Below are 53,502 nucleotides of genomic sequence, written 5' to 3' on the forward strand. Positions count from 1 at the left end.
CCCCCCCCCCCCCCCCCCCCCCTCTCTCACCCGCTTAGGTCTCGCCTGTTCCGTTCTACATGGAAGCCCTCGGCAGCACAAGGGCCAGAGTTGTCCGGGGCGCTGTACATACGCAGGCAGTCTTATCCCGCCAAATTTCTGGACACTTCTCAGCATAGTGAGCCGTGACAGTCCGTCCCATGAGAATCGCGCAGTGGTATTCACCGAGCAGGTGTTATGTAAATTAGCCGTGAGCAGATGGAAAGAGGGACAATGTAGGTCCCTCAGCCCGTGTTCTCATTTCATGTGGTGGTATGTACGCGATTCTCATGCAGTGGATGGATACCTAGTGATGGTGCATGGTGATGGCTTCGCAGGTTCTTCCATGGACCTCCATCATCGTGCATCGGAAAAGAATCGAGCGGAGGGGGAATCTAGGGACATGGCATGTTTTTCTGTTCTACTTCGACGCTTACTTCGCCAACACATTGTGTCCCACCAGCCATGCAGCGCGGCGGAATCTGATGTTGGTGATATTGTACACAGAGCGATCGGAGAGGCGAGTCTCTCCAAGTTACCAAAGTAGGGGGCACAGAAGACGGCCTCTCACCAACGAATAGGAAGGTCGGAAACACTGCTGATGTCAACAAAGCGTACCCTAGGCGGCATACACGGTTGGTGTACCATGGTATTGTATCTGTAGTGTATTGCTGCGGGGTGAGCTGGGTAGCTATCCATACCCATGCAGTGCGTCTGGGATGGATCATGACCAGGCAGCGCGTATCGCATGAATCTGAATCTGGATAGAGTGTCGACGGAACCACGCAGATGGGGACGGCTTGCACCCATCCACCCTTCCAATTCCATGTCCACGCTTGCCACGGGCAAGTCCGCACGCTGGCGATGGGCGGCAACCCAGGGGATTCCCTGGATGACGCTGGGCTCACTCCCGACTATATCTCCAAGGTACGCTATTGGTGCATGGCTCTGTTGGTCAATTGACCACTCTGCCGTTTCGCGACGCGTCGGACGGGCGTCTCCTCTGCTGCTTGAACATCCATCCCAGTAATCCCATTCGCCAGCGGGCGTCCTTGCACAACACACTCATACGCCCATGGACACCACTGGGTCGACCTGACTTGCCAAAACAAAGCGCCAAATGGTGCCCCGCCGCCTCAATCCCCCCAAGGCAAGCCAGGGGCAGTGGTTCTCTTATTGTTAGAGTTCGCCCGTCTTGAACGATGCAGTGGGTGCTCTGAGCTACCACGTAAGTTAGTCAAGTTAGCTGCTGAGCACGCGAGAAACCGTGATTCCTTTTTTTTCCCACCCCTTACGAACGGCGTCAATAAAGTACTTACGCCTCTGCTTTCTGTGGGACTTTGGTCGCCAGAGCCCTTCGACCTGGGCTGTCCTAGACCCCGGCAAGCTAATGAGGTAGGTACCTGGCCTTTGGCGACCTGATCCACGATTGGTGCCCATCCATTCACCTGGGCAGTCAGTCATTCATTGATTCATTCACAAGACCTCGCATCACAGCCTCCATCCCTGGCCCCAAGCCCCCTGTCCAAACGCGCAGCAATAGTCCTTGAGTTACCTATGCCTGTGGCCGTCGCGGAAACACGCTGCACCATTTTCCAGTTTGCAGCTCAAGGGGCCCCACGTCTAAGTCAAGCGGGTACATCGAGCCTCAGCCCTCGTTGGACACCCCCCTCCCTCTCTGCGCTGCCTATTCTCTATCCTTCTCGATACGCCAGTACACGAGAGCGGCGGATCGGCTTCCACCCCCAGATACTTGACACAACAGGCGGGGTTTTCGACCACGTACTTGAATACATACTGCAAATTGTCTCGGTGCTTGAGATTAGCTACTTTGGTGGTCAAGTCAGTTGTCATCTTGTCATCTCGTCGACTGACATCCCCAGCTGACTGCCAGCCAGCCACCTAAGGTAGCCTTGAGGAAAGCAGGGCAAGTTACGACTTAAGTTCCAGGTTACGGGTCCAGTCCGTGTCAGTCGACCTCATTCGCTAACTTCCCAAAGCGTACTACGACTACTACTGCTACTACCACTGCCACTACCACTTCTCCTGCCTGCCGTCGGGTACATTTGAATACTGTACTCAATCCCCAAGGACCACGACCGAGACCCGGACATTCCTCCATAGCACGCAGGACCCCCCATTCCACGCTGCAGCCGTGGCCTGGCCTGACTGAAACCTCCTCTCCTCGACACATCGTCACCTTTCGCCAGACCCTCCAGCAGCCTCGTTTTCCATCCCCCCAAGCCTCACCGCCCGGGATCAACCCCTCGCTACCTGTCCGTCGAAGTCGCTCGCCCCTCCCACGCAACTCCCCTCGGCGCACAACCGCCCTCATCCTGGACTCGTCTACACTGTCGGCGGGGTCTCCTGCCCAATTTCACGACGCCCTGGACACAATGGAGGTAGACCCTGCAGCGCCGCCGCCGCCGCCGCCGCCGTCAGCGCCTGCAGCAGAGCCCGAGCCCGAGCTCGCGCCCGCGACCGTGACCCACGACGTGCACGACGACACGCTGGGCGGCATTGAGGGCTCGCCCCAGGTCGCCCCCGACCAGAATGTCCACGATTACCTGCACCACCAGCAGACACAGTCCATCGACCCGGGGCTCACTCAGTCTCCGAGCCGCGACGTCGACATGGACCCCAATGCCCGCTACGACACCCCTCCGATGCCCATGCACCACCAGCCGCATCCCGTCTCGAGACCACCCTCCGGCCTGTCGGGCCACGGCGGCGACAGGCACTACAGCGATCACGCGTCCCGTGGCAGCAGCAGCGCCGAGCAGCAGAATGGCAGGAACCACGTCGTCATCAAGGTCGGCATGGTGGGCGATGCCCAGATAGGCAAGACCTCGCTGATGGTCAAGTATGTCGAGGGCAGCTGGGACGAGGACTACATCCAGACCCTGGGTGTCAACTTTATGGAGAAGACCATCAGCATTCGCAACACGGAGATCACCTTTAGCATCTGGGACCTGGGTGGCCAGAGGGAGTTTGTCAACATGCTTCCCCTGGTCTGCAACGACGCCGTGGCCATCCTGTTCATGTTTGACCTCACGCGGAAGAGCACACTCAACAGCATCAAGGAGTGGTATCGCCAAGGGCGGGGCTTCAACAAGACGGCCATCCCCATCCTTGTGGGGACCAAGTACGATCACTTTGTGAATTTCCCGCGGGAGGACCAGGAGGAAATATCTAATCAGGTTGGTCCACTCGTCTCATTCACCACTGCGCAGGAATTCGCGTGCTGACATCTGGTTTGCCAGGCACGCCGTTTTGCCAAGGCGATGCGCGCTGCCCTGATCTTCAGCAGCACCAGTCACAGCATTAACGTACAGAAGGTAAGGATTACCGTCTCCTGCGTGAGCGGGAGTCGACCGATTGCTAACTTGGCTGTGCCCTGCGCCAGATCTTCAAGATTGTCCTCTCCAAGGCATTCGATCTCAAGTGCACCATCCCTGAGATCGAAAACGTCGGCGAACCTCTACTGCTGTATCAGTCGTGTTGATAATAGCTCCGCATCAAGCCATCGTCCACTCCAAACCCCTAGCTCAACCGGTTTGTACCCGGCAAGGTGGGTTGAGTTGTTGGAACCTTAATCTTGAGTTGATATCTCTCACACCCTGGCATCCCGGCCCACGATGGCATCTGACGTATCTTACGAATTTGACGGCCGTTATGATGAACCATCTCCACACATTTCCAAGAGAAACCCGCTCTCTTGAGCAGCACCACTCTCCATGGCTGGGACCGTCAGCATCACTTCGTCGAACACCGGGCCCTCCCGCATCTTCAGAGAGCACCTGACCTCACACATGGCACATCAGCCTTACATTTCCTTTGTAGTCTAATCCATACACCGAGCACCCTCACATATTGTTTTGAATTTGGCATCAGCATTGGCGGGGCATCTCCAAGCCTCGGAGACTGTATTACAAGCAGCGGAACGCGTATCGCCGCAAGGATGGTTTTTTTGTTTTGGGAGAAAATCCGGTCGTTCAGGCGTAGTTGGGAGAAGTCCCCCGAGCCTGATTCATTTGGTTTGTGACTCGAGCTTCAAGCCTCGAGCTTCGCCGAGGTCTTTGTCAGAGTAGGGTTAAGTGGAACCTGTGTAATTGCTAAATAGAACTCACCGGCAAGCCGCGGTCTGCAACCTTTGCCGGCTTGAGCAGACTGAAGGAGAGGGCCGGCCTGCCCAAGAGGTGGCTGGCATGGTAAGCTGCCACCTGGAATCGTTTGTGAGGTAGACACGGAGAGGAGAGGAAGAGGAAACAAAAATACACAAATTGCCCAGGATTGATTCGTGCTTTGTCTACCCGTGTGAAGTAGGCAATCGCACCGTTTTCAATCTCAGTGCTCCCAGCACCCGACACAAACCTGTGTGTACACTAGTCCGTCAAGAGCCCGACGCCCAACACCGTCGCGTCGTGCAATCTGCATGGCGTGCGTCTCGGAAAGTCGTGCCTTGGTTCAGCTCTCCTACATTCGCCGTTCCAGATCAACGTAGTGACTGTTTCTGAAAATACACTTGCAGGAATGGTTTTGGGCCGGCGCCTGCCTGGCAGCCGCCGATGTGGATGGTGTAATTGTGACATGGCTAACATATGCCAGCGTTCTGCCTTCCCCCCCTTTTTTTTTTCAAACAGAAGGTCTCTGTTGTTGTGGCGCTCGCACTCTGCCATCGTCGTATTCCCACGGACTCTTGGCCTGTAGCACACAATGGGACAACTAGGCAGTCGAACGAGCATAGTTACCAGCCGTGCTTTCGAACCTCGAGGCCTAGCACAAGTACCGCATAGTTTGAGGAACGGGGAGCAGTTTGGTAAAGTAAAAGGCCTGCTTATCAATCTTGCTGGGTTATACCTATTATCGCCACCTAAACGGCCCAAGCCACGACGCTGGAGACCCTGGACCCGAGATTGCGGTTTTCATGGCAAAGGGAGGGACTCGGGCACATGGTTGACATGGTAATCCAAGTGCACGGGCTTAGGACTAGGTACGACCACCACACGAATACAGACTTTAGACCATACATACATATAGAGGTCCGTTGAGGAATTGCTATAGGGCACTCTGTTTTCATGGAATTCACCAGAGAGGCAGAAAACCCTAGGTTACGGTGAATCATGTTCAACCAACTCAGTCCTTGCCCGAGCCTTTCTTGGAATCGTCCTTCTTCTCGGAGTCCTTGCTGGAACTGTCCTTCTCGGAAGTATCCTCCGCGGAGCTTCCCTTTTGCTTGGCATCCCCCTTGCCCTTTTGGGGATCTTCTCTAGGATGTTCCCCGGCGATTTTCTTGCTGGGCATGTCTGACGAGCTGGTAGCCACCTTGGTATCTTTCTCCTCCATCTGTAGGGTGACGTTGGGTCAGTGTGTGGTAGCGACCATCGAAGTGCAACAGGCAACTGTACCGTCTGTTTGTCTTCGTCGTGCTTCTGCCTCTTCCCCTCGGCGTTCTCGGAGCCGGAGCTGCTATCAGCGGGTGGCGGCGGCACGTCCTGTCCGGTCTGTGATGACTTGGTGGCTGCCTTGGTATCGCCGCCCTCGGTCTCTTCCTTTGGGGGCGCGTCCTCGCCGTGGTGAGAAACTCCACCATGGGTGTCGGCCTTCTTGGGGCGGGAGGAGAGCAGGTAAGCCAGGCCGGGAACGGTGATACCAACAGAGCCCAGGAGCCTGGAACTAGTGGTCAGTGACGAGTTCCCAAACCACGTCGTGCTAGTCTCGAGGGCAAAGAGCCGAACCGGAGCAGTGGCGAACTAGAAGGCCGACGGCACGGAGACGAATTGGCTTACGCCGCAACTTGGGGAAGCCTACCAGGGCATGTCGCTCGACTTTGCGGGGCCATGTTGGCTGGCATAGCATCGCCTGCTCGCAAGTCTAGCCGACTGTCGTGGAGCGGCTCGGAAGACTGCGCGCATGGCGACGGCACGGGGCAGCATGGCGGACGTTGGGGAGTGAGGCTGAAAGATGGGCCTTGTGCGGTATCAGATCGCTGTATGCTCTTAAAAAGCCAACAAGATTGGCAATTGGGGTAATGCAGCTCTTGGACGAGTGAGATGACGAACACGCTGGTGCTGGGCTACAACTACTTGACGGACGACGAAAGGAGAAGACAGGCAGGCCGAAGACGATTGCGGATTCGAAGGGGGGGGGAAGAAGAAAGAAAAAGAGGACAGCGTCGGCAGGTCATGAGAGCGAGGTGGCTGGCCGCACATGCGGTATGGTACCGGTACATATGAGTAACGGTAGTCGTGCCCAGAAATGTGACGTTGGAGATTGTTGCCATGAGCTGATGTGGGGCGACCGACTTATACCAGCTACCTAACTGACATAGTATACCCTCAAGCACTGACGTACGCGTGCACCTCACTCGGATACCAGCAATCTCAATTACTACATTTAGCTACCTACTTAGCTACCTAGGTACCGACACGCAGGTGGGAGAGCTGTACCTCAACTGGCCCGGCTGAGAGCTCCCAGTTCAATTGGATCCGTGGCCAATAGTAGAGCCAGCTCCAACGTCACCAGCCATCAGATCTGGCGCCAGCATCCCTGCAACCCCAGCTTAGCGCTCAGGAACGCATACAGGGGGCACGGGTCTTTTTTTTCTTTTTTTTTTTCTCCTGGACTGAAGGCCATAGCTTCAGTCCTCGGAAACATCGAGCCCATCATTGTCGACCCGCGATGGTCCGAGTGACCAAGACTGGAATGGAACGGAATGGCCCGGAGCTCTAGATGTTTTAATCCAGTAGAACCATAAGACGGGAAATCCGGTCAGCCGTCATCGGCGATGGGCCTGTTGCTGATCCGCTAGGAGATGAACCCGAACATCTCCTATAATCTTTGGAAGTGAGGTACCACCAGGTCCCATATGTCGCCAGCATCAAAGATGGCGCAACCGACCAGGCAAGAAGTTCAAAAAGGCGGCAATACAAAAGACGACAGGTGGCATTGCAGCTTAACCTATCCGTTACCGCTACGTAGATAGCTACGAGTAGATATGAAGTTTGCGTACGGAGTACTTTGTACATCCACGGACTTTTGCCAAGTGCAGTCCATGCTCGTTCCTACGGGGCTGCATATCGGAGCCGTCGTCAGATGTCTTGTAGATACTGTAGATGCCTGGGTAGCTACAGCAATTGATGCCCAAGGGCTGAACCTTGTCAGGATTGTGCCAACTGCTTGCATCGGGGATTGGTACCTTGAGGTACTGTATCTTGGTAAGACGTAGCCCTGGAGCCGGTGGCCAACGGGGCCCGCCGACGGTCGAGGTCCTCCGGGCCTCAGGGCCCGCCTGAAGCTTCCTGGGCGACCCCGCCAGTCCCAGGCCTCGAGTTTCCTTCACCTTAAACTCCGACCCCCAGAACATCCCCGCCGCAGCTCACCTTGACATTGACCCCGCCAAACGTTTCACTCCGTCCCCGTCCAGAGTCCAGCGGAGGAACGGCCGCTCCAGACAGGACCTCGGGAAACGGACAGAAGGGCAGAGAGAGCGAGCTGCCCAGCCGGATGGCATCACACCACGAAACGCCCCGCGCCCCATCTAACCTGACATACTAGAACCCCGCCAAAGACCGTTGGCCGTGCTGTCTTGACAGGTGAGCCAGCCCGCCGTGTCCCCACTACCTGGAAGTGTGCCTGTCCGCTGCCTGCCCCGCCTGCCCGCCTGCCCGCCACGTTCCCACTTTGATGCCTGTGACGGATCTCGGCGACAGAGGCACGGACGGTGCGGGTGTGCTCTGAGGCAGCATACCAACGGCTTCATGTTCCCAGCCCTTCTTGCGCGCCTACCCAAGCTACGACGTTGTGCAGAGCCGGGTTTTGACCTGTCCCAGATCGCCAAAACATCCATATTCCTCCCTCCCTCCCTCCCTCCCTACCTACCTACCTACCTACCTACAGGTACCTAGACATCCCGGGCCGGCCCAACACCCCAATGCCCACATTCGTGCCGCCGTCCCAGTAACCGACGCCTTTCCACGACGACCCGAAACCGCCGCGTGGTGAACCCACCACACAGCTACTCACCATGGCGTCGTCGATCAACAATCCGACGGTCCAGACCATCAACCAGCTCCTGGGCAAGCTGAGTGACCCCGACCCGGACCACCGCTTCATGTCACTGGAGGACCTGAAGCAGATCCTGAGCAAGCACCGGGTCGACCTTCTACACAACGACTACAACACGGCCTCGCGCGTAGCCGATGCCGTCATCAAGTCGCTCGACGACCAGCACGGCGAGGTCCAGAATCTGGCACTGCGATGGTGAGCGCCTCCCCCCGCCGCGCCCGGCACTCCTCGACCTGTGACGCAACAAGCTGACCCTCCCATTTCCCGCCAGCATCGGACCTCTCGTCTCGCGCATCCCCACCTCGGTTGTGGCCCCGACCCTCGAGAAGCTCGGCATGCTCAAGATCAAGAACTCGGTCGACAACTCGCTGCCGTCCATTGCCCTCAGAAGCGCCATCGCTGCGCTGCCGAAGCCGGTGCGCGGCGTTGCCCCCGACAGAAATGTCATCGAGACGTACAACATCATCAGCCGGGTCCTGATCCCCAGGATCCTCGGCTACTCGCCTTCTGGCAGTGGCAAGGGCGCTATGCAGGTCGAGACCCAGGGCCTGCTGGACGAGACCGCCGAGCTCACGTCGGAAGCCGTCGACGTGCTCATCGAGGTCGTCCGCGACTTTGGTCCGCTCTTGCAGCCTCTGGAGATAGAGAAGCTGCAGGACGTGGTCGTCAAGGTCCTCGAGCGAAACACCGCTTCCGGCCCCGTCAAGAAGCGCGCTGTCGTGGCCCTGGCCATTCTGGGTCCCTACCTGTCGGATGATGTGCTTAACATCTTCATCATCAAGATCACCTCTGCCTTGAGCCAGAAGAACGTTACGCCTGTCATGAGGAAGCTCTACATCACCATCTTGGGCTCTCTGGCGCGTTCCATCCCATACCAGTTCGGTGAGCACCTCTCCACGCTCTTGCCCTTCATCCTGGCAGCACTCGGCCAGGCTGAGCTCCAGGCCCATATCGACGCTGCAGATGAGAGCGACGACCAGGCTTCCATCGAGTTCAACGAGGTGCGGGAGGCCGCCATGATCGCCCTCGAGGCGTTCCTGGCATCCTGCGGTACACAGATGCGCCCTTACACCGAGGAGGTCATCTCTTGCTGCCTGCGTTACCTGAAGTATGACCCGAACTACGCCGTCGATGACGACGAGGACATGGACGAGGACGAGGACGATGAGGACGAGGAAGATGAGGACGACGACTTTGGCGACGACGATGGTTTCGACGATGACGACGACGACGGAAGCTGGAAGGTCAGAAGATGTGCTACCAAGACCTTGTACACCCTGATCTCCACGCGCAGCAGCGATCTGCTGGACAAGGGCACACTCTACAGTGTCGTTGCTCCCCAGCTCATCAAGCGCTTTGATGAACGGGAAGAGAGTGTTCGTCTGGAAGTCATTGGCACTTTGGCCTTGCTGATCCGAAAGACTGGCGAGGGTGTACTGCGATGCGTCCCGTTGGATGAGGAGGCCGAGCTTCTCCAGTCCTTGCCCGAGTCGCGCAAGAGGAGACGTCAGGACAGTGGCGGTCTTGCCATCAGCAGCAAGGCCCCCTACCTCGGCGCTGGCCTTGCGTCGCCTACCCGAGAGGAGATACCGCCTACCGGACCCCGGGCTGATCTCTCGCAACAGACGCCGTCGATAGTGAAGGCGGCGACGAAGCAGCTCAAGGGCAAGCAGATCTCCACCAAGCAAGCTGTCATCAACCTGCTCGACGACTTGATCTCGCTGCAAAATGGCGGTCTCTCGGACTATTTCGATAAGGTGATGCCCCCCGTCATCGAGGTCACCAAGGGGTCAGCCTCCAGCATCGGCTCGACATCTACGACCTTGTCTGGAGGAGCGTCGTCCGCCACCCCCACTACTCTCCGCGTTGCTGTACTCAGATTCATCAGTGACATTGCCAGGACTCATTCGTCCAATCTTTTACAGCCCTATCTGTCCAAGGTCGCCGACGGTGTCGTCGCTGCTGTCAACGATCGCTTCTACAAGATCTCTAGTGAGGCACTCAGGACGGCCGAGGAACTCGTGAAGGCCATCACTCCGCCGCGGGCCCGGCTAACATCCCAAAAGTACAAGCCCGAGCTCTTCAAGCTTTATGATATCATCGTCGACAGAGCCGCTGCCAACGACGCCGATACCGAGGTCCGACAGAGAGCCATCCAGGCGCTCGGCACCCTTCTCTCCCGAACCTCGGTGCCGGAGGGTACGTCTTTGCTGCCCGTGGACAAGAGACAAGCAGGCCTTAAACTCCTGCTCGAGCGACTGCGCAACGAGACCACCCGTCTTCAAGCTGTGCGGGCCATTGACAATGTTGCCCTCCACACGGTCACTGCCGGTGGTCTCAATCCGGACTGGATCCAGCCTGTCGCGCTGGAGCTGTGCGCTCAACTCCGCAAGACCAACCGCGCACTGCGCGGTGCTAGCATTCAAGCACTGCAGCACCTGATCATGTCCCCCTCAGCCAAGGGAGCCCTCCAGGCCGACACCATCAAGGGCATCGTGGGTGCCATCCAGCCGGTCATTGAGGCGAATGACAGCCATCTGCTGAGTCCAGCCTTGCACGTTCTCGCTCACCTGGAACAAGGCAATCCGGCGCTTATTCTGAACCCCGGTCTCATTACAGCTGTCTGCGGCCTTCTCCGCAGCCTCATCACCGAATCGGCCCTCAATGCATTCCTGAGCCTAGCCACGAGCGTGGGCCAGACTGGTCAGGCGAAGCCTCTGATGCAAGGAGTTCTCCAGGTTGGCGTTGGAGGAGATGCTGCCGCCGTCGGTAAAGTCGCAGGCACACTATACGTTGCCAGCAATGGAAAGGCTGGTGTCTCGGTGGATGAGTTCATCACGGAGCTTGCTACTGCCAGCAAGATGAACCCACCTGACAACAACCGACAGAGCTTGGCGCTCGCCATCCTGGGCGAGATTGGTCTTCGGCTTGGAGCAGAATCCCCCATCAAGCCCGACCTATTCCTGCAACAGTTTCACGAAGAACCAGACAAGGTCTCCATGTCGGCTGCTGTGGCACTGGGTTGCGCAGGTGCTGGCAACCTTCCTGTATTCTTGCCCATCATTCTAGGATCCGTCAAAAAGGCAGGTAGCCAGCAATATCTTCTGCTCCAGTCTATTCGTGAGATTCTGAAGCAGGTGGTCAGGAACTCGACTGACATCAGCTCCTATGCTGGCAACATCTGGGACCTGCTATTTTCCGCCTCCCAGTATGAGGACAACAAGGCCATATGTGCAGAATGTATCGGAAGTATGGCTATCTTGTCGCCGAAGACATACATCCCCAAGCTCCAGGTTAGTCTTTACCCCTGGATGATACTATTTCCCCCGTATTGATGCAGAGCAGCAATTGTTCCAATCTCCGGACCCCAAGTTCCGGGCCGTAGCCGTTCAGGCCATCAGATACACCCTCCCCGATAGTGACGAAGCATTCGACAACATGCTGAAGACAGTCCTAGTAGAAATGCTGCTCACGGTTCTCCAAGATAGCGACATGGAAATCCGACGCCTGGCAATGACCACTCTCAATTCTGCAGCCCACAATAAGCCTGATCTGATACTGCCTCATCTGGGTGAATTGGTACCGTTCGTCATGGCCGAGTCCGTCATCAAACCTGAACTCATTCGTGAGGTTCAGATGGGTCCCTTCAAGCACCAAGTCGATGACGGCCTCGAAGTACGCAAGGTAAGCTATACTCCTTCGCCTTTAAATCCCACGCATCACTGACTCTTGCCATAGAGTGCCTATGAGACGTTGTATGCTCTTATGGAGACTGCCTTCTCACGCATCAGCTCATTAGAGTTTTATGATCGTGTCATCGCTGGGCTAAAAGACGAGAACGACATCCGCGCGCTCTGCAATCTGATGCTGAGCAAACTCATTGTCATTGACCCCGACGAGACTACGCGCCGACTGGACACTATAGCCGAATGCTACCGCAAGATTCTTAGCACAAAATTGAAGGAGGGTTCGGTCAAGCAGGAGGTTGAGAAGCAAGACGAGGCCAACAAGTCTGTTCTTCGCGTTACACTTCTTCTTGCGGACAAGACCAAGACCACACTACCCAGTGGCACAAATACTGGCCCGGGCGCTGCAAACCAACAGGCACAACAGCAGGTCTCGAACCCTGTTTGGCAACAGTACTGGGAATGGGTCAATAAGGACTTTGAGCGATCCATCAAACTTCTTCGAGAGGAGAGCAGAGAGGTCTAGAATACTGTCTTGTTCGCGCCGAGAGGAGTTGTCTAGGTAGGAAGTGGTGTCAGGGTTGGAAGTCAGCTCACAGACTATACGAAGGGCCCCCCTTCTGCACTGGCGTAGATGCCGGGGTTGGAATGACTGATCCAGAACACTTGAAAGGAGGTTTGACGAACATCACAACCCGGTGCTTTGCTCGATATGGCAGGAATGAGTGCGAACATCGCTTTTAGATACAGGAACAGGCTACAGAACTTCGCCTAGGTTATAAAACCCGATGACAACTTCAAATCTTTGTGTGGTCTGAACGAACGTATGTGCCGAAGTGGATAAATACCCCAGCCGCAAGTTTCCGTCCGCCGCTGTGATACGCGGGAGAGAGAACAACGAATATATGATTGTGAAGTCTAGAAACGTTTACTACGAAGGTGTATAAGATATAATGTAACTATTTTTTTTTTTTTAACGTAGCTGGGAATTAGCCCCGTGATTTTACCCCAAGCCGGTCCTCTGATGTCGCCTCGTCTTGCGCTTCGATAAATTTGCTTGAGTACCTTGCCTCACGGTTGACAGGAGTGGTAGGGGAGACTAAGGCCGATGATGCATTGCCTAACTCGTCCTGCCATCCCGCGGTTCCAAGTGTTGACACGAAGGGCGAGGGGGGCTCCTCTATGTCTCCTCTCTCGCCGTACGAAGACAAAGTCCCAGACATCGATACTCCGTCAGGTTCTCGTCTCCTGACTGAGCTACCAGCCAACTCATGGTACACTGCCCCATGGTGATCTGGTTGCCGTGAATCACCATGCAGTTCTGATATCCGCGGCCCATTATCATCAACTGCTGAGCCTGGTACCACTTCGGTGTTGTGGCCGTCCAGCTCATTGCCATGGCCTTCGCTAACACTCTCACTAGTACCTTCGGCATTACTGCCTCTGGCACTATCACCCACAGTCTCCGGCGAGTAATACTTTGCTGGCGGGGTCGGCTGGACGTTGTGTATTGGGCCATTGATGACTGTCATATCGGGCTCTGGCTCAGATGCAGCGTATGCAGCCTTTTTGCGCTGGCGGAGAATCATGAAGGCTATGAACCCTGCAAGGAGGACGGCGATAATGACTCCAACCACTATGCCAGCGATCACGCCATTGCTTAGCGTTGAGCCTTTTGAACCAGATGGACACCCGTTTCCCGTGGCGGAACAGTCGGAGTCATCGTCAGAGTCTTTCGCCTGGATAGTGACAATGTTTTCTTGGGCGCCCTGGTCCCATTTACAAGCGGATACATTGAAAACACCACGCTCATAGTCGGCGGAGAGGTACCTATCGAGGAGTCAGACCCGTCTTCTTCGGACTAATTCTCTTTGAATCGGGCTCTTACGCTTCTTGCAGAAATGTGCGGCCCAAGGTGTACTGCGATGCGTTGGCTGCGCGCTTGAGTGGGAAATAGTAGCTGCTGTTGTCAACCAAGGGATATTTGGCAGTAAGATCAAACGCATTGTAAGGTAATATGACCCTCACGGTATCACCGCCCAAGTTCACATCTGACAGCCTAAAGGACACCTCGGCGTTGGAGTCCAGTAATGTATTGTGGTGTGTTTCGTTGACCAGATACAGCCCAGATTCAGGGTCGAGAGTCAATCCGAAGGCTTCTTCGAACGCGTCACAGGTGCTCTCTGGAAGCCAGATGTTAGGTTCCGTAGAGTCAAGGAAAATCTGGATCGAGTCAGAAAGAAGACTCATCGAGCTCGACCCGCTGTAACTAATAGACTGGAGGGCAACCACCAAGTCGCGGGTGAGATCGTCTGCCATTGTAAAGGACACCGAGTTTTCGGTGAATCGCGAGGTGTCATAGCCAGAGAGGATCAGTTGCCCATATACTTGTTTAAGACCTGAATCCAAAGAGCTGAATCAGCGGTTGTCATCCCCGTAAGATTTGAGTCCTCACGTACGGTATTTAGCGCCGGCCGTATAACTCCAGCTTAGACTAGGGACAACACCTTTGTCTTTAAGTGTTGTGAGGAAGGAAGTAGAAGAGGTGTTTCCCAGAGTACTGAAGTTCACTGGCTGTGTATTGAGTCCAAAAACACCCCTACCGGCGATGCATTGTCAGTGGCAATTTCTACACAGCAGGTAATGGGCAAGGACATCCTACAAGTAGAAATAGTCAGCTGCTGCGAGACCGGCGACGGTCTGATTATCGAGCTTGGGTCCGATGAACCCTAGTCCAAGGGTTTCCAACGCAAACTCTACTCTTTGGGAGTATCCAAGATTTGCCTCGAGACCAACGCCGTCCTGGTTGATTCCGAAGAGCCCCAGGTCGTTCCAACTGGAAGACTCGTTGGGATTAAATAAGTTGCCCCTGGAGACTGCACAATCTGAAGGCACAGTGGCTAATGCAAGAGTCGAACAGCCATACTCCGAGAGTACGACCATTGACTCTGGGGAGGTCGTCGACACAAGTACTCTGACATCTTGTTCAGGCGTGCCGACGCGAATATTGAAGGTGCTCCACGGCCCGTCGTTCCCCTCGCTGAAAAATGTTTTAGCACAATGTTCGAGAACAGTTTAGACCCAAGTAGACTTACAAGTATTCGCTCGGGGGTATTGATATGGCCTTTGCATTACGGTCCTTGGACGAGGAACGCTCCAACGTGGTGGTAGAGCTGTCATTTGCTGCCCGACATCCGTACATCCAAGAGAGTGCCAACGCTAGCGCTACTATGATCAAATTCATCTTGACAATCCAAATTCATACAGAACGGTATTCGCAGTCGGGTGCGCACAGGAAGGATACGGCGCGTTCCCGCCAACATTTTGGCAAGCTCTATCATACTTGCGACCGACGTATCGACTACTAGGACTAGTCATATACATATGGCCGAAACCCACCCCATAACAGCAGTGGAGTAGCATCATTCTGCTGCACCCTGCCCGTGGATCTGACAGAATACGGGAGGGCCTGGCCAGCCTCCGTAGCGTAAGCTCCGAGTCACAGTAGCATCCATTGAAAGTCTGGGGCGATAGACGTCATCGCCAGCTTGACCCCTGATCGATATCCATCTAGTGGCCAATCAACAGTATGCACAACACATATATTTCCGCGTATCCTTGTACGTACAGCAAACAGGCTCAGATGTCCTATGGTTCCTAGTATCGCCCAGCCAATCGCACCTCCACAATCCGCAAGATGTTCCTGATCATACTGGTCGGCTGTCTGCCATTTCTCTTTCGGGCAGACGGCCTGCCGAAGCGCCATCAACATGACAGCATCAAGACGTATGTACAGTATCCAAGAATGGCCTTAGCCATCCGTGGCTACCGTGCCCTGCCACAGTAGTGGTGTCTCATAAGACTGCGGGCCGCATTGATTTCCAGCCGCATTTCTGTCTCAAGTTGCTTCACCCAGACTCTCGTTGCCCTACACTAGCCTTTTCACTCGCTTAAGCCCAAGTTGGTACTCTTGCAAGAGCCGCAGTCATGGTGGCAGTATCTAGATCAGTGGCACTGGCTGTAGTGCTCGTTTTCAGAGCACAGCCTTCGTACGGAAGTGGTATGTTTTGGTCGAATCAAGTGATTATCATGTGCAGCGACTGACTTAAGGAAGCTATTCACCAACCTTATCCCTATCTTAATGTTTCAAGCAGTGTCGCCACCACAACTCTATTGCCTATTGACTGCTCAGACACATCATCTAATATCTATTACCCTCCCTCGGGCAGGACTGTGGTCACTGTTAGTGTGTCGACGACCACTACTCTACGCGCGTCGGACACGCCTTGCTACAGCAACAGCACCGTCAGCAGCAGCACGACGACGACGACCATTGTTCCAACCTACATAACTACATCGACTGTGCCTCACCATACGACCACAACTATTGTGCCAAGCACTATTACATCTTCTGCAACATATACGTCTCATAGTTACACTACGACGACCATTGCCGATGAGTGTCCTTCGACCTGTAGCATGTAAGAGTCTCAGCCTTCCACACTATTAACACTTTTGCTGACGTAAGTTTCCAAGTTCCGCGGGAACTGTCAACTTGTTCTTCTGGCCCACGAACAATGACTATTCGTACCCGTCTACGTATGTTAACACGGCACTCGACTACACCTTGTACGTACTCTCCACAGCAAGTTTGTGCAAACTTCTTCCAGCAGGCGCTAACATAAAAGCTAGTACATCGCCATCTGTATATATGCTAATCAACACTATCTATGGCTATAACTCGCTAGGCCGCGCGGGCCCTGCCGGTACTAGCGAGATCTTCGCGCTCAACCTTGACCAAGTTTCCACGATAGTCCCCGGCAGTGATGCTACACGACAGTTGTCCCTTAGCGACTTGGGAACCGACTGCCCTCAGAGCATCGATCCTTCCGAGATAGCGACGAAGGCGCCAGACGGGCGTTGCGATCCTAGCCTTGTCGCACCAGACGTGGTTAAGTCATGGGCTCTACCATGTAACGCGTGTGGCAAATTTGGCCTGTTCGATCCTCCATACGCCGTTCCGACTCTTACCGGAGGCCTGATCGAGCCGACGATAACAACAGTGGCTACCACAGCAGCCACATCGGCAGCCACTGGCGCCACTTCCACTGCCGTTCCAACAACCACCACCGCTGTCCCTGCGACAACCAACACCCCTTCATCAACACTCATCACCACTGGAACATCCACTCTCGTAACTACGACATCATCATTGCTGACAGACGTAGATCCGACTACAGTAGTGACCGCCGCTGGACAGAATGTATCGATTCGTGTGGCCTACTTAGTCGTGAGTTGGATCGCAGCAATATGGCTGTTATAAAGCTGTGGTACATAGACAGCTCACTCGTCTTGACCAAGGAACTCAAGATTGATCGTACTCACCTGAACCTAAATACATAGGCAGACAAGGAGAATAATTATACTTACACTATATATCAGGTTCAAGTCTCTTCCGCGTGGTCCTGCTCGGAAAAGAAGGAGAATACCTTTCGCAGATCTATTTAGTATGCCATAGCAGCGCCAAGGCCCGCGGGGTGAACTTCCTGTCAAATTGTACCTGTATCTAGGTGCCTGAATTGCCCAGGCTGAGATCACATACATAAAGAGGCTCTTGAATACATATGGGAGCCACTCGAGATGTAAGCTCTAAAAGTTGAAGTGCAGATTCTTCGACAAATATGAACTCTTAAGTAAGTCGTAAGTAGCCATCACATATCTTCGCAGTTGCGCCGGTGATAATACGTTTCGGTTCAGTAGTTGTCAGCTCCGGTGCCATGACAAGTCTAGATTACTACGTGCTTTCACTATCACTTGCACATAGAAGTAGTTCGCAATGCCGTTGAGTTCCTTGAGACTCCGTAAGACAAGTCTATCACCCAACGCAACTCTTCCTGGCCACGGCTCGTCATACTCAGGATATATCATAGTTGACACTGTTTGCAGAACCATGAGACATATTAAACACCGAGCTCATATCGCTGAACGAACCAACACCATGTTCTATACCATAAGTGTCACATGATAACCCAGCTAAGCAGGTTGGGTTGCTGTCTAGAGTTGCCTGTACCAGGACATTGACGACGTTCTTGGTTATAACCGGGGTATTGGGGAAAGCACTGCAATTCGTTAGTGGCGTTTCCTGAGCAACTCGCTCAATGGCAGTGAGTCTCTCACTTTCTGGAAAGGTATGCGTGGCCCAATTGTATCATGCGTTTCGCTGTTGCCCGTCGAGGGCGATGACAGGTAAATACACGGCCTATCGTTGATGTCACTAGGAGTTCCGTAGTGGGACTCTAGCCATATTTTGAGAACCGCTGTCCGTCTGATCCGGCAGAAAACCTGGGTTATGCTTTTGCTGCGGTCTTTGGATACTATCGTACTTTTCTCCAAGCATAGCTTGGGCATTAAATGCGCTGGGCTTCCTTTGGCTGGGTACGTCTATGCAGTGAATGACAAATATTGGCCCTGAGGACTATCTAACATCGTCTCCATCGCCAAGGGAGAGACTCTCAGGTCCTGATTCTGCTGTCTAACTCAAGCTAGTTCCTCTCTAAGATGACCGACGGCGCTGAGGTATTTGATGATGCCACCGGTGATTCGCAAGCCCAGTGACAAAAGGCCGGCAACAGAGGCGGTCAAGCCTTTACTCTCGGCCGCCATGATTCTTTGTCTGCACGGGTGAAGGCGGCATAGAGACTGCCATGGTCGACTAACGGTGTAAATTTCAATTTATTCTCGTATAAAAAAGAGTAGAAAAAAATAAAAATGAAATCTCAGCTATACATGTCAGTTGTGGTAGCAAGAGAAAGTGGCATAGCGTATTAGCCACGCCGCCCGGGTTGTCACATCTGGAATTTTTGATTGGCCAAAAGCTCAATGCAGGCAGGGTACCGCATACTTTATGTTCAGCGTGAGGAAACTGACGGGGGATTGTATCAAACACAACATACAGTATGGACCAGGTCGGGTGTCAGCACATGTGCATGAGTTTCCTAGTAGATCAGGCTAGAGTTGCATTTGTGCTAACCATCTAGGGCTACTTCCCGTGTGTCACCAATGGAGACGATGTTACATAGATAACTATCCATTGGGCTGTATGCAACATGTATCCCTTGACACATGACGTCGTCAATCGCTGTGGATGGGGCCTGACGCTTGCATGCATGCCTGCGTGCCTGACTTACAAAAATTTACTAGACATCTCCAAGCTGGTATGTCATGAGGACATTTTCCAAGTTCTACCGTAGTTCTCAAGCTATTGGTACCCATTGACATTGAACCGTCCAGGAAAAGATATCACTAGTACCAGAGAAAATCATGGCAACCACTTCGACGCTAAACGCGGAAGAAAAAATGCCATATTTAACTTTGTTCAGTCTGTTCCGACTCATTGGTGTGTAGCTCTTTTATCGTATGGGAGTAGCATTGTATAACCTGTTACCTTTGCATCCCTTGTATACATTCCCTGGACCCAAGCTTGCTGCCATGGGCTACTTTTACGAAGCCTGCTACGACTTCTGGCTGGTAAGCAGATATAGTGTTAGACTAAGAAGATGCATGAGAAATATGGTAGGTCCATTCATCTATGTGCTGGAAGCTCCGCTTACCGACTATACTATCATAGGCCCAATTGTCACAATCAGCCCAGATGAACTACGCTATAACGACCCCCGGATTGTGGACCAAATATACGCTAGAGGGAACCGTATTCGAGGCAAGTGGCAACATTTCCTGAATATAAGCAGTGGGTCAATATAAACAAGAGCTTAAGGGGCCCAAATTCTTAATGTACGATCACTTGACCTCGATATGTAGCGACTGGACCTATTCCTGTTGGTAGCTTTGGAACAGCCTTACACGATATGCATCGCATGAGGAGGGCTCCTATTAACAGGTTCCTCTCCCGTGCTCAGATGCTCAAGCTTGAGGCAGAGGTTCACGAATTCACCCAGCGCATGTGTGACAAAATGCTCCGTACTTGGGGACCGTTTGATGTTAAGGAAGTCTATAACTGTTACACGGCTGACTTCATTTCCCAATATACATTCGGTAAGTCCATAGAATTTGTCGATCAAGAAGGTTAGCTGCCGAAATTTGGAACATGAGTGAAAAACTTTTTCGACATCACATACATGCTTCGGTACATATCGCCGATTAGACAGTTGATGGCCCTCGCCCCTCTCTTCGCTGACTATATAGGAGACGACATGAAGGCACTTATGAATGAGCTGAATATTACGATTCCTGGGCAAATCCAGCGAGCCTTGGATAAGAAGGAATCGGGAAGGATGTTTACTGACCTTATCGAGTCCGATCAGCTACCAGAGGCCGAGAAAACCATATTCCGTCTCTCCGGAGAAGGATCCACGATTCTTGCTGCAGGTACAGAAACAATTGCCGCGAGTCCAATTTAATACGATCTGGTCATTCATTCTCGGTATTGAGTAGCCGCAACAGTCAACCCTTACATGTATCGCCTTCTATCTGCTTCATCAGCGGCCCACGTTTGAACTATTGTTATCGGAACTGAAGGAGAGAGCCCGCTTAATCTCAAATGGACCGACCTTGAGCAGCGCCCCGACTTATGGGCCGTGATATACGAAGCACTGCGCTTCACGCCTGGTATCTCGCATAGGCCGGCTAGAATCGCCCGAGAGGAGGATCTGTTCTACAAGAGCGAAAATGGCAAAGCCCAGTGGGTCCAAAGGTACGCCTATTGGCATGAGCCCATATGTCCAACATAGCAACGAGACACTTTTCCCGAACGCAAGCGAGTTCCGGGCAGAGAGGTGGCTTCTTGCGAATGGGCAGCAGAACTATGCATTTGAGAAGCATTTGATGTCCTTCGGCAAAGGCAGTCGGTCATGCTTGGGTACCAAGTAAGATTGTCTCCTGCTGATTGAAGATGCATTCTAACCCAAGAATCACAGCCTGGCGTATTGCGAGCTGTTTCTATTGACAGCTGCAATGGCGCTGCGAGTGCTTCCCAGAGCCAAGCTGCTGTCCTCTATCGAAGATGTCCGATACGACCATGATCTTGTTGTTCCGAATGCGAAATACGGCTTGATCCGCGCGTATATCCAGATCACCTAGCAGTCAGACAGGCGGACCTTGCTTCATGTATGGCTCAGCCTTCGTATCCTAGGGATCTGTCATCTGCGGCAAAGCATGACCACTGTAAAAGCCGGCAACTTGCTGAATGCTGAGCAGCGGTTAAATGTGACTCCGCGATAACTTGAATGACGTCTCGAGTTCGGGTACAACATTGGGGCAGGGGTTTAGGATCGCTGCCCAGATACCTTGTGGTAGGACAGGTAAGTTGATGGCATGGTTCCTGCTGCTCAGCGCTCTCTCTTGGGCTAGTGGCCCGCAGTGGACCGGATCGTACAGATGGAGCTCTGGCGCTTTTGTTTGGGTTTCACTGTGTATTGGTGGTACCGGTATGCTTATGGCTGCATCCATACTTCCGACGAGCAGTTGATGTGGGTTCTACTCCGGCCGTCCGAGAGAAGGACAGCCAGTAACGTTCATGACAGAACCGAGCAGCCCGCCGCGGAACAACGCATCTGGCCTATTCTATCTTGTTAATGTACAGATGTACAAACCTAAACAGGACGGAGACAGCTTTCAGTATTCAATAGTTATTGCTTTCTATATCTAGATACTCAATTCGTAGTGTCAATCTACAGTTGTAACTACTCTACCTATGTATGGAATCAGCCTAGTGTTCCAAGGGAAACTAACTCGTATGCTTTGAAACAGTTGCTAAGCCTTTGAGTTACACCTCTGGGAGTAGGCCGCTGGCAGCCTGAGTACTATGGTATGCATCAAGTGGAGGCAGAATATTCATGATGACGTCATTTCCGGCATAGCGAGTTTTTTGGGCCCCAGCGTCGTTTGGGTCCATGGATGCTTCTGGCCACTGAAAACCGCCGCCAAGCTGAAAGGCTGAGAGGCTACCATACCTGGAGGAGCCCCCTACTGGACCTAGCCTAGACCGCTGTGGTCGAAAGGCACGGGCAGCGATCGGCAGATTAGCTGGGCTACAGGCTTGCGTTGAATAACACAGCACAACCTCCAAGCACCAGGACCAGGACCAGCACCCGCCCCGGCAAAGCTCAGCTTTCTCCGAATTCTAGTCTGCCACGACGACGATATCACCGACGACAACCTGGAGCACTGCGCGCCCACATCCCCGCCTGTCTTCCAGCACTCAGCAACTACGCAACAGACAGTAACTTACCTCCCCCCCCCCCCCCCCCATCACGGCCTGGGTCTTGCGGACTCACCTCACCTCACCTGGATCCCGTGAGCGAGCTAGTCGCCAGCCACCCAATGTTCCAATGATGCGCCGCCGCCATTGAGCTCGATAAGCTCGCCAGATACGCGTCCAAAACGCTTTCGCGACCGCTAGTCTCGGGTGGAGGAGTGCCGCGCTGTAGTTCATTCGACCGACGGCTGTCACGAGCATTCCCCTTGTGGTCGATCGAGTCCTGGGTGCAGATCAGAATAGACAAGGCAGCATGGACTTCGAGGCGGCCACTGCCCCGTCTCTCGCCATGAGCCAGGGCCCCGCGAGCAGCGATGTCAAGAGTGAGGTCAAGAAGCCTAAGAAGAAGAAGGTCCTCCTCATGGGCAAGAGCGGCTCTGGCAAGTCGAGCATGAGGAGCATCATCTTCAGCAACTACATTGCGCGAGATACACGGAGGCTGTGAGTCCGGAGTCCTATCCCCCCCCTTCCCTTCCCTTCACACCCTTCTCCTCCCCTCCCCGCGCGCCAGACCACCCTTTCAGCCCTATCCACCACCCTCAGGTCTTCGGCGGTTCTCGACGGCTGGCGGTGGCTAACCTGCAACCCTGATCTAGCGGCGCAACCATCGATATCGACCTGTCGCATGTCAAGTTCCTAGGGAATCTGACCTTGAACCTATGGGATTGTGGTGGCCAGGAGGCCTTCATGGAGAACTACCTATCCCAGCAACGCGTCCACGTCTTCTCCAACGTCGGCGTCCTTATCTACGTCTTTGACATAGAGTCTCGCGATGTGGACAGGGATATGGCGACCTACGTCTCCGTCATGTCGGCCCTCACCCAGTTCTCCCCGACGGCCAAGGTCTATGTGCTCATCCACAAGATGGATCTTATCATGACCCATGTCCGCGAGGCTGTCTTCATGGAACGCGTTCGGCTAGTGCGGCAGAAGACTGCCGAGTTCGTGCAGGGCTCGGGGTTCAACAGGGAGGTGGACTTGACCCCCTTTGCAACCTCGATATGGGACCAATCGCTCTACAAGGCCTGGGCGAGCATCATACACGACCTGGTGCCGAACCTGTCAGTCATCGAGTCGCAGCTCGAGTCCCTGGGCATCCTAATCGAGGCTGAGGAGCTACTGCTGTTCGAGAGAACTAGTTTCCTGGTCGTGTCCAACTGGACGTCCAGTGAGGGCCAGAACAACCCGACCACGGATCGCCAAGAGCGCATCTCGAATATACTAAAGCACTTCAAGCAGAGTATCAGCCGCTTCACTGGGACGCCCCGGAACGCCGAGCAATTCATGCTGATGGAACACAAGGCCGGTGGCCGCTTCTCCATCTTTTGCCTGAAGGTAGGTTCGGATCATACGCGAAATGGCCCGCTCTCATTCTGACTGTCCCCCTCTAGTTCACCACCAACACCTACCTGATGGTGATACTTCCTCCGGGAGAAGCCCGCTTCAATGCAGCCAAAATGAACTGCCAGATCGCAAGGGAGAGCTTCAAGTTCCTGGACGGGCCCATCTCTGGCGCCGGCCAATAACCGATAGGACCTGAGTACTTGAGACGACGACGACGACGACTGCGGATTCCTGCTTATCCGTCACTATTGAGGATTTTGCATGTGCTATTGTGATACCCGTGCTTTTCCCAAGCCATTGTGGTTTGTGGAGCTGTCAGACTGGAAGGGTCTGCAACAACGGAGGGAGTGTATATGCTCAGGCACTGAATTAGGATTGTCCTGGACGGTTCCACCATTCCAAGGCGCAATCCGGAGATGATGTAGTGTTCTGAAACCTCTGCTTCTACCAAGTTGGGGGAGTTTTCGGGATGGGAACGTGGTGGTTCTCGAAAGCTTGTTCTACTAATGCCGGTCTCGTCGGACCTGGTCCTTTCCAATCATACATAGAGTCGCCAATCAGAAAGATAAGGGCTACCACGAAGTCCTCGAATGTAGCAAGCATTGCATACCATGAGCATGGCCGACACGTCCAGCACGTGAACCAAGCCCTCCTGCTGGTTGGCACGCCAAGACACGTTCTCGGGCAGCACCACTCCATTGGCAAGCGAGGTCCGGATCGCAATCTGCACGGGCGTAATGCGCAATTGATAACTCGCTGATCAAATGAATCCCATACTTGCCCAGCGACCCGCCGGTGCCATTCCAAGCTAGCCTGCATAATACTCCCCTGCCGATCGGTAGCCCGATTAGGCAGGTTGGCCTGCAGTGCCGGAGCTTGCCAGCCATCCTCGCCGGTCTCATTCGCTGACGACCGCGCTGTCAGTCCCTCATTTCGGCTTGGCTTCGAATAAGCTCTTCTGCTCAAACCCCACGATTGCAACCCCATTTGTGGAGTTGTATCGCAGATAGGACCCTTACTTTCCCGCTAACCATGATCCTCAGACCCGTACATCGTGACGGGCTACATGATTGCTTATCTCGACTGTGGGCTTCCCGCCTTGAGTAGTACGGCACGAGGGAAGACTGAGCCCCAAAATGGACACTTGATGGATCTTGGGTGGATATGCTGCCATGGCATCTGCTCTTGGAGAATCTTAGCTGGGCTGCCTGTGTGTGGTGGGATTAAAAAGTCAACTCTTTTCTTCAATTACTCTGATGTGATCAAGTCTAGAGCATCATTTTCCCCCTAGAGATCCTGCGAGTCCGTTACGCTTCACGACAGCAAGTCTCGCTTGAACTGCGACTTCCCGGCCCAGGCTGTGACGGTGCGTTGTCAAAGCCGAAGGAGGGTCACACCGATCCTGAGTGCTCCTCTCTAACTTCTCCTCCCGATAGCTATAGACCGACTATACCTCGACCCGTTGCTCGATCTCCGGCGGTCTCCTTCAAGCACGTGGCTTGCCTGTCTCGAGGCCTTTGAAGACCACTCCAGATAACGTGCCTCTTGGCGACGAGAAAGGCAATAGAAGCTTCGCAGGCATATAAGTCGACAACGCCACCCCGTGAATACCCTCAGGGGACTCCCCAAGCCCGTGTCCAGGATCCAGCCTGTCGCCGAAGTCCGCATTGAGAGCCAAGCTGTCAAGTAATTTCCCATCACCATGAAGTTCACCATCTTCGCCGCCGGCATCCTGTCGGCCGTTGCCGTCAGCGCCGCGCCCGTGCCAGACCCCGTCGCTGAGCCCCTGCCCATGCCCAGTCCCGTATGTAAAGTTATGCTGCCCTTTCTTCCACAACTGCTTATAGCAGCCGGCCGGCCGGCCTCGACCGTGCCGCATTCTTGGGTCTCGTAACCAGGGTACAAGAGCTGACAAGGCTGCAGTCCGGCATCCCGAGCGCCGCAACGGCCAAGACACAGCTCGCGGCCCTCACCGTGAAGGCGTCTGTCAGCGGCGATGACTACGACCGGGATCTGTTCCCGACATGGATCACAATCTCGGGTACCTGCGACACGCGTGAGTACGTGCTCAAGCGAGACGCCACCAGCATCACCGTCGACAGTGCCTGCAAGGCGACCGCCGGCAAGTGGACAAGCCCGTATGATGGCGCATCCTGGACGGCCGCGAGCGACCTGGATATTGACCACATGGTCCCACTGAAGAATGCCTGGATTGTAAGTTTCCTCCATCCGCTCTTCCATGCCCACCCCGCCGTGAACTGTAAATACGCGAACAAGTGGTGGTGTCGTGACCCAAAAGAAGTATCGCATCTTGGTTCTAACATACCTCTCAGTCTGGTGCCAACGCGTGGACCACGGCCAAACGCCAGCAGTTTGCCAATGATGTGACACGGCCACAGCTGTGGGCTGTGACGGACAACGTCAACCAGTCCAAGAGTGACAAAAGCCCGGACCAGTGGAAGCCGCCGCTGTCCAGCTTCTATTGCGTCTATGCCCGCGCCTGGGTCCAGGTGAAGTCGTACTGGGAGCTGAGCATCACGAGCGCCGAGAAGTCGGCCCTCACAAGCATGTTGAACACGTGCTAATCGGAGCGTTTGATTCGTGGTTTCCAAGATATGATGATGGAGTGGCGTTGAGGAGCCTCTTCCATACAGAGGGGTGATTTTGGTTGCTGATTTCAGTTGGTTACCCCTTTTGATTCGTGTTATGTCCAGTTTGTCGCCAAATTTGATTTATTGGCCGCTGGGGTTTTGATAGTAGAGCGTGTTAGTGGTTAGCATTCTTAGTTGCGAGAGGGGCGTCGGTAGGACGCTCAGTGGGACAAATTTGAGCCTCGTTATAACCGAAGTCGAGGTATTTCCAGAGCAGGGGCATAGGTGTGCGGGCGAGGGCTAGGTGTCTGCGTCTAGATCACGGGGAGACTGCATGCACACTGGAATAAAGGCAACGATGCGGGAAACGTGTATGAATTGGGGCGTCTTGCTCGGAGATGCCACCCAGTTCTAGCGGTCTATTAGCTTTTGGTACCTAGCAAGCAATACAACAACAGTCGCAGAAAAACATGATGGGCATTCTAGCCTGTCCTGCATTGAGCGTCTACGTCTTCTTCACCATGGCAGTGCCGCCCTTCTTAAACTCGGGCATGTCACCGAGGACGAGCGACTTGTCAGCGTGGTCCTTGTTGGGGAAGGTCGTGGCCAAAACCCAGCCACCTGCTCGCAGGTCGGGCGAGGACTGTGTGATGAATTGGTAGACGTCACTGACGGTCTGGGTCGTATTGAATCTCGCAGGGAGTCGGGTGCCATCGGGCATTTGGATGCGAATCATGATGGTGGGTTGCGAGTCGTCCACATTTGTCGAGGCGCTGGGCGTGGCCGTCGACGAGGATGATGCTGCAGTCCGCGGCGGCGCGGGCGAGGACGAGGAAACAGCAGCGGTAGCAGCAGAGGCGGCGGCTGCGGCGCTCCCATCCCCAGGTACGGGGCTGCCTAGTCTGCGACCCTCGCCGCCGAAGGGCTTGTAGACCTTGGGCAAGGGGCGGTAGTTTTCGTCGTGCTGCTGCAGCTTGACATCCAGGGGTTCGTCGTATCTGACGTTCATGAGGTGGACGGGGGCACGACCTTGCTGAATCATGCGCAGGGCGTCGGCGTTCTCTGGGTCGTCAAAGCGGCGGAGAGGACCGTCGTCGACACTGAAGCCGTCGCGCCAGAGGTGCAAGGTGCGCTCCTGGACTGCGACATTGGTTGCTGGAGCAGAGGGGGCAGGGCCCGAGGGATCGGGGATGGTTCGGCTGGCCACACCCTCGCCCCCCAGGGTCTGGCCGGCGCCGCGGAACGACGGCGGGGCGGATGGGCTCGTGGGTGAAGCAGCTTCAGGCCGCGGTGCTTGTCTGCGACGAGGCTGGTCAGCGGGTCCTCGCTCGAGGGGAGGGGAAACAGAGGAGCGCAAGGGAGAGACGGAAAGCATCTGAGGGAGGTGGGTGGGACTCACGATCGCGCCTTGGCCAGCAAGTCGTCCAGGATGCGCTGCGGATTGGACCGCTGGCTTGGGTCCTGCACAGCCAGGCCGCTTTTCTCGCCACCAGCGTAGGTGTCTCGAGTGCCGCGGGGGTCGTCGTCTTCATCCTCGCTGTCGTCGTCGTCGTGGTCATGACCGTGGCCTCCTCCGCCGAGCGAGCTCAGGGTGGCGAGACCTCTCTTCTTGGGCTGGGGGTTTCTGGACGCGGATGAGGAGGAGGAGGCAGCGGGGGTGGCGGAGCTGGAGTAGCCGGGGGCAGGGCGGCCGTCGAGGGTACGCGGTCCGGTATAGCCCGGGGGGACGGCGGTGGACGAGGATGCCGAGGGCTGAGCAGCCGCTGTGGGGGCCGACTGCTCAGCGTCGTCGTCGGCCTCGTCGGCGTCGGCCATGAGCGAGGCGGCGGCGGCGTCGAGGTCCCAGTTGTTGGCGGACAGGTACTGGGTGGCCTGCTCGGGAGTGGCATTGGGCACGAACTCCAAGAGCTGCATGACGAGCATGTCGTGGTCCGGGCTGTCTGCCATCGTGGACGGATGCGCGACTGGGTGTCGTGGGCGCCGGGGGTGTCGGATGTCAGAGGGATGAGGACAAGATGGCACGCAGGTGACAACGATGGGCCGGGGACGAGGGGCGCAACGATATTTGAGATGGTGGTCCGGAGACGTGAGGCGGATGGTGGGGTCCGGGATGACGAAAGAGGCTCCGGGGACACGTCGCTACGGCGGGGCACTGAAACGCAGAGAGATGGAGAGGAGGAGGCGGCGGCGACGGCAAGCCAGAATGAATGGCTGTTGTCTTGTCCCGGAGGCCGAGTCTGGATGGGCCACGTTGGTGAGGCCGCTTGTTTCCAGACGGGGATGGGGGAACCGATGAGAGGCGAAGATGGGGATTGGGAATGTATGGGCAGCTAACTTCTTGGAGGCAGTGATGTTAGATGGCGGAGCTTGTCCTGGCGTCACTGAACGGCGAGCTACAAGTCCGCAGTGCCTGCCCGCAGACTTCCAAGCTCCAGGCAGCTCCAGGCAGCTCCTGCGACGTCAAAGCTCCCCCGCAGTGGGTGTCCAGGTGGGCCCCAGGGGGTACCTAGGACTGCTAGGTAGTCAGCTTGGCAAGCTAGGTTGGCCAGGTACCCGTGGATCTTAGGGACCTCCAGACCCCCTAGGCGGAGGCTCCAGGGCTGCTACAGCGGATCATCGAGAGCCCGAGCTCCGCCTGACCGCTGCCCGGCCCAGCCGTTGACTCGTGCCCTGCCGTCTGCCCAGGTGCGGGAAGAGACAGCAGCGGCTGTAGACAACCTTGGAACTTAGGTATAACTTGGGTATGTACTGTAGAGACGCAGGAAGCCCTCCCGGCAAACAAGATCGCAACCGTCAACCATCCTATCCCACATCACGGCACTCCAGCCCAGCGGCCCGCCAAGCTCGGACAATCGAGACCGCCAGCCAGTAGCAGCAGCAGAAGCAGCAGCAGAAGCTGAAGAAGCAGCAGAAGCAGAGAGGAGGGAGGCGCCCGGTTCTGAGTTTCTCGAGTCGTCCATCCCGCCATCCCCCCGGTCTACCCGTCGATAGCCAGCCCACAGACACCCGCACCACCGCCATCCCGACGCCATGTCTGCCGCCGACGACCTGTCCTCCCACATGGCCGAGTCCGGCGTCACCATGCACTCCGACAGCGAGCAGTACTCAGCCGGCGAGGAGAACTCGACCTCACCCGAGTCGTCCTCCTCGTCCACCCCCATGATCCTCTACCAGCCCCCGACCATGTGGGGGCTCGTCCGCGGCGCCGCCATCAACCTGCTGCTGCCTTTCATCAACGGTATGATGCTGGGCTTCGGGGAGCTGTTCGCACACGAGGCCGCCTTCAGGTTGGGATGGGGCGGCACCAAGGTAAGGAAGAAGGAAGAAGGAGCACCCTCCCACAACTGCACCCGCCAGCGCTGACGCACCCACCTCCTCAGGTCTTCCCCATGTCCAGGAGGCAGGCACATCCCATCGGCCCCGGGCTCGAGATCAGAGAGAAGCCAGCGCGGCCACAGCCCGGGCTCCAGGACCTTACCAGCCTGGAATGAACCCCGACCGGGCCAGATAGGAAAGAGGCGCCGACGTAGCTTAGCCTCTGCCGCGGCCCTGGTGCACTGCCCTCTCGCCAACCCCGGCTCGGCCTGTGCGGTATCACTAGCTGCTGAACGAATGGCCTCAGTCGCCACCTTCGCCTGGGCAGTACACCACTGGAACAGTCCGCAGGCGGGGGATAGTTATGCTGGACAGGCGTGCATCTGGGACAGGAGCAGGAGCGGGAGCAGGAGCAGGAGCAGGAGCCGGAGCCGGAGCCGGAGCCGGAGCCGGAGCCCGAGTGGGAGAGGGAGAGGGACCGGCCAATGACTTTCTGCACATACTATGGTGGACGTGACTGCACACTCGTACATATTGTAAATACCACTCCGCGCAGACACACCAAAAATAATTACAGGTCGCCAGCGCTGGCCTCGGCTGGATCCAACACGTGGACGTCGACCACACCGTCAAGCTGACCGCACCATCTGCCGCCCGTGACCGTGGGGTGAAGGTCGCATATCACTCGGGGCTCCTTTCTATGCCATCCCAACGCCTCTTGGGCCCAAGTTAACTGCCCCTTGCCCGTAACCCGGCCTCCTGGGGTAGTTCCGCTTACCGGATATAGGCCCTGGCGTCTGGGCTCCAGGGGAAGCTCGGCGCCAGACCCGCTTAATTGCATGCATCCCCAGGCCCGTCTGTCCCGCGTCCGCGCGCGCCGGCCAAAAAATTTACCAGAAGTCGACCGACCGACCGCCGAACCGACTTGACATAGGCGCTCCCTCATACCGGGTCAGAAAACCGCAACACGCTGCCACGACATCCCGGTCCCAGTCGCAAGCATGTTGCCAAGCAGAGGCATCGCTGGCCTGCGCCCAGTCATTAGGCTGCCGCCGTCCTTGGTCGGCTCCAGACAGGTTCGTCGACTCTGTGCTCGCCATCGGGGGCCACAACCCAGACCTCTCTCCAGCCTTCGGAGCGTCCCGTGCTGACCATACAACCGCCAGATTACGTCGCGCCTGCGGGCCTCGGCCCGCCCGTTCTCGCAGCTGCAGCGCGCCGCCCAGTCGTCGAGGCCCTGGGCCCCCGCGCCCTCGGCCGCTCTGAGAGGCTCCGGCGGCGCGTTGCCCAGACTGGCAGCCGTTGGTCGCAATCCCGCCCGCGTGGGCGTCGCTGCCGGCGCCTCCAGGTCGCTCTCGCTGTGGCCGTTCGGATCCAAGCCGCAGCAGCAACCCAACGAGCCCAAGGCCGAAGCTGCCCCTACCCCTTCGATGGACCAGACTTCGACAGCTCAGCCTACGCCGCCTCCCGTCGACCCCCAATCGTCGGCCTCGCAGCTCTCCTCCGTCCACGAGACGTCGATCCCGCAGCGCGATCCCATCTCGACATCATTCTCCCCGGAGACCTTCGCCGATCTCGAGGCGTCGTCCATCCTCGACATCCCCGAGCAGATTGGCTACCTGAAGCACCTGGGTCTCGACTTTGGCTGGGGCCCGACCGCTGTATGCCAGTGGCTCGTCGAGCATGCCTACATCTACACGGGTCTCCCCTGGTGGGGTACCATTGCCCTGGTGGCCGTCGCCGTCCGTGTTGCTGTCTTCTGGCCGGCCATGGTTGGCTCCAAGCACTCGGCCCGCATGGCTCTCCTCCAGACGGACCCCGAGTACGTCAAGGCCAATGCCGAGATGAAGGAGCTGATGTGGAACCCCGAGGCCGACAACATGCAGAAGATGAAGGCCCGTGCCAAGGTCATGGCCCTCACCAAGCGCCAGGGCGTCTCCATGTTCAAGACGGTCGTCACGCCCCTCGCCATCGTCCCCTTCAGTTACGGCATGTTCCGGCTCCTGCGCTCCATGGCTGCCTTGCCCGTGCCCAGCCTCGAGACGGGTGGCTTCGCCTGGATTTCTGACCTGACCGTCTACGATCCCACCTATGTCCTGCCTCTGGCCACCGCCGCCATCAGTTTCCTTACCATGAAGCAGACCCAGCAGGCCAACCTGAACCCGACCCCGCAGAGCGTGTCCATGGGCAAATTCTTGGCCTACGGCCTGACGCCCTTGATGTTCGTGTGCACCATGTGGTTCCCCGCTGTCGTCCAGTGGTTCTTCTTTATGTTCGCCGTAACCTCCACTGCCCAGACAACGGCCGTGCTGAACCCTGCCGTGCGCCGCTGGGCCGGGATCCCTTCCCTGGCAGAAAAGCCCGCGCTGCCCTCCGCCACCATCGCCACGTACCAGGCTCCCACGCCCGGTGGCTTCCGTGGCCTGCTGGACGGCGCCAGCAAGAATGTAGCAAACATGCAGAAGGGCATCGAAGACTACACGGGCGGTGCCGCCAAGGCGTCCGCGAGGAAGGCACAGGAATACGAGAAGAAGAGGGCCCAGGAGGAGAAGGAGAAGGCTCTGAATCGAATGATTGAGCATCGGAGAAAGAAGCTACACAGACAGGACGGCTCCTCGTAGCCAATGACGCCGCAAGTAGCTTACTGCCGTGGTCTGCTCCGGCTCTCCACGACGGAGCTGTGTATAATCATGCATGTATCATATTCAAGCGGAAAGTCGCGGTTCGGCATACTGTAGTAGTAATCCGGGGGCAGCCTTGACTGGAAGATCTCGCTATAAATGCGCGTGGAAGATGACCTCGGCGGGAGGAGGAGGTTGCTGCTATGTACATAGATATCAACTTGAGGGGATGACATTAGACCAGCTTGTTAGTCTTGGCAAGATCGCGAAGGACCGCAGGGCCCATTAGATGATATTCAGACAACTGGAGAACGTTCGCAACTTTAAATAGATATCATGTACACAGCCCTGCATTCTCATAGACCTGCTGATATCCATGGGCTCGTCACCCTGCATATCGAACTAGTCCTATCAGTACCCTAAGCCAGCAAAATGCTCCATAGAAATCACCATTACCCCTCGTCCACAAATGCACGAGCCAAATAATACGATATATCGCCCGTTGTTGCTCTCTGGAACCCAGATTGGGAGGGAACATCTATGTACAGTAAGCCATCCTCTTTTTGGGGCCTCGTGCCCGTATACAGGCCGAAGAAGACGGCTGCTTTGCATTCACTCGTGTTCCTTTAACGAAGATGCACAAGACGTATGCTGTGGCATGTCTCCAGTTTGCCACAAGTCACTAGAATATCATGTTCCATATTGTATATACGAAATTCTTAACGAGGTAAGAGAAACAGCTACTTGGAGCTGGCCTTTGCCATTGGGCTACGCACAATGAGCCAGGCCGCCAATTCCAGCAGTGTCTCATTCCTAATGGACTGGTCTTCAGCAGTAGATTGGAGTATAAGTGTACATGAAAGACTCGTCGTAACCGACTAGGACTCCGCACCTCTGGAGGGCGGCGTACTTGGCATAGTCTCCAAGACGTCGTCGTTATATACCATAAATCCTACCAGGTGTCTTGGTATTTTAGTTCAGGAAGGGGCATCGAGGCTTGTGAGGTCGCTCGCCGGACACACAAGGCTATCTCAGTGTCGTAACCTCCTGACTATGAGCTCTGAGCAAGGTGGTAATTACCAATAGGCGGCTGCCAGCTGCCGAATGCGGCTGACATGCGAACCGAAGAAAAATACCCCCTGGGCGCCTCGTGTCGTGTCAGTTCTGAAGCGTCCTGCGGTGCATCCCTGAGTACGAATCACTACTCAAGATGGTTGGATCTCCCACAAACGTCTAGAACCCCAAACCTTGCCAGCGAGCAGCGGCTTGCCCCTATGCGGCCTAGACCTTGGGGCTAGTGCAGGACCGCTCACGGCCGGCTCCATGTGTAGATCGGAAGCTAACTTGAGTCGCCAGCAGCTTCAACCACGATTGAGCAGACTTGCCAGGACCAGCTTTCAAGCAATAACAGAAGTCTCCGCAAGTCATGTGTTCGGGAGCGGCAAGTCATGACAAGAGGGCCTGGCGCGCTCCCAAATCTAACATTTCCATCAGCTTGCGCTTGTCAGCATGCAGTGATAGCCACGAGACGGAGCTCTATCATGTCGAAGCTGGGAGTTCCGGTCCTAGAAGCTCTTGGCTGGGGACAACTAGGTATTGCCTCTTCTTGATGTTGCTCATGCATTCTCATGCTATTATTCTAGCCGGGCTTCTTGAGACGAGGGGCACAGCCAGTAGTATAGGAAGCGTCATCCAATTGTATCCGAGCTTCGTTCAGTCTCGTCATGATCAGGTCCCGTACATCTGGTCTTGTGCCAAGCCAAGTTTGTATTGCAGCCGTTATTTTGTGCCATACATTGTTATGTAGTTGGTAGATATTGCAAGCACACCTCGGAGGGATTTCCTTTATAGCATTACACGGGGAAGTGCCATTCTTCAGATCATCGTCGGGTTTCCCAATCCGTGACGGACCTTTTTGCTAGCCACATTTCTTGCATGCTTGGCTGTGGATTATGGGTACCATCCAGAGACCTAAATGTCAGGCTAGCTGCATCTAGTTCCGGATGATCACGATTGCTCCCTCGTTCACTTCGGAGAAAATTACTGCAGATCCTGGTCGTAGGCTTTACTTGATCCTTTCTGAGCTTTGGATAACATGCGCTTCAAATCTCGAACGGGTCCGAGGGTGTTGTCAAGCATCGTCAACGTCCAATATTCCCAGTCTGGAGTCTCCATCAACGGCGTACCTACATATGCTAGCAAAAATTAGACTAATCTGATGTGGTCCGGCTGCCACAGCACATGAAGCTTGGGCCATGTGATCTACGTGGGGTGACTCGAGTCCTGGTAAATCGGGTGTGGAGGTTTGCGTGGGTGCATCCGTCAAGACAAGGGTATCGTTACTTACATGATTGTTACCCAGCACGACAAGTTGTGTGACTGGGTACCGTTGATGACCAGGCAGTCTCCTGAAGGGTTCGCTGCTTCATGGCGCGAATGCCTGTCTTGTCGCATGTGAAGACGACCCTGGCCCAACGGCGGATTGCTTAGATCACCGCGCTCCTAGGCCCCTTTCCTAGGTCAATCTAGGAATCGTACGACACGACAATTCACTCGCTCGGCCCAGGCTCCGGGGCGACAACTGGCGACAAACGCTAGACAAGCAAGATAGATGGCTTTGCACACGGAGAGTTCAGAAGCAGAATGAAAAGTCACTCTGCCAGCGGCGACGCGTTGGTAACCGCAGCATTCGTGTACTGCGACTCCCCCCCGCCATATCCCTTACCAACCCTCCCACAGAGTTGCCATCCCAGGGGCCCTGACATCCCGGCAAGGCGGTTCCTGGAGATCAAGAGATCGCTTCGACATCCCGTAGTTGGCTTTCCCTGAGCCCCAGGGATCTTGAGTCGGGACCACGATGGGGCACCACTGCCCAACCACACTTGGTCGAAAGGGGTGAGGTGCTCCCTAGGACAGGGGCCGGTCAATTGAAATTAAAAAAGACTTTCAAACCGATTGCCCGGATTCCTAGCGCCGAGTTGGTAGACTATTCAAATATTGCATGGCCAGCTACGAAGCTCGACCGGGCTCGATCGTCTCTGTTCCCTCTTTCCTGCCGGCACTGCTGTCTATACGTCTGTTTGCTTGGTGTTGATGTCCAACGGCCGCCTCTGCTCCCCGTGATCTTCAGCGACTGCGACTGCCAGCCCCCTCCAGCGCAGAAGGCGGACTGACGACGTCTCCTCGAAAGGGAACAGGGAACGACAGTTTATGACCTACAGCCGACGGTCCCAGCCAGCCAGTGGACGCTGCCATCGTGTGCTGCTCGACGTAGCATTACCCAGCCGACTGCGTCTCCGGGCTCGGTACTGCGACAGACGAACGCGGCCCGTCAGGTCTCCTTCTGCATCACTTCTCGAGTCTTCCCGGCCAGCAGAGGTCCCCTGAAATTTTCATCTTCAGAGCACCACCCATAGCAGCACCCGGGTCACCCGACTCGCGCGCTACTGTAACCACCCACACCACTTTTACCCCACATCCCCTCACAGGCAGCTCGAGCTTGTCGCTGCATCGGGCCATTCGGATCACTGGCACGACCCTTCCGCCTTCAGGCTCCCAACGAATCAAAGCAGACCGAGTAGGCCGACGAGCAAGTCAGTACGCCAGGGGGTGCTGCAACAGAGCCAAAGCGAACCATGGGCCTCTTCTCCAAGAAGCCAAAGCCACCCAAGTCGGCCGGCAAAGCGCTGCCCGGCGACACTCACTCCACCACCAGCTTCTCCGATCATGAGGCTCTCAAGTCGCCCATCAGCGCTACGGCGCGCAACATCAACCGCGCCTCCGGAGGCACGGCCACCAGCAGCGTCCCGTCCACCCCGCTGACCCCCTTCTCGCCCATGGTCCCGCGAGTCGACATGCCAAAGGCCCCAGACCCGAACCTCGATCCCGCCGCCTATCTGCGAAGTCTGGGTTCTGTCCGAGAGAGATCCAAGCTTGTGACGGAGAAGGCGCTGAAGAACTCCCTTGCCCACTTTGATGTGGACATGGATAGATTTCCAGACGTGGTGTCTTTTGTCTGCGGGATAATCAAGGTGAGCTTCCGCGCGGGTGTTCTCTCTCTCCCTCTGTCTCTTCCTCACTCTGTGTGCCTCTTCTCGGGGGAGCTACCCAATCATTCGGGTGTGCCTCAGACTAACCCGTTGGCCTACAGAGAGACTATGACGCCCCCTTTTCCTCAATTCCTTCGCATGGACGCTACCAGCATTTTTCCGTCGGGGGACGGGACCGGATTCAGAATTTGATGTCGACATTCAGCGATTCTATTGACACAACCGAGAAGTGTCGCAGGCTGATTGACCTCTTCCTCGTTAGTGTACTTCTCGATGCTGGCGCAGGGACCTCATGGAGTTTCAAGAGTGCCGAGAACGGCAGGGTGTATAAGAGATCTGAGGGTCTCGCAATTGCAAGTCTAGAGATGTTCAAAGCCGTAAGTCTTTCTTAAATTATAATTCCTTTTTCTTTTTTAGGGGGCTTCTGGTTGATGGAGTTTACTGCATCTGGTAGATCCTTGTCAGAGGTGCCTTTTGGCTAATATTTTCTTTTTCCCACCTTGAAGGGTCTTTTCTCAGGCAACTCGAGTAACAAATTTCAAGTCGACAAGAATGGTCTCCGTAGTTTGACTGTCGCCCAACTAGCCAAAGGCGTGCAGTCTCGTCCGGGGAGCGAGCTTGCGGGTCTGGAGGGACGGGCCGAATTATTGGTCAAATTGGGCCATGCCTTGGACCAAAAGAAAGAATATTTCGGTGACAACGGGAGACCCGGGAACATGATCGGTAAGCAACCCAAGCTGTAGACTCGTGGATTCTTAGCTTACAAGGAAACAGATTACCTGCTATCACATCCGACAACCCAGGCCTCCTCAATGCCCATCGTTGTTCTTCCCGTCCTTTGGAACCTGCTTATGACTGGCCTTGCTCCCATCTGGCCATCCTCGCGGACAGCCATCGACGGCGTTTCCCTTGGCGATGCCTGGCCCTGTTCCTCTATGCCACAGCCTGCCACATTGCCTTCTTCCCCAAGTTTTTCACCATTCCCCAACTCACAGCCACCTACAGCGCCGTGGGAATCCATACTCCCTTTTCATAAACTGACCCAATGGCTCACTTATTCACTCATGCAGCCGATGCAGTCACTGCTCAAGATCCACTTTGCCGGGGCAGAGATGCTGACTGGGCTGCCCGAGTATCGCAACGGAGGCCTCTTTGTCGATCTCGGCGTGTTGACCTTGAAGAAAGATGATCTCGACCGAGGATTACAGTACTATAAAGACTACTGCGTGCGCAAGGAAACAAAAGGTGTCGAAGTGGCTCCAATGTTTGAGCCCAGTGACGACGTCATTGTCGAGTGGCGTGGTGTCACGGTTGGGTTCTTGGACAAGCTTCTAGTAGACGTGAACAGAGCGCTCCATAAGGAACTGAACGGCGGCGAACTCACTCTCCCACAGCTACTGGAGGCTGGGAGCTGGAAGGTACGTCTTGGTTAATGTGGTGATTGGACCTGGATACTAACACAGATCACAGGGTGGTCGAGAAATCGCCGAAGTAAGCCGGCCGAATACGAAAGAGCCCCCCATTCTGTTGGATTCCGACGGGACTGTGTTTTAGACGTCGCCGTATCGCCGTCTCACGGAGACAAGTGTTTTCAAGCCTTCTTACATGATTGATGACGGGAAAATTCAGTTGATACTCAAATACCACAGGTGTAAATTTGGTTGGATATTATCTATCTGCCGGGTCTAATGTATACACATGCGAATCTACTGCGATAACAGGTGAACATACGTGCCATTAGCGTAGTGGTCTGTGACTCCATAGAGAGCTAGCCCCCCGAGCTTGGTGACGTGTTCGGTTTCTGGTTAAATCTCCTGGTCATGGACTGTACACGAAAAGTGATACAAGGCTTACAAGAATAGCTAAAAGGCTTTGCCAAGTCTCCGACTGGTGACCGAAGCTGTCCATGTACACATATATATCCATTTCCTTTCGCGTGCTGACTGAAGCATCGTCGAGGTGTTCTTTGCCTATGACTATGCAATTAAGGACAGATAACTTGCAGTTCTTTCCAGCCAGAATGAGCTTGACTATTCAATTATACAGTCTCCGCCAACGCCTACCACGGAATGACCTTGCCCACGGGGAGTGTGTGGGGTAAAACAACACACCAATTGCCTCAGATCAAAGTGCCAATACGAAAAGACTCGCAAAAGCTACTGTTCGGTTGACAACCATCACACCCCGTGCTGTAGACTGTCTTTCATTCTACAGCCTGCCAAAGTCCAATTCGGACATTTCATCAATCGAGTGAACATCATGTTCTAGCTTTAACACGAAACATCTGCTTTCATGTGCGAGCTATTCTTAGAATGTGAGGTCCCTACGTAGTGCAGGAGCAGGAATGCGGGTTGTTCGGTTAGCCACGGACCCGGTGTTCAGTTCAAGTTATGTCCGCTTAACCCCGTGCATGTCATCTTCAGATTGTTGATCACAAGGTCAGGAGCGATATCAGTTCAGGAGCTTTCAGCCTCGCCCACGTCTCCAACCTTCGAAGCTCATTTACCATGGATTTTCGATTCGTGAACGGCCTAAATCCTGATAAGACCACTAGAAGGTCGATACGCAGTCATGCAATGAAAGGCAAGAACGCGGGGAGGACGCTGCGCCGTCCGTCTAGAACTGGGCTACCCATAAGACGCTGTATACGTGTATACCCGACGAGTCGAAAAGTTACTGCAGCTTCCAATCAGCCCGCGGACCTGGAAGAACGCCTTCTTGCGCAAGGCCCAAGCAACTTTGGCAATGCACTAGTGGCTTGCTCCTTGCCAGTAGAGCTCACTACAGTTTCCCTACAGGTGATCAATCAATGTAAGCCTCCATTGCGTGAAGGCCATGCCGAGCATAAGAAACTCAGAATTACGCGACACAGTTTTCAGCTACGTTGTGGAGAAGATGTATCCTTCGCGACTTGGCTTGATACCCGAAGAGGCCAAATATCTTTGGCTGCGTGTGATGTTTACAGATGAGACTTGTATGCGACCTCCTTGAGCTTCTATAACTTCACCTGACGTGCGAAAAAGCTTTCAAGGGCAGTGTTGCTCTGATGGACGCTTGCAACGAATTCTTTCTGGACGGTAGTCCTCGCTCGCCCAATGGCCTGCACCATCTTTCGCTAGCTTTAGGGCTTGTCAGGCAGAGAATAGGAAGTGACCAAGCGCTATCAGACTCTACAATATCCCTGGTGGTGTCAATTATTATCCAGGAAGAGATTCGGAATGAGTTTGCAGGGGCTGAAGTTCATTTTGCGGGACTGAGAAGGATAATTCAGCTTCGCGGTGGCTTAAGTCGACTCGAAGGAAACTTGCCTCTACTATTGAAAATTTGCAAGTGAGTTGTTACTCTCCACGGCTCAAAGGGCCGCAAAATAATGGCGTTCTACTGTAGGTTAGACATCTGCCACTCGCTCCACAACGGAAATCAGGTGACTTTCTTCCGGAACTGTCTCCCTCGAATGCAGTCATGGCCTCTCCATGATACTGTGGGCCACAGAAACCTTGACTCATACCTACACAAGATTCTGTTGGATATCTTACATTTCGCGACAGAACTTAACATTCGACCAAACACGCCGGTGTATGACTTGATTTCCTTCCAAGAGATGGTTGTATCGTTTTGTAGTCGATTGATTCGGTTTCAACCCCTAGGAGCTCCTTCTCAGGCCTCCCGTCGAGACTCTATCTACCACATTGGGCTTGTGATATTTATGATGACTGTACTTCTTCAGTACGACAATCGCCGCGTCTGGTATTACCCGCTTGTTACTCAGCGTCTTCAGAATTTGATAACAAACAAGCCTCCAGAGAGAATGGGAGCCCATGACGAGGACCTACTACTTTGGGCAATGTTTATTGGGGGTATTTGGATTTTGGTTAAGGGCGATGAACATTGGCTCCTTTCAGAACTGCGAGGCTTAGTTATCGCGCTGGATATTAAGTCTTTCCACGAGGTTCTCCACCAGATTCAAAGGTTTCCTTGGATTAGAGCACTGCACGATAATGCAGGACAGGCAGTATGGGAGTTAGTTCAATAGGGACTCAAATTGTCATACAATTTCCCAAGATTTAGGCAGTTCACCATGCCCTGGCTGGTTCTCCCTGAACTATCCCGATGTCCCGTAGCTACCACACAAATGTCTCTTTCACAAGACCCTCCGAGATCTTCCACATCTTGTCGGCCTCAGCACTTGAGACTGCCGGTGGGAGGGCCAGGTCGCTGATCTGGCAGTCCCACAGGAATGCTCCAAAATTCTCCTTCTTTCCTTCTCTGCTTTCGGGCGGACCGAGCTTGGGGTCGAGTGCTGCAACTAGAGTGGTTGAGGCTCCAGCCGCTTGACTCTTCCAGGTGTATGTCCCTTCTTCTGCCATGTTCATAATTGCAGCCATGACATGCGGTGGTGCAGATCGACCCAGCTCAGTCTGTATTACCCCAGGGTGCAACGCTAGGCCGAGGATGCCGTATCTGCTGAACAACCTCTCGGTGAGTCCTATTCCAAAGAGAACATTTGCTATCTTGCTTTGGTTATACCCCTCGAGCGGGAGATATGACTGATCTTCTGGGTCCTTGAACCCCCAATGCCGTAGCATATCGTAATTGGGCTGCTCATACGCAGGCAAGTCCTTGTTCAGCTTCTCAAAGTTCAGATCGCTCCAACGCATGGTTGCCATCGTGGGGGAGGCAGAAGCCACGTTGATCACGCGTGTTGCCCCCTTTACTCTACTGGCATTTGCAGCTTTAATTAACTTAGGCAAGATTAGATTGGTGAACAAGAAGTGGCCAATATGGTTCGTGGCAAACTGTATCTCAATGCCGTCATCGTTGATGGTTCGCTCGGGGATGTTCATGATAGCAGCGCTGTTGACAAGAATATCAACTGCCGGAACATCTTCCCAGGATAGAAGCTCGGCAGCCGCCTTGCGAACAGACTGCTGACTGCAAAGGTCGATCTCCAGGGCACGATAGTCCACGTCAGGGAACTTGGATTTGAGAGCATTGATGCTTTCTTGCATCTTTAATGGAGTACGACTGGCCACTATGAGATGGGCTGGAGATTGGGAAGCCTGAAAAGTTAGTTCAAATTGCAAGCGATCTAAGTTTAACGTACTTACAAACGCCTCGGCAGTCGTGAACCCGATGCCACCTTGATTGACACCTGTGACAACGATTGTTTTGCCCCGAACGGACTCTGCAAGGGCCTGAGCAACCTCGAGAGCCTCGGTCTTGTCATTGAATTCGGCGTGGGTAGTACCAGTCATTTTGAGGTATTCCTATCGGGTATGATGGATATTAAGTGAGTTTGTAGTGTCGTTGATTTGTTTGATGATTGAACCATGCAGATTTGTTAAGCACGCAAATTTGGTCTCCGGGAAATGCCATTTTTATACTTGGGCGGCTCCATACTTGAATAGGTATCATTCGGCCACCAACGGCCAAACCAAGAGCCCGATCTCTGCAAGGGACGATGGAAATTGGAGTTACCATTACGGACTTTACTGACTTGGAGGGGCGCCACGTGAACCTGCTGAGTCTAAGCCTCCGGCCAACCAATAAGAGACTTGGTACCTCTTCCGGTATAGCGCGGTTCGTCGGCTATGGGGTCCTGGCCAATGGAAGACTTACTACCAAATGCGGTAAAGTTTGAGGGAACTGCCGCACGTCTTGTATGGCCACCGCTTTGTCATTATGCTTCCTCTGCATTTGTTTTGTGACTTGCCCTTCTATATGTGCCTCGACTAGTGCAAACAGATTACACTGAGATGTAGATGATTGTCGGGCCGGTCAAAATCTAGCTCAGTTGCTTTCATGTGTGTGGTCATATCTTCTGACGAATACCGCCCACTATTTAAAATAAAACACGCCAGTAGGAAATTGACAAGGATTCAAATACAATCTTCCGTGCGTCGTGTAGCTCGAATCATGAGATGCGGCTTTCTCCATAACGTATGCATTCGGGAATCCCCTTGCCAGTCCACCGATTTGTTTACCAGCTCAAAATCATACATCCATACCATTTTAGCCAGGGTTGTGCGCATTTCCATCCACGCAAGGCTGCAATGACCGTCAGCAGCAACTTTCAGGAGGAATGGTTGAAGGCAACTCACTTGCGGCCAATACATGCCCTAGAGCCAAGACTAAAGGGCTGGCTTGCTGCTCGATTGTCAATGGAATCCTTTTCTAGCCATCTCTCAGGTTTGAAGTCGAATGGTTGATGAAAGTTGGTTGGTGAGAGACATGCTGCGAGGGGGTTTGTGGACACAGTAGCCTAAAACCGGGTTAGATAGATCTTCTCCTTCAAAGGGTCATGGAACCAGTTGGCGGTATATACGTGCCCCTTGCGGTATGAAGCAACCGTCAATGATAGCACCGCCTTCTGGAACTATCCTTGGAAGTCCGAGAGGCAGCGGAGGATAGATCCTCAATGCCTCTTCGATCACAGCCCCTAGATACTTCAATGGCACAGTTGCGGTATTGCTGATTTCATCATACTGTGCAAAGGATTGTCTAACCTCTGTGGTCAGCTTTGCCATTACCGCGTCATCTCTCAAGAGATAATGTAGGCATGTTGCGAGCGCAGTTGCACTGGTGTCACTTCCAGCCACTACCAGGTCTGATGCATGGGCAGCAATCTGTCTGTCTGAGATGGCAGACTTGTCTCTTTCGTCCAGTATACGTGTCAAGAAGTCACTTCTGGTACCGTCGGCAAGGATTCGCCTACTGATTGTCACTAGTGAAAAGTTACGAATGAATGCAGAAGTCTTACCTTTTGATTATATCCAGGGCGAGATATTCATTTTTGCGCGTATCCGCAGTCATCATTTCGATCTTGTGGCGTAGCACAACCTTGCAAAGTTTGGCAATGGTGGGAAAGCGATTGAACACTTCAACTAGTGCGCCTTGGGCCAATGCACCGAGCGAAATCGAAATCCAGGGGTGGTACTGATCTGCCAAGATAGTCATTTCAGTATAGAGCAGTAACGTTTTGGAAATTCAGCTTACCGTCTCTGAGGCAATTGAAACTTTGACCAAAGGCCAGATCGCCGGTTATATCAAAGGTCAACATCTCAAGCAAAGCGACAACATCAAAACCAGCAGGCAGTTCGCTCTTAAGCCCTGCAAGCTCAATGAAACGATCTACGTTCATGGAGATGAGGCCTTGCTGTTCTTTGAAAGACCTATCAGAAAAGGCACCCGCAAGATAAGATCGCATCTGACGGTGGATGGAAGGATCCCGCTCGCTGACTATCGATTTAGTTCCTATGCCAGCATAGCTGCCACCGTCGTAGAACCTCCCTTTGACGAGAATCTTTCGGTCGGCACGATGGCCATATATGTCCTGCCATGATTGAGCAGAGTTGAACGACAGTTCGTCCGGACTGACTCTCACGATTGGTCCTGGTACTGTATAAGTGAAGGTATTAAGCCCAATGAATGGTTATCTCACCATACTGGGCGTGAAGCTCTGTCATCTTGTAGGGCTGTCTCCCACCTAGGAACCATGCAGCATATGGCACCTGCCGAGGTATTAGCGATACTTTGAGATTAATTTGAGATGCGTGAAATCACTCACATTCGTGACCTTGCACAAGATTGGCCCCGGAAATTTTGAAAGAGGATGAATCCAGGCATTGTAGATGACTCGGTACGCACAATAGATGATAATCTGGTAGAGCCTTAGTTGGGGACTTCTCAACGAAACAGAATTGAACGTACACTGCCGACCACCGCCCAAGTAAGCGAACGTAGTAGAGACATACTGATGACGAACATTTCGATGGCTTTCCCCTGGAAATGTGAAGTTTAGAAATTAAGAGTAGAGAAAGACCTAGTGGAGACAGAATGACGGACTTTTGTTCTCATGTGGAGGCACTCTCAGCTTAGAGTGAGTGGCGTCTTTGGTAGATTCCTTCCACGAAATATTGGACTTAAGAAGAAACCTAAGACAGACTGGGCTAGGGTCCTGGAGGGCTGTGAAGAGAATCTGATCTCTTGGCATGTGCCACGCCACTACTGGCGCCTCATTCGTTTGGCCTCCAAGTGTGCCTAAGGGCAGGAACCGGGTGTGCTCACCCATCCACAAGGAGTAGGCGCTTCATTGGACCTTGTCATATGCACTGTGATCACCTCAGCTGAACCGCTCAATGAAAATGCCTAGTGGAGTTCTATGTTGGTCACTGGCCCCCATCATAGTGTGCTGTGGACATGCCGCAACTCGGATGGAGAGCAGATATAAAAGGTATGAAGACCCACGTCAATGACCTACCTAATGCATTAGATTTCAAGTCTGAAAACATAGTCAAGGTACGATTTAGGTCGGTCTTCATACCATAATCCGTGCTGGATCTCTCATTGAATACCTAAATTGCCTTCTTCAACATGGTCGGCCGACGCAGCATACGGTTGGGTTCCACTCATCCACCAGAGAGTTTGTTCGACTCTCGCTGCCATCCATTGGTAGACAGAGTATCCCAACTGGTCGATGAATACTTTCTAGGACGTTGGCCGTTCCCCGACCCAGCCAGTCGAATACGTTTTGTGAAGTCTGGTTTTTCCAGAGTTACTTGTCTCTACTTCCCGTTGTCTTTGGATGATAGAATCGAATACGCTTGCCGACTGCTCACATTGCTGTTCTTGATCGACGGTTCGTATTACCTACCAAACCACATGACCAACTATTGACACTTCTCAAGATCTTCTTGAGGATATGTCATTTGCGGAAGGCGCAGCATACAATGAACGACTGATGCCATTGGCGAGGGGTACCACACTTCCGGATCAGTCATCGCCCGTTGAAGTCATGATGTATGAACTGTGGCAATCCATGAGGAATGTGGACAAAACCTTGGCCGATGAAGTCCTAGATCCCATGTTCGACTTCATGAGAGCGCAGACGAATAAGGTACGGGCCACGAACATGGGTCTTGGTCAATACCTCAAGTACAGGGAAGATGATGTGGGACAAGGGTATGTCACCCGCCCAACCTCTCGGGTCCCTAGGGCTGACAGCGCTTATGCAGGTTATTAAGTGCATTAATGCGGTTCTGCATGCACCTCCAGCTCTCACCTTCAGAATCCGAGCTTCTTAGACAGGTTGAGTCAAACTGTTCTAAACACCTCGCTGTTGTGAATGATATTTGGAGTTTTGAGAAGGAACGTGCGGCCGCGAAAGCTGGCCATAGAGAAGGGGGAGTTTTGTGTTCCAGCGTCTCCATTGTCGCTCAAGAGGCGTCGGTGTCTGCTGCCGCTGCAAAGCGAACTCTGTATTGTCTGTGCCGTGAATGGGAGCATTATCATATGGAACTAACGTCGTCAATACTCAAAGAAGCCCAAAGCCCACACGTCAAGGCATACATTCAAGGGCTCGAATACCAGATGAGCGGTAACGAAGCATGGAGCAACTCAACTTCTCGCTACAACGGCTAACTTAGATCGGGAGCCTTACCTATGCTCGCACGAAGGAAGGCCCCGCAACTAGCACTAGACTAAGATAGTGTAGCACGCCCTTTCCCACCCCCCCCCCCCCCCCAAAAAAAAAAAGGAAAAAAAGAAAAAAAACCAAACTAGACTGAGATCAGTAACAATGTACTATTTGAATTGCATGCGTTGACGGGCAAGCCAATCTCAAACCCAAAGGGAATAATGTGATACGATGGCAAGTTTCGTAAGCTGCAATAGAGCCTGGTGGGGAGCCCCAAGAAGGAATCTAGTGCCTGCCTAAATATCCTTGCCTTTCTCCGCGAATAAGCATGGTCACTAGGATCATCACGAATCACGGGTGTGCCAAGTCAATGTGATGTAGCACATTCGGAGCACGATTGGCTGTCACCTACAACCGGAGTCACCTGATGATGAGCCAAGCTGATTCTTTTTCTCAACATATACGAATGCATCGACCAATCGCGGCAACTGAAGGCACACAACGGGTTATATGTAACCTGCTACTCAGATGCAATGTCTCGAGACGGCTTGCAGTGTAGGCATTCGCCGCACAATGGCTGATAGGGCTGACGTCAGTGTGACCTTAGTGTCCAGGGCTGTGATAGCTTCCGAGAGTTCGGGTCGCAACTTCATTGGGTCATGGATTTCATGTGGATACTGATGCGATAGGAAGGAACAGAGTCATAACACTGTATCATGATCGTATTCACATGATGCCCCCAATGTGGCTTCAATCATGGGGCGAAAGGATTTCCTAGGATCCTGCAGGTTCTTTTTGTGGAATGTTGCTCAGGTCACACGGCCTTATTCAATAGTTCAGGAAATAGGTTTGAAATAGGAATCGCGTGTGAGGATAGGCATCCACTACGAAAAGCATCCACTGATCCTTATTGGCACCATCTTGTGTGCCTCAGAACTTGGACGAAAACCCTGGCATTGCGAATGATGCAACCCTTCCAATCCCCTGGGCGATAGGCTGAGTTTGCTGGCCGGCTTACCGCGATACAAATTAAGTACGCATATTGTGCAATTCCTTGATTTGTACTATCGAAGGACCACGGCTCCGCCTGCAACCGCCAGGTTTCCGGCTGCGGCCTAAAGATGCCATTGGATCCTAATGGTAAGCTTACTGGGAGAGATTCGCACGGCAATTGTGTTTGAACTTGATTCAAAACGCGGATGAGAGAATATAAATGAATCGATATTGCCTCGACTCAAAAGGGCTGACCGCGAGCGGAGATTCAGACGCTGGCGCAACCATTCCATAACACTGTAAATGCAATCGAAGATTAAGGTCTTGACATTCATCCTATACACCAAGTAATTCCCCACTCTATATACCGCAGTCAAGTAAGTCCAACTCGTGAGAACATTGCATCTGACATCTTATATCCTCCTGTAACCATAAAACATCTTGAACATCCGGTCTTTCTGCCCAGGAGTGAACTCGTTCGTACTGTCACAGATTCGTTAGCAGGCGCCATACTCCATTTTGCGGGCGTATCAAATCCCGCATGATGAACGAATGTAAACATACCAGTCATCACTAGTGTAACCCATGAAGTTGTGGATCGGATCCGTGCCAGGCAAACTCGGGCATGAATCCGAATTGGCGGGACAGCCATACACAGTCGTTCCTTGTGCGGGGGTATCAGTGACATAGTCACCCACGGTGTCTGAACAGCCTCCAGCAAAAGTATGGTTCAAACCGAACCAGTGTCCTGTTTCATGGACTGCGATATGGCCCTGATTCCAATCCGCGAATGCGCCCTGCTCGGCCGTGATGCCGGGCATTGTCTTCGCGCTGATTTGGCAGGAGTCTTTGTAGAATACCGGAGTACCAGGTACCGCAGAAGTGGTAGGAAACTGGCAATATCCAGTTGCACCGGGCGAATAGCTGCTGAAGAAGTACAAGTTCAGAGTGTCATACCCGCCTCGGCGCGACGCTGCCAGATATGCATTGTATTCCGCCTCGTGATACATCCATCCCCTTTCCGGGCCCTCATTTACCAAGAACGCTGACCCAGTCAAGTTGTCAACGATACGTGTTGTTGAATTAAGCACAAGTTCGATAGAATATCTTGCATACGTCTCATGCAGTACCTGCCACTGAGCATCCACGATAGTGTCGGTGATGAGGTCCGCCTCCGCCTCGGTACTGGCGATGTGGAAGTTTACATCCACAGTAAGCTTGTCATGGTTGTTTTGAGGTTGAAGAAGCTGGTTGTCGGTGTACTGGAGCGCCGGATCTTGAATGAGGCCTAAGTCGGAGACTAGACATCCTCGAGGGCTCGGCACTGGCTGCTTTGTCCCGGGTGATGCGCTACAAAGACCCAACGGCGTTAAAATAAGTAGTATTCTCCTCATACTTACAGGTTCTCGGCTGTACAAACGGGTGCTGAAGCTGTTACATGGTCGACAAGATTGGAAAGAGCAGGCGTTGATTTATGTATTGATGTTTGTGTTATGTCTACCCGGTAGGCATGCTGCATGCAGTTTTCCTCCTCGTATTTCTGCTGTTTCCACTCGTTTTGATATGATTGGCTGAATTATCGGCTCATGCAGCAGTTTTCAGTCGCTATTTCCGCGATCCTTGCAAGCTACCAGAAAAATAGGACTTGGCACTAGTTTCCCATGTAGTACTAAGCGAGAATGTCTTTAGACTGGTATATGCAGCATCGTTTGCACATTCGTTCATACTGTTTCCATGGGAAGCGTACTTCAGTCAGAGGTTACTACTGCAACTGAGCCTACGACTTGAGGTTGGAATACTTAGATGCTTGATGGTAGTCATCTCCATTATGGGTACTGTCCACATAAGTAAGTCGTCGTAGCGCGCAGTGGCATGGTTGTTGAATACTGATTGCAAACGATCTATTGCATAATATTCTTTCTAGATTTTGAGGGAAATGTGAGGATGGTGTTGTGTACAGTTTGTCCCCTCTAGTCATCCGTGTTCAAAGAGCTCACATCAATTGCTCGTATTGAACTTGCGTCAAACTCTGAAACTAGAAGCATGTTTCCACTTGGACTCGCTGCAAGCGCTCGAGGAAACGCCCCCGTGGATATCTGGGGGAAGTTCACACGGCCTCTCCCCAAAGCTGCCCTTGTGTTAACAGCAGTAATACCTGTACTTGCGTTGCTATATCCAAACCGATTGGAGTCAGCTGTGAGAATATGACCACGAATTGCTGTGATTCCTATTGGAGACGTCCCCGTGTTGATTTGGGCAACCTGTGCATCCATTGTAGTGTTGTCAGCGAGCTTCGCCGCGTCGAAGGCTAGTACATGATTGGATTCTCGCGTCGTCACCCACAAATGCCTCCCATCCAAGGACATTTGCGCGCGCACAGGGTGGCATCCAGCTACAATCTTTTTGACCAACGATTTCCCGGGAGTTCGCCTCAACGTGGCGACGTCAAGAACGTTGACAATGCCCGTTGTATCATTCAAGGATGTTGCCGAATTATTCATCTCACTTGTAACGAAGAGCCGAGAATGATCCTGTGAGAACTGTTGACCGATGGTGGCGTAACCCAAGGCAATAAACCCCCTCCATGTGCTGGCTACTGTTCCATTGGCCAAACGGGTGACGTTGTATACTTCGAGAGCTCCAAGACCCCAGGTGTTATTGCTACCAAACTCTTGGCTGATAAACACGAACTTATCATCAGCGCTGACCGTCACCTCAATGGCGCTTTGGCCTACATAGCCGTCCTTACTTAACACCCCCACGTACGAGTCACTTCTGCCGGCGAGAGCTCGGTTGACGTCAAGGATCACAGCCCCATAGCCCGTGGCGGCGTAAAGGTTACGTTTGTCGTTCGTTAGGGCGAGCCCGCGCAATCCATACCCATCCTCCGTGATGTTGGTATTCCCAATCAAACACCATGGAGGAAGCGGAAGCATGTATTTCATCTTCGGAGTGAGCTCAGACGTGTCAATTACACCGATTGAGAAGTTGACAGCCGCAAAAGCAATCTTCTCGTTGAGATATATCAATCCCCATGGGCGCGACTCTACGCCAAGAACCGAATTGTTGAGGGGGAGGTCAGGCTGCGGAGGGGCATTGGTTGCGCATACGTGTGTCGGGAACGCTGCCGTGAGTGGAAGTAATACTGCGGCGATAGCAGCTACGGCCGCAGCCCAGTAGGCGACGAAACCTGCCATTGCTGCAAGTCTGGCAAGATTGTAGCTCACCCAAGGTGATCAACAGGCTATAGCAAGGTATTTGATGGAGAATAATATCCAGGGCCCGCCAAACCATGGACCTTAGCCTGCATATTAATAGGGCTGCCCCTGAAAGATCAGTGTTAGGCTTGGCAAATCGATCTGATACCCCATCCCCGCAATGCACATGCGACAGCCCAGACATCCCAGGCAAATGCCAAATAAAGATATAATCGCTTGGCTGGGAGCCTTTGTCGATACAACGTGGACATCACCTTCCCGTCTCGGGGAATTGAGCGCTTGGCGTTCCGCTCGGCATGCGGTCGTGAATTGAGGGAGTCAAGCTCTCGGGTTTCCGAATAGCTTCAAGCATACAGTGACGAGTTGGATACTAAGTTCAGTTGTGCGTCTCTTCTTGGCTTGCAAGCTTGTGACACTTCATCATCTAACATTGCCAATGCCAAGTTTTGGCGATTGGCTTGGGTGCCAGTGCCTAGACTGTTATCACAAGACCCGCTCCAGTTATGTTCCCGAGACCGTATGATCCATAGAAGACAATACGCGGGTCCGTAAAGCACTTTGAATGAAGGGCTTCGCATGCTAATTGCTGAGTGGATTTATCCGTTAACAGCTTATAACGAAAGGGATCATTTCTTGGCGATGGCCAAAGAAGGCAACGGAGTTAGAATCGTTTCGGATGTCGGCAGTGAGCCGCGATGACTAAAGACACCGTTATCCGTAGACGACGATGAGTCTATCCACTTCAAGGCCCTGGTCCACTTCGTCGCCGATTGGGATTGAAACAAATGCAACACACCTATTGGGCAATCACTGCACGTGTCACGGAGTGATTACCGAAGTTTTAGTATATTTGCGATAGATACACCCCCACTAGCCTGGAATCAAATAGACAAAAGGGAATGCTCCCAACGTTACAACGCTCTTAAGCAAACTTTCTATAAAGAAGATGATATTAAAACGATATCCTGGATTTGCAACTGGACTAAGCCCCGTGGTAAGGCATGACGGTGATAGTCTAGTGGATTAAGTGTTACAAGAGTCAAGACTTTACCTGTGCTTTATGATCGCTACATTTCAGGCAATCATCATCATTCGGAGATAATACCTGCCCGACTCAGTGGGAGTTGACTTGCATCGTATCAAACATCCTGAGTAGTGTCGCAGTCAAATTGGGAGTCTTTAACTTAAGTGATAGGGGCCATTTCTCAAACGGGTAGGTGTAAGGGCTGGTGCATCGGCAGGGACAACCTTAGAAAGACCCCAGCCCCACCGTCCACAAGCCCTGTGGGGACTTAACGATAGCCAGTTACATCCGGCACGAAGGGTTTTTATAATAAAGAAATATATTATAAACATCGATTTATAAAGTAATTTAAATAAATCGGTACGTTTAATTTATAAATAAGTTTTTATTTATTTAATATATTTAAATTATATTTAAAAATTTAAAATATAATATTAAAATATAAATTAATAAATTTATTTCGGTTAAAATTATATAAAACTTTAACTTTTTTATTTAAATTATTATATTAAAATATTTAATAAAAATTTAATTAAAATTTATATAATTTTATATAAATAAATTTTTAAAATTTTATAAAATTAAATATTTTATTTATAAATAAAAAAAAATTTAAAAATTTTTTTAAAAAGAATTTTAAAATATTATTATATTTTTTTTTATTTAATTAAAATAAATATAATTTTTTATTATTTTCTTAAAATTTTTTTTTAAAAAAACGTTTTATTTTTATAATTAATAATTAAATTTTTATTTTAAAAAAATAAATATTATAAAATTTAAACCCGCGTTTTTTTAATTAAAAAAACGTTTTATTATTAAATTAAATATTTCTTTTTATTTTTTTTATTATAAATTTATTTATTATAATTTTATATATTATTTTATTATTTTATAATATTAAAATTATAATATTATATTTTTTAATTTTATATTATATTAAAATTGTTTTTTAAAAAAGATTTTTAAAATATTATTTTATTTTTTAATTTAATTATAATAAATACTTTTTTTTTTCGTTTTATTAAAAAGACTTTTAAAATATTACCCCGTTTTTTTAATTAATAATTAAATATATTATAATAAATATTTTTTTCTTTTCGTTTTTTTTAAAAAGATTTTTAAAATATTATATTATTTTTTTAATTAATAATTAAATATATCATAATAAATTTATTTTTTTTATTTTTTTTAAAACGATTTTTAAAATATTATCCCGTTTTTTAATTTAAATATAATAAATATCTTTTTTTTTCTTTTTTTTAAAAGATTTTTAAAAAAGCGTTTTATTTTTTTAAATAATAATTTAATTTTTAAAAAAAAACGAATATTTATTATAAATATAAATTTATAAGTTTTAATTTTTTTAAAAAAAAGTTAAAATTTATTAAATAATTAACGTTTAATTATTAAAATAAAAAAATTATAAAATTAATAAATAAAAATAATTATATAATATAAATTATAATTTTAATAAATAAATTAAAATAAAAAATTATAATAAATTAAAATAATTTAAAATAAAAAATTATTATAATTATAATAATTTAATTAATATTAATAAAAAAATAAAAGAATATATAAAATAAAATTTATTTTAAAATAAAAGAATATATAAAATAAAATTTATTTTAAAATAAAATCGATATAAAATAAATTTAATATTTTATTTATAAATTAAATGTTACGAATATAACCTTACGAACCCCGATTTTAAAAAGGAAGAATTAAAACCCATTAAATAATTAACGCGTAACCGTTAAGATAAAAAGACCACGGGATTAATAAAATAAAAAAGGTTACGTAATATAAATCACGGTTTTAATAAATGAGTTAAAATAAAGGATTACCGGAATTAAAGTAATTTAAATAATTTAAAATAAAGGATTATTATAATTATAATAATTTAATTAATATTAATAAAAAAATAAATAAATATATAATAAAAGGGATTTTTTAATTATATAAATAGTTATTACTTTAATAATTAATTTAAATATCTATTTTATTTATAAATAAACCTTATTAAACCTTAATAATTATATTTATAACTTCGTTTATAAATCTTTTTATTATATTTTATTTAATATATAAGTTATAAATTATAACCGTCCTCGAAATTAACTATTATAAACATAACCTCACGAACCCCGACTTTAAAAAGGAACAATTAAAACCCATTAAACGGTTAGCGCGTAACCGCCAGGATAAAAAGACCACGGAATTAATAAAACAGAAAAAATCACGTAATATAAATCACGGTTTTAACAGGTAAACCAAGACAAAGGATCACGACGAGCCACGAATAAACTTAAAAAAAGGATCACCTTTAAATTAAAGTAATTTAAAATAAAGGATTATTATAATTATAATAATCCAATTAATATTAATAAAAAATAAATAGATATATAATAAAAAGGACTTTTTAATTATATAAATAATTATTACCTTAATAATTAATTTAAATATTTATCTTATTTATAAATAAAGCCTATTAAATTTTAACGATTATATTTATAACTTTATTTATAAACCCTTTTATTATATTTTATTTAATATATAAGTTATAAATTATAACCGTTTTTAAAATTAACGTCTTTTATTAATATAAACCTATATATTTATATTTTTTTACAATTTATTTTAAAAAGTATATTCGTTACATTTTAATTACTTTTATTTAAATACGTTATTTTCGAATTAATTAAATAATATCTTTATTAAATAAAATGGTATTATCCACCTTTAATAAAAACTCCGTAAATAACCCTACGGGAGGACTTAACGTCTTTAAAATAATATAATAATTATAAAAAACCCTCGATACCGTTAAAAATAACAATAAACAATTTATTATATAACTCGTTATTATTAATAATACGTAACGA

General features: G+C 51.7%; 16 protein-coding genes across 16 annotated transcripts; 10 read left to right on the forward strand and 6 right to left on the reverse strand.

Moving 5' to 3' along the window:
• Positions 1-2,414: 2,414 nt before the first annotated feature.
• On the forward strand, positions 2,415-3,523 carry JN550_013617 (uncharacterized protein; the record flags this gene model as incomplete). The annotated part of the gene is made up of 3 exons (XM_049312223.1): positions 2,415-3,218; positions 3,282-3,356; positions 3,425-3,523. 3 exons carry the CDS (start codon positions 2,415-2,417, stop codon positions 3,521-3,523), a joined length of 978 nt encoding a protein of 325 aa, XP_049164399.1.
• A 1,631-nt stretch (positions 3,524-5,154) lies between these two features.
• On the reverse strand, positions 5,155-5,954 carry JN550_013618 (uncharacterized protein; the record flags this gene model as incomplete). The annotated part of the gene is made up of 3 exons (XM_049312225.1): positions 5,155-5,364; positions 5,427-5,688; positions 5,830-5,954. The coding sequence occupies 3 exons, from the start codon at positions 5,952-5,954 to the stop codon at positions 5,155-5,157; spliced, it is 597 nt and encodes a 198-aa protein (XP_049164400.1).
• A 2,090-nt stretch (positions 5,955-8,044) lies between these two features.
• Positions 8,045-12,297, forward strand: JN550_013619 (uncharacterized protein; the record flags this gene model as incomplete). Its single annotated transcript, XM_049312226.1, has 4 exons — positions 8,045-8,280; positions 8,357-11,378; positions 11,431-11,769; positions 11,824-12,297. The coding sequence occupies 4 exons, from the start codon at positions 8,045-8,047 to the stop codon at positions 12,295-12,297; spliced, it is 4,071 nt and encodes a 1,356-aa protein (XP_049164401.1).
• A 463-nt stretch (positions 12,298-12,760) lies between these two features.
• On the reverse strand, positions 12,761-15,015 carry JN550_013620 (uncharacterized protein; the record flags this gene model as incomplete). The annotated part of the gene is made up of 5 exons (XM_049312227.1): positions 12,761-13,601; positions 13,660-14,170; positions 14,231-14,370; positions 14,434-14,811; positions 14,867-15,015. The coding sequence occupies 5 exons, from the start codon at positions 15,013-15,015 to the stop codon at positions 12,761-12,763; spliced, it is 2,019 nt and encodes a 672-aa protein (XP_049164402.1).
• Positions 15,016-15,758: 743 nt separating this feature from the next.
• JN550_013621 (uncharacterized protein) lies at positions 15,759-17,279 on the forward strand (the record flags this gene model as incomplete). The annotated part of the gene is made up of 5 exons (XM_049312228.1): positions 15,759-15,831; positions 15,886-16,252; positions 16,308-16,400; positions 16,464-17,061; positions 17,214-17,279. The coding sequence occupies 5 exons, from the start codon at positions 15,759-15,761 to the stop codon at positions 17,277-17,279; spliced, it is 1,197 nt and encodes a 398-aa protein (XP_049164403.1).
• Positions 17,280-19,636: 2,357 nt separating this feature from the next.
• Positions 19,637-20,867, forward strand: JN550_013622 (uncharacterized protein; the record flags this gene model as incomplete). The annotated part of the gene is made up of 5 exons (XM_049312229.1): positions 19,637-19,823; positions 19,974-20,156; positions 20,307-20,481; positions 20,546-20,653; positions 20,705-20,867. The coding sequence occupies 5 exons, from the start codon at positions 19,637-19,639 to the stop codon at positions 20,865-20,867; spliced, it is 816 nt and encodes a 271-aa protein (XP_049164404.1).
• A 1,430-nt stretch (positions 20,868-22,297) lies between these two features.
• Positions 22,298-23,570, forward strand: JN550_013623 (uncharacterized protein; the record flags this gene model as incomplete). Its single annotated transcript, XM_049312230.1, has 3 exons — positions 22,298-22,485; positions 22,641-23,379; positions 23,436-23,570. 3 exons carry the CDS (start codon positions 22,298-22,300, stop codon positions 23,568-23,570), a joined length of 1,062 nt encoding a protein of 353 aa, XP_049164405.1.
• A 1,520-nt stretch (positions 23,571-25,090) lies between these two features.
• On the forward strand, positions 25,091-25,973 carry JN550_013624 (uncharacterized protein; the record flags this gene model as incomplete). The annotated part of the gene is made up of 3 exons (XM_049312231.1): positions 25,091-25,192; positions 25,312-25,602; positions 25,722-25,973. 3 exons carry the CDS (start codon positions 25,091-25,093, stop codon positions 25,971-25,973), a joined length of 645 nt encoding a protein of 214 aa, XP_049164406.1.
• Positions 25,974-26,484: 511 nt separating this feature from the next.
• On the reverse strand, positions 26,485-27,926 carry JN550_013625 (uncharacterized protein; the record flags this gene model as incomplete). The annotated part of the gene is made up of 2 exons (XM_049312232.1): positions 26,485-27,277; positions 27,379-27,926. 2 exons carry the CDS (start codon positions 27,924-27,926, stop codon positions 26,485-26,487), a joined length of 1,341 nt encoding a protein of 446 aa, XP_049164407.1.
• A 1,083-nt stretch (positions 27,927-29,009) lies between these two features.
• Positions 29,010-29,470, forward strand: JN550_013626 (uncharacterized protein; the record flags this gene model as incomplete). Its single annotated transcript, XM_049312233.1, has 2 exons — positions 29,010-29,288; positions 29,360-29,470. The coding sequence occupies 2 exons, from the start codon at positions 29,010-29,012 to the stop codon at positions 29,468-29,470; spliced, it is 390 nt and encodes a 129-aa protein (XP_049164408.1).
• Positions 29,471-30,295: 825 nt separating this feature from the next.
• On the forward strand, positions 30,296-31,915 carry JN550_013627 (uncharacterized protein; the record flags this gene model as incomplete). The annotated part of the gene is made up of 2 exons (XM_049312234.1): positions 30,296-30,370; positions 30,461-31,915. 2 exons carry the CDS (start codon positions 30,296-30,298, stop codon positions 31,913-31,915), a joined length of 1,530 nt encoding a protein of 509 aa, XP_049164409.1.
• A 3,635-nt stretch (positions 31,916-35,550) lies between these two features.
• On the forward strand, positions 35,551-37,518 carry JN550_013628 (uncharacterized protein; the record flags this gene model as incomplete). Its single annotated transcript, XM_049312237.1, has 5 exons — positions 35,551-35,946; positions 36,066-36,341; positions 36,471-36,687; positions 36,739-37,382; positions 37,435-37,518. 5 exons carry the CDS (start codon positions 35,551-35,553, stop codon positions 37,516-37,518), a joined length of 1,617 nt encoding a protein of 538 aa, XP_049164410.1.
• Positions 37,519-40,085: 2,567 nt separating this feature from the next.
• JN550_013629 (uncharacterized protein) lies at positions 40,086-41,219 on the reverse strand (the record flags this gene model as incomplete). Its single annotated transcript, XM_049312238.1, has 2 exons — positions 40,086-41,008; positions 41,069-41,219. 2 exons carry the CDS (start codon positions 41,217-41,219, stop codon positions 40,086-40,088), a joined length of 1,074 nt encoding a protein of 357 aa, XP_049164411.1.
• Positions 41,220-42,263: 1,044 nt separating this feature from the next.
• On the reverse strand, positions 42,264-43,731 carry JN550_013630 (uncharacterized protein; the record flags this gene model as incomplete). The annotated part of the gene is made up of 6 exons (XM_049312239.1): positions 42,264-42,675; positions 42,725-42,905; positions 42,961-43,356; positions 43,406-43,475; positions 43,532-43,624; positions 43,675-43,731. 6 exons carry the CDS (start codon positions 43,729-43,731, stop codon positions 42,264-42,266), a joined length of 1,209 nt encoding a protein of 402 aa, XP_049164412.1.
• A 934-nt stretch (positions 43,732-44,665) lies between these two features.
• JN550_013631 (uncharacterized protein) lies at positions 44,666-45,384 on the forward strand (the record flags this gene model as incomplete). Its single annotated transcript, XM_049312240.1, has 2 exons — positions 44,666-44,925; positions 44,979-45,384. The coding sequence occupies 2 exons, from the start codon at positions 44,666-44,668 to the stop codon at positions 45,382-45,384; spliced, it is 666 nt and encodes a 221-aa protein (XP_049164413.1).
• Positions 45,385-46,785: 1,401 nt separating this feature from the next.
• Positions 46,786-49,569, reverse strand: JN550_013632 (uncharacterized protein; the record flags this gene model as incomplete). The annotated part of the gene is made up of 4 exons (XM_049312241.1): positions 46,786-46,855; positions 46,937-47,722; positions 47,773-47,803; positions 48,528-49,569. The coding sequence occupies 4 exons, from the start codon at positions 49,567-49,569 to the stop codon at positions 46,786-46,788; spliced, it is 1,929 nt and encodes a 642-aa protein (XP_049164414.1).
• Positions 49,570-53,502: the final 3,933 nt, after the last annotated feature.

The sequence above is a fragment of the Neoarthrinium moseri genome (genome assembly GCF_022829205.1).
Source record: "Neoarthrinium moseri strain CBS 164.80 chromosome Unknown scaffold125_Wmoseri_CBS_16480, whole genome shotgun sequence".
Lineage (NCBI taxonomy): Eukaryota > Fungi > Ascomycota > Sordariomycetes > Amphisphaeriales > Apiosporaceae > Neoarthrinium > Neoarthrinium moseri.